At 40.7% G+C, this 72,089-nt stretch overlaps 1 non-coding gene across 1 annotated transcript; it reads right to left on the reverse strand.

Moving 5' to 3' along the window:
• Positions 1 to 23,245: 23,245 nt before the first annotated feature.
• LOC128576599 (small nucleolar RNA SNORA19) lies at positions 23,246 to 23,374 on the reverse strand. Its single transcript, XR_008377439.1, has one exon. It is a non-coding gene; the product is annotated as a small nucleolar RNA SNORA19 (small nucleolar RNA).
• Between the last annotated feature and the right edge of the window lie 48,715 nt (positions 23,375 to 72,089).

Below are 72,089 nucleotides of genomic sequence, written 5' to 3' on the forward strand. Positions count from 1 at the left end.
AAGGCTGCATAGTATTCCATGGTATACATATACCACAATTTATTAATCCATTCATGGATCGATGGGCACTTGGGCTTTTTCCATGACTTAGCTATTATGAATTGGGCTGCAATAAACATTCTGGTACAAATATCTTTGTTATGTTGTGATTTTTGGTCTTCTGGGTATATGCCCAGCAGAGGAATTACAGGATTGAATGGCAGATCTAATTTTAGATCTCTGAGTGTTCTCCATATATCTTTCCAAAAGGAATGTATTAATTTGCATTCCCACCAGCAGTGCAGAAGTGTTCCATTTTCTCCGCATCCACGCCAACATCTCTGGTCTTGAGATTTTGTGATATAGGCTAGTCTCATTGGAGTTAGATGATATCTCAAAGTAGTTTTGATTTGCATTTCTCTGATGATTAAAGATGATGAGCATTTTTTCATATGTCTGAAGGCCGTGCGCCTGTCTTCTTCAGAGAAGTTTCTCTTCAAATCCCTTGCCCAGCCTGCGATGGGATCCCTTGTTTTTTTCTTGCTGATGCGTTTGAGTTCTCTGTGGATTCTGGTTATTAAACCTTTGTCAGAGTTATACCCTGCAAATATCTTCTCCCATTCTGAGGGCTGTCTGCTTGCTCTGCTTACTGTGTTCTTAGCTGTGCAGAAGCTTTTTAGTTTGATCAAGTCCCAGTAGTGTATTTTTGAAGCTGCTTCAATTGCCCGGGGGGTTCTCCTCATGAAATACTCACCCAGACCAATTTCTTCAAGGGTTTTCCCTGCATTCTCCTCTAGTATTTTTATAGTTTCATGTCTTAAGTTTAAATCTTTAATCCAATGAGAGTCTATCTTAGTTAATGGTGAAAGGTGTGGGTCCAATTTCAGTCTTCTGCAGGTTGCCAGCCAGTTCACCCAGCACCATTTGTTAAATAGGGAATCTTTTCCCCACTGAATGTTTTTAATTGGCTTGTCAAAAATCAAATAGCGGTAAGTAGCTGGATTCATCTCTTGGTTCTCTATTCTATTCCAGATATCTACTTCTCTGTTTTTGTGCCAATACCATGCTGTTTTGATCACTATCGATTTGTAGTAAAGTCTGAGGTCTGGTAGTGTGATTCCTCCTGTTTTGTTTTTATTTCTGAGTAATGTCTTGGCTATTCGAGGTTTTTTCTGATTCCATATAAAACGAAGTAATGTTTTTTCAAGATCTTTAAAATATGACAGTGGAGCTTTAATAGGGAGTGCGTTGAAATTATATATTGCTTTGGGTAGTATGGACATTTTGATAATGTTGATTCTTCCTAGCCATGAGCATGGTATGTTTTTCCATTTGTTAACATTTTCAGCTATTTCTTTTCTTAGAGTTTCATAGTTCTCTTTATAGAGATCTTTCACGTCTTTTGTTAGGTAAATTCCCAAATATTTCATCTTCTTTGGCACTACTGTGAATGGGATAGAGTCCTTAACTGCTTTTTCAATTTGACTGTTGTTGGTGTATATAAAGGCTACCGATTTATGAATGTTGATTTTGTAACCTGAGACGCTGCTGTATTCCTTGAGCACTTCTAGGAGTTTTGTAGTAGAGTCCCTAGTGTTTTCCAGATACACAATCATATCATCTGCGAAGAGCGAGAGTTTGATCTCTTCTGACCCTATATGGATACCCTTGATCGCCTTTTCTTCCCTTAATTGCGGTGGCTAAAACTTCCATTACAATGTTGAAAAGCAATGGAGACAATGGGCAGCCTTGTCTGGTTCCTGATCTGAGTGGAAATGATTCCAATTTAACTCCATTCAATATGATATTGGCTGTGGGTTTGCTGTAGATAGCCTCTATCAGTTTAAGAAAAGTCCCTTCTAGACCAATTTTCTTGAGTGTTCTGATCATGAAGGGATGCTGGATATTATCAAAAGCTTTTTCTGCATCAATTGAGAGAATCATATGGTCTTTGTTTTTTAATTTGTTTATGTGCTGAATTACATTTATAGATTTACGTATATTGAACCAGCCTTGAGACCCTGGGATAAAACCAACTTGGTCATGATGTATAATTTGTTTGATGTGTTGCTGGATTCTGTTTGTTAGGATCTTGTTGAATATTTTTGCATCTATATTCATTAGTGATATTGGTCTATAATTTTCTTTTCTTGTTGGGTCTTTTCCTGGTTTGGGGATCAGGGTGATATTTGCTTCATAGAACGTGTTGGGTAGTCTTCCTTCTTTTTCTACATTTTGGAACAGGTTGAGTAATATAGGTACTAATTCCTTTTTAAAGGTTTGGTAGAATTCTGACGTGAAACCATCTGGTCCCGGGCTTTTCTTTTTAGGGAGGTTTTGTATAGTTGATGCTATTTCTGAACTTGATATGGGTCTGTTCAACATTTCCACTTGATTCTGGTTAAGTCTTGGAAGGTGGCGTGCTTCCAAGTATCGGTCTATTTCCTTCAGATTTTCATATTTCTGAGAATAAAGTTTCTTGTAATATTCATTAAGGATTTTTTGGATTTCTGATGAGTCTGTGGTTATTTCGTCTTTGTTGTTTCTGATTGATGATATTAGAGATTTTACTCTTTTTTTCCTGATTAGGTTGGCCAGAGGTTTATCTATTTTATTGACCTTTTCAAAAAACCAGCTTTTTGATTTATTGATCTGTTGTATTATTCTTTTGTTTTCAATTTCATTTAATTCTGCTCTAATTTTGGTTATTTCTTTTCTTCTACTGGGTTTGGGGTTGGAATGTTCTTCCTTTTCCAGTTGCGTAAGATGTCCCATTAAGTTGTTAACTTCCTCTCTTTCCGGTCTCTTGAGGAAGGCTTGCAGTGCTATAAATTTCCCTCTTAGAACTGCCTTTGCAGTGTCCCAGAGGTTCTGATAGCTTGTGTCTTCATTGTCATTTTGTTCCAAAAAATTGGTGATTTCTTTCTTAATCTCATCTCTGACCCAGCTATCATTCAGCATAAGGTTATTTAACTTCCATGTTTTTGTATGGGTATGCAGATTCCTGTTGTTACTCAATTCAAGTTTTATTCCATGATGGTCCGAGAAGATGCATGGAATAAGTTCTATTCCTTTAAATTTACTGAGGTTAGACTTGTGACCTAAAATGTGATCAATTTTGGAGTAAGTTCCGTGGGCTGATGAGAAGTATGTGTATTCAGTTTTGTTGGGATGAAATGTTCTGTAGATGTCTGCTAAATCTAAATATTGGATGGTTAGTTTTAAATCTAAGCTTTCTTTGCTCAGCTTCTTTCTGGAGGATCGATCCAACACTGCCAAGGGAGTGTTGAAATCTCCAACGATTATGGAGCTGGAGGAAATCAAGTTACTCATGTCTGTTAGAGTTTCTCTTATAAATTGAGGTGCATTCTGGTTGGGTGCATAGATATTAATAATTGAGATCTCGTCATATTGAGTATTACCCTTAAGAAATATGAAGTGACCATTCTTCTCCTTCCTTACTTTTGATGGTTTAAAGCCTATTGTATCTGCAAATAAAATTGTAACACCTGCTTTTTTCTGATTACCATTTGCCTGAAATATGGATGACCATCCTTTCACCCTGAGTCTGTATTTGTCTTTTAAGTTGAGATGTGACTCTTGTATGCAACAAATATCTGGCTTGAGTTTTTGTATCCAGTCAGCTAACCTATGCCTCTTTAGAGGACAGTTTAAGCCATTCACATTGATGGAGAGTATTGATAAGTCTGGTCGAATTTTGGGTATCGAGTTTTTCAAAGGTCCAGTGGACATTTTTAATCCTTTTGTCAGTGTGGAAGTTGGAGTTTGATCCGAAGTTTCTGAGTGAGTTTACTTTTGTGGTATAGGATTGGGTTGGTCATTGTGGAGGATAGGTCTGAGAACATCCTGAAGAGCTGGTTTACTTATGGCAAATTTTTTCAACATATGAATGTCATTGAAGTATTTAATTTCTCCATCATAGATGAAACTCAGTTTAGCTGGATACAAGATCCTGGGTTGAAAGTTTTTTTTGCTTTAGGAGATTAAAAGTTGATGACCAGCCTCTTCTTGCTTGAAAAGTTTCAGCAGAGAGATCTGCAGTTATTCTAATATTCTTACCTTTGTACGTTATAGTTTTCTTTCGCCGGGCTGCTTTGAGAATCTTCTCTTTCATGTTAACTTTAGTGAAGCTAATTATGATATGTCTGGGAGATGGCTTATTGGGGTTGAATCGTGCTGGGGTTCTGAAGCTGTCTGCTATCTGAATTTCAGATTCTCTAGGCATGTCTGGAAAATTTTCTTTCATAATTTCATGTAGAAGGTCCTCTGTGTCCTTGGCAGCCACTTCATCATTCTCCAAAATTCCTATAACCCTTATGTTGTTTTTTTTCGAATTATCTGAGAGCTCTCTGAGTGAGTGATCCGTTTTTGCTCTCCATTTCTCTTCCTCTTTGAGAGAATGGGAGCGTTCGAAGACTTTATCTTCAATGTCAGAAATCCTTTCTTCTGCTTGCTCCATTCTGTTACTGAGGGATTCTACTGTATTTTTCATATCTTTGAGGGCTGTAAGTTCTTGTTTCAGTGTGTCTAAGTCTTTGGTGGTTTTGTCTTTAAATTCGTTAAATTCTTGAGACAATTTTTGAATTTCTCCTCGAATTCCTAATTCCATTTTATTAATCTTGTCTGCAAACCAAATTCTGAATTCAACTTCTGACATCTCAGCCAGTTGTTTATGAATGGGATCTTCAATCACATCTGCCGTATCTTTTCTTGGGGGGGTTGATCTATTCTGGTTATTCATGTTACCAGAGTTTTTCCGCTGATTCCGCCCCATGGTTTACTCCCTTTGGTTTTTCCCCTGGGGTTTTATCGAGGGCCCGTACAGTGTTGTGGCCTGAGAAACTGGGGCCCTGTCTGGTGTGGTGGAGCAAAGTGGTTCTGTCTTGTTTTCAGCTGGTTTCTGTTCGATCCTATTGCAACTTCCACTCTGGCCCGAAGTCTCAGCTGTGTGGAAAAATCAGCAATTAAGTCACCCCGCCTGCCCACCTCTGGCCCCAGTTGGAAAAGGAAAATCAAACCTTCCTACAATCGCACACCCAGGGCACCGCCTGAAGAGTCCTCAGTCTATTAGCCCAGTTCAAAAGGTCCGAATCAACTGTCTCAATTGGCACTTGCCTCGGGTGGAAGGGTTCAAGAGGTCTCTAGGAACTGGATCACAGGGGCCTGGTGACTCCTCTGACACAGCTCACTCCAGTGCAGCGTGGAGTCAGGAGGAGCCACCCAGCAAACAGAGCAGTCTGGGAAGGTTGACGTCTCCTTCCCCACCCTGCCCCTCCGTCGGACCCAGTCACTGGTATCTCTGCAGATGGCTAACCCAGTTGCCTGCAGTGAACAGACACCCCAGGGGTCTGCACCCGCCCGAATCGCAAGGAAGTCTGCCAGGCCCCCGCAGACTGCCGCTATCTAGCAGGAGGAGATGGGGCCCGACATCTTTGAGTGTTTGATGCAGGTGATGGGAAGGAGGTGCTCACTCAGGCTTAGCCCCGTCCCTGATGCATGCTGCTAACAGAACAGAACAGAACAGAACAGACAACTTTGTGAGGTTCTGTCTCTGTTCCTGTCGTCGCCTACAGGAGACGGGCTGTTTTGAGTTCAAACGTCCTTGCCGCTGGAGAATTGCGTCTGAACACCTCTCTGGGTCGGCCCCGCCCTGGAGGCCTCCGGGTCTGTGAGCCGTGTCACCGGTGGCCTCCTCTGGTTGCCCAGGGAGACAGGGGGTGTGGCCCCAGAACATCCAGAAGTGAGCGCTCCGCCGCTAAAGAAAAAACGGCCGTTGATCCACCTCCAGGGAACCGCCGCTCCGGTGTGGGCACTCAGGCGACCCTTCTCTCCTCCGTCCCGTGCCCCAGAGTCAGCACCGAGCGGCCGCAGTTTGTGCTGGGTCCACACCCCTCAAGAGATCCCCCAAGAATCAGAACTCCCGGGGGATGGGCCCCCAGACCCCGATTGGGAGTGGGGCGGGGGGAAGCTAGAGTTTCACTCAGTTTCACGCAATACTATGGTCCGGGGAGGGCTCCTGCACTGCACTGCAGGGAAGTGCCGCCAAGGCCTGACCTCCCCCCAGCAGAGTGCCCTCTCCTCGCTCACGTGTCCCAGAGTCAGCGCTGACCCCACGCAGCTCAGGCACTGTGCACTCCCCTTGAGAAATCACCCAAGGAGCCGAACTCCTGGGGGATAGGCACTCAGACCCCGAGTGAGAGTAGGGGCTCTCAGCTCTCAGCGGGGAGGCCAGAGTCTGATTCAGTCTTGGGCCCCGTATGCCTGGGGAGGGTTGCTGCACTGCACCGCAGGGAAGCGCCGCGAGGCGCGACTCCCCCTCAGCCCGGTGCCCCCTCCCCACTCGCGCGCCTCAGAGTCAATGCTGACCAGTCGCAACTCGGGGACTGTTCACTCCCCTCGAGAAATCACCCAGGGATCCGAAGTCCTGGGGGACAGGCCTCCAGACCTCAGTGGGCGGGAGGGGAGCGCCGGGGATTCAGGGCTGCCGGCAAAGGACTCCCAAAGTTCCACTCAGCCCCATGTCCGGCAGGAGAACGCCACGGCACCCCAGCAGGGGAGGTAGGTCCAGCTCCCAGAAGGTCCCTCCCGTGGAGTGCAGTGGGAGGGCCCCCAATCTCTGCCCGCTTGTTAAACTGTGGGGCTCCAGAGCCGGTCCCATGGGGGAGGGGGACTCACGTCCGCTTGGCGGTGGACTCTGCACCCCTTTGTTTGCGTCCTTGTGATCACGACCTGCCCCAGCGGCGTTGATGTGCGTTCCCCAGCCCCCTCTCCCGGTGAGGCTCAAGTCCACCAGGACACTCACCAAACCCCTGTCCCTCAACTCTCCCCCTGGACGGGAGCCTCCGTCGAAAGCTGGCCCCAGTCCGCCATCCTGTCTCCCCCCTCTGTTTCTTATGTTTCTTATTGTTTTATCCTGTCTCTGACTTTTTCTGGCAAAGCATTGCCTCCTCTACTTCCTATTCCTCATGACACAAAAGCTGACTACTTAAAATATGCCTGGACTATTCTAGGTGTGCTGCGTAAATTAGCCTATCTAGTCCTCACAATAGCCCTATGGGATTTGTACAGTTATTATCTCTTCAGGGCAGAAAGTGAAATGGATGGGCACTGACAGGCCCAGAATCTCACAGCCCTACACAGCAGGGCTGGGGCTCCCCAGATCTGAGTCAACAACATAGTATTTTATTTAACTCATGTGAGTAAATGCTTCCTTTAGAGGGCTAGCTCTCCCTCTCTCAGTCCACAGTGACACTGTGCTAATATTTTCAAATAATTTGGTGAAATGCTATGAACAAGGTAGAAGCAATTGCCCTGGTTATGAAAACACACATCTTTCAACTTCAGTTAGAGTCTTTGGAAGTGTCATGAGAGGAAACCTGGTAAATGGATAGATTGTCTTAACAGGGGGACGCCAGGGAGAAGTGACACAGACAGTCTGGCTCTGAAATGCCTAATGTGGAGAGCACATGGGTGTAGCGGGGAGTGGGGGGGGTCTTCTCATTTCATTATTTCTCTACGATCTTTGAAGAGAAAAGAAAAGGTATTTTAGGAGACCCCAAGAGTGGGTCATGCGTTGTTTAATTGCTGTGTCTCTCACCTCCAAATAACTGGCCCTTCTCCTGCACTTTCAGTAAGTTACAAAAGTTACAAAAACCCAAAAGCTGCCTTACAGAGCGGGAAGAAGAATGTCATGGGTCCCAGCTCATGCAGGTTTCTATATTTGGAATTTGTCTTTTGCTTCGTTCTGTCCTGCCGCCCTCCCGCCTCCCCACCTTTTGATTTCTCCTCTGTGTCCCTTTCACCCTTTTATCTTTCTTGAAAAGAAAATATAGGGCTTTTTTTCTTTTTCAAAAAGAAAAATAAAATTGGCCCCCCTCAGGAAGGGACGAGGAGACGAGTGAGGGAGGAGAAAGTCCAGGAGGTGTCCTGAGCTTGGCCCAGGCTCCAGAGGACATTCTCTCTGGCCTCCCCTCCCCCACCTAAAATCCACCCGAGCAGGTGCCTCTGCCGCTGGCCAGCTGTTTGGAGTGTGCAAGGGCATCCTGTGTCTTCCCTGAAAGGTCTGTTTCTTGCTTCCACGCAGTCCCAGGCTGGGTCTGTGAAAATCTAGTGTCCAACAGGAATCTGCCATCACCCACTCTCTCTGAGTTCCTCCCTTTGCTCTTCCTGGAGTCTGTTTTTAAGTAGAATGTGCACATTGTCTGTAAGCGCCTCACTCCTAAAATTCAGCCTGTGAGGGATGGTGCAGGCCATGCCAGAGAGCAAGAAAGCTCCTAGATCAAAGACATCACTGAGAGAAGCAGACGGCGCCATCTGAAGGGTTCAGCCATTTTGACTCTGTCAGCCATTTTGTTCAGAACTGATGAGTCACTGTGAATCGCAGGTTTTCCACCTTGAGTCATCGGCATCCAATCGGAAACTGCCTTCTGGAGTGGGCCATATGGCAGGACTGGTGGCAGCCAATCCAGAAGCGGTCCCTTTGTTTAGCTTGTATATGCCTACTTTTCTGTGCTATACTATAAAAGCACCCCTGTTACAGAGCTCAGAGCTCCTGGCTTGGATCCGTTGTAGCAGAGTCCCTGGGACCCAAGTTGGAACTTGCAATAAACGGCCCTTTTGCTTTTGCATTGGACTCGGCTCCCTGGTGGTCTTTGTGGGGGATTTCGGGATCTGGGCACAACATCACCAAGAGCAATATTTTTAGCCAGGTACAAGTTTGGGCCAGGAACCAACAGTGGACTAACCCCTCCTCAGATTTTCCTGCTGGGAATAGCCCTCAAATCTTCCCTTTTCCTCCATACTCCTCTCTTTGGTCCCTTTACTTAGCCAGAATATATATAGTGGAATTCACCGGGAAGCCCTCCTGACCCTCCACCCCTAACTCCAAAACATTTCAAAACATTTGGAGCAACCGTGTTCCAGAACACTTAGTAAAAGAGCAGATTAAATATGCCACCCTGCACGCTGTACTTAATTACCTTGTTAGAAACACACTGTAGCTCACAGCATCTAATGCAAATTTCTGTATTTGAGATTTTTATTAAATTTGATAATATAAGTCAAATAATTGCTTCTTTATACTGCAAGGGGTTGGGGCTGACTAACTGCAGAAGCTCAGAGGAAAAACAGGGAGACAACTATTTTCTTGCTTCATTTAGAATAGACCCCCCCCAGTTGTGTTTTCAATCTTTCCTTATTTTATTTCTGTCTCTCTCTCTTGTGCTGGGCTCATTTTGTTGAGGAAGAAGATGAAGATAAATAGCAGTTAGAACAAGCTGCAGTACAGCTTAGCACGGCAGGGCCAGGCAACTTGTCCCATCACTGGTGCTCATTGAGACTGAGTGCTAAACATTTTATAAGTAATTTTCAAATTTGGAGGCCACATTTTAAAGCATCACACACACACACACTCCACACATATAGTATGCATATAAGATTTCATGAACCTGTACTTTCCGTAATTATTGTTCTTTATTTTCTAATCTATTCTGCTCTACTTTGTTCTGTTTTTTAAAAACTCTTAAATGCCAGTTGCAAACCAGTTAAAATTCAATAAAGGAATCTTGATCCTTGGTTTAACTGAAAAAGAAAGAAAGAAAGAAAGAAAGAAAATTCCATTAGATGTTGCTGCTGGTCATGGCACTTCTAAGCTTCATTAAAACCTCAAATGAATGATGGAAACAGTTCCTAAAGAATTCCTCCAGCCCAGAGTGCTAATTATAAAGGGCCAGCCTGAAATCAGATAAGACTGCAGGACCGAGGACAGCTGCACCCTGTGCAGAAGTCTTTGCTGTAGATGACATGGTTGGCTGCAGAAAGTATCCCCTGGCATGTGGCATTATGCTTTAAATGATGTCAGTTACCAAGGGCGCTTCATGTTCAGGCCAGTTCTGGCTGTGCGTGGATGGTTCTCAGCACTGTCCCCCTCCCTGTCACACCTGCTCAAGCCATTGGACCCATCGGGGTCTGTGAGGTGAGATGGCCTCATGTTCACTGCCGACCATGGCTATCATTTTTCTCACCACTTTTCAGACTGGGTTAGGCATTATTACCTTTCATAGCCTCCTCTCACAGCAGACAGATCTGTTTTACAGATCCTGGTTGTTCAATCAATATGCATTCTATGTCAGGAGTAGTTCCCAGTTAATCTAGAGCCCAACATATTAATGTCAAACATTCTATTTTGACCAAGATAGGATAGATCAAAATTATGGACACCTGGAGAGAGGGAAAAGGTAGGAGATGAAGGGAGGAAGGAAAGAAGGGTAGACAAAGACATTCGATTCAATGCCTTCTTCTTGGAACACAATGCAGACATTATTTTATTAAATACTAATCATTCCATTAAAAAGATGGTAATTAACCCTATTTATATGAAGATGATCTTCAGGAAGTCTGAGCTGAATTTTTCAGATGTTCTGAAGCTAGTGGGTATTGTGCACTAGAACACGGTTCTGCCTGGGCTCCCTGAGCATGCTTTTCCAAATATGCATGTTACCAGCTGAACAGGTGCACTGCTGGCTGCTTTGAAGGAAGCCAATACTCCCAGACAGCAGCGGTTACAGCCAAGAGAGAGACTAATATCACAGCCTCCATGTGAGGAGAAGGGAGGAATTTCTCAAATCCACACCCCTGAAAATTTGGTGCCAGTGTTTCTAAAGCAGCGGTTCTCAACCTGTGGGTTGCAACCCCTTTGGACTGTATTAAAGGTTCGCAGCATTGGGAAGGTTGAGAACCACTGTTCTAAAGATACTTTGACAAGGACTAGGGAATTGCATCTGCTGATTGGCTTGGGAAGAACTCATAGGGTCAGGAAGCAGAAATTGTTTTCTTGCTCTGAGTGAGTTCCTGGGTGACTTGTTTCCTTAGTGTGAACTAATGGACTGGTTGGGTCATTTGGTCCACAGGAATGCAAGGTCTGGAAGATATCTCAAAGATGCGACACCTGAGTGGTAAGCAATTATAGGGAAGAAAGCTAGGAAACACACACATTTTATACATACACACACACACACACTTTTTTAAAAATTAGGCCTATACCAGGCCCCTATCATAGTTCTCACATTACTGCCATTTATTAAATTTACAAAAGGTGGTTTCACATATGGACATTGTAATTTCCCTCTGAACCACAGAGAACACCAAAAAGGAACTTTGACCCCAAAAAGCCACTCTTGATATTGTACTTGCACACTCAAAAATTTCTGTATATCCAAAAGCTCTAAGGAAACATCCGAGATGGAAGGAAAGCTGAGATCCTGAGGCTGAGATTCTGCATTACTTGACAGGTCATGCAAGGTATTTCCTTTGGGACTTGGGTGAAAAAGATAAAAAGAAGGGAGGGAAAGGAATAAAAGTAAAAGTGAGGAGAGAAAGAGAGATTTAAGATACACCACCCAAGAAAGGGAAAAAAATGTAAGATAAGTGCCCTTGGGTAACAGAGGTCACAATGGAAATGGTCTGATTAAAACATCTATCCTTAGTTTGTTTCCTGCCCTCGTCTCTGTGGTCACTGTTCACGGCGCATTTATACTTTACAGATTTGAACTGTGTTCTGGGTTGGTTTAGATGTGACCTCTTTCCAGAGGCCAAACCTTTGAAAACTTTTGTCAAATCAATACGACATTCTCTTTATTAAATCATAGCTGTGTACATTAATGCAATCATGGGGTATAATATGCTGGTTTTATATACAATTTGAAATATTTGTATCAAACTGGTTAACATAGCCTTCACGGAAAAATATGACATTTTTATGATTGTTACTTAATGTTTTTGGGTAAAAAAGTTGCCTATTTATAATTGAAAACAAGGAGAAACAGTTGTGTTGTGGTTTGGGAAATGCTCCCTAGAAGAGGGGCCCTCTGCCAGGTGCTAATTACATTTCTATTGTATTTTGGATTCATGCTTCTCACACTAAGGAGAGGGAGAAACTTTCGGTGGAAAGGGAGGGGGCTTGAAGATAATTGAACAAGGTGAAAATGAATGCTCATTAAATTCCACAATACAGGAGGACTCATTTCTTGTGAGAAGGCTGTAAATATGACTTTTAATGAAGTTATGACATGGTTGCCAATAAAAGTCATTTACTCTGCAGTATTACAGTTAATTATACACAGCTGGAGCCATTTGTGGCATGTCCCTTGTTAACTTTCCGTCACTGCAGATTAACCCCTTCAACACAGGATCAGCCAGGAACCAGGCAGATTTAGAACTACAGAAAACATTAAATAAAGGTCCCGTGTGTCTCAGGGTAACTCACAACTTTCCCCTCCCCTCGGCAGACCCGCCCTCCATGAGCATGTTGGAGGGTAAGGTGCGAGTATAGAAAGGAGGCGAAAGAGAAGTATGATGCCCCTCCCCCAAGTAGACATTTCCCTTGATTTGTGGTAAAATGTATAGATATAACTTTTTTTTTTTTTGAAACCAAGTTTTACTTTGTCACCCTACGTAGAATGCCCTGGCGTCATAGCTCACAGCAATCTCAAACTCTTCGGCTCAAGTAATCCCCTGGCCTCAGCCCCCCGAAAAGCTGGAATTACAGGTGCCTGCCACAAAGCCCAGCTATTTTTAGAGATGGGGTCTCACTCTGGTGAAGGCTGGTCTCAAACTTGTGAGCTCAGGCGATCCACCTGCCTTGGCCTCCCAGAGTGCTCAGCTTACAGCCGTGAGCCACCAAACCCTGCTGATGTAACCATTTTGTCACTGGTATTAGGGGCATTTTATTAAATTTGTTTTATATATACTGGTAACAATCTAACAAAAACACTACTACCATAAAGTCAGGTGAAACTGACACATTATCCTTAACAGCTTAACCTGTTGACAAAGAGCCTATTGCACAATTGGCTGGAAGACATTTCTGTTTCTGAAAATCTTGCATTCTGAGATGGATCAATAAGCATAGGGACCTATAGGCCGACAGCAGTTACAAGATAACTCAGCCACCCCCGTGGCTTATGCCAGGATCCAGATGGCCGCACATCCTGTAAGTCCCGTTTCCTGGAAATGCTGTGAACAATGGAAAGTTCCTATTGAAATGCTATGAATGGCGGAAGTTCCTGCTTTGTATTTCTGAAGATAATTTCAACTATGGATGCAGCGTCCTACCTTCATTCTGGGAGCCTGGTTGTTCTGCAAAGCGAAAGCAGTGCCTTGTATTTTTATTATGAGGCAGGAGTGGGGGACCTTACTCTGTGACCAGAATTGTCATATGGTTTTGGTTTGGGGGTTTTGATTCACATTAACAGACTTCTGTCCATGAGGATTCAGCTGCCCAAGCCACCAAGATGCCGTGCTCAGGAAACAGAGCTCACAGACATCTTTGTGGGGCCCTGGAATTGGCTCTCAGGATGACCTGCCCCAGACAGGTATGGCAGAACCTTGTTCTATTTTTTGTTTATTCTGGTTCAAAACAATGTAGTTTTCTCGTTTATCTCTGCTCAAGACTGAGCTGAATTATTTCGGTCATTAATTAATCACCATCTGGTGTCTCTCTGCCAGTGGTAAGTGCTGAGAGATTGATTCTGTGATGTATGTCTGCAGGATTTTACAAAATTCCCATTGACTCCAGCCTTCTCTTGCTTCTCAGGACTGTTTCAAGGGAGCTACTGTTTCTAGGAGGCCACAGGCCAGTCTCTACATCTTTGTCCAGAAAATCACTCCAAGTCCTGTTACATGTAATTGATCTTTTCCTTGGTAGGGGGGTGGTAGGGGATGGTGGGGGCAACATCATCTAGGAAGGACTTGCTTGTATGCAACCCCCTTTATATGTGTTTCTGTAAAGATGGATTTTTTTTTTTTTTTTTTTTAAGACAGAGCCTCTCTTTGTCCCTCCTGCGTGGAGTATTGTGGCATCATACTACGATACATACAGTAACCTCAAACCTACTTTGGGCTGAAGTCTCCAAAGTAGCTGGGACTACAGGTGTGTGCCACAAGGCTCAGGTATGTTTTTTCTCCTTTTTTTTTTTTTTTTTATTTTTTGGATAAAGGGTCTCGCTCTTGCTCAGGCTGGTCTCGAATTCCTAAGCACCAGCAATCCACCCACCTCTGCCTCCAAGAGTGCTAGGATTTTAGGCATGAGCCACCGTACCCAGACCGAAAGGTGGATTTTTCTGATTGCTGTCAGTTTTCTGTGTGTGTCTGTGAGAAAAGCCACTCTTCACAGAGTTATAAATGGTCTGTTTATAATTACAGCTCCTCTCCCTTGGCAGCCAGATTTCTTAGACATTAGTTGATCATGAGAATCTGTCCTATTTCCACCCTCTAAGACAAACACATATTTCTTCTATGAAAAGGGAGAAAGCATATGCAAATATATATTTTTTTTTTATTGTTGGGGATTCATTGAGGATTTTTTTTTTATTGTTGGGGATGAATATGCAAATATTTTTTAAAACTGAAACAGTTTGTTATGGCTTGGAGAGCCGAGGGCCTGGGCTGGTTTTTCTATCAGGTTGTGGATAAACCTAAAGGATGATGAACTTGGAATTCAGATGGAATTGATAGGGTTTATCTGGAGTCTGAAGATCTCTCATTAATGACCACCTTCTCAAGAAATTGAAGGGCACCTGTATAATCTGGCCTTTTCTTGATTTTTCTCTTGAAAGATATGAAAGAGTAATACCCTTTGATAATCAACTGAGAAACCTCCACCCTAGGAACTTAGTACCCAGACCAAGAGCCCTACCAAGAGCTCAAACCCAAGGAAAAGGGCGGGTTCTTTATAGACAAAGGATACGCCAAAAGTTTCCCAACTTGTCCAAGATATTTTTGATGTATAATTTAAAATATTTTGTGAGTATAGCTCTGGTATAACTTTGTCTAACTAGAGAGGACATTAATAAATTAGAACACAACATTTTATAATTAAAGAAGAGGAGAAAGAGATTGAACTGTTAATGCTTCCTATTGCTAACCTTTTAAGGAAAACTTCCCAAACAGCTGGGAGCGGTCCAGCTGTGCTGGCATGGGAGATCACTAGGTGGGAAACAAGGCAAGGCAAGTGGTTATCAGCCAGCAACAAAAGCTCATTCGCCTGCACCAATGGCAGCTCCTAATACACTTTCGGTACCTGGTGGGTAAATGCAGGTATTACGAAGTCCTAGTTTATTTACACACCTATGGACCAAGGTAAACCTCTTGATAAATTAGGGGAGATTAGTAACTTAAAATTTAGCAATGCGTCTTCCAATCTTATTACAAGGCAAAATAAAACATAAACTGGATATTTTACATAAGATTTTTATGGAAAGTAATTCTATTTTGCATTTTCTAAATGTCCAAGGCTGTTTTGAAGTCACATGCATTATCTTTGTTTCCACACACCGTTCAGGCTTAGGAGTATATATGAAGTCAGGCAACTAAGTTTGAGAACTCATCCTAGAAAAAGTGCTACATACGTCATTTCTGAATATCACTACCATCACCTGCAAGGTACGCCCTCGGGAAGCTGGGAACCAATGCTAGCACCTAGTTCACCCTTCAAACCACTTTTTCTAGCACAAATCCACAAACTCAATTCTCTGACCTCATATATATATGGTACTCAAATGTGACTCAAGTATTACAGTATTAATACAGTTTTTTTCCTTTCTAAAAGTGTGTACACATATTTTTGGCAACTTGTGTGTGTATGTTCGAGATGCATACACATAAAAGAGATATATATGTATATATATCTCCGTATATAGACACGCATAAATCTGTATATATGTGTGTGTATATATACATATATGTGTATCTCCATATACACACACACAGAAGTTGCAAAAAATATGTATATATATTTTTAGAAAGAAAAAAACTGTATTAATATTGTAATACTCGGGTCACATTTGACTTCTGCACTTACAAGAGATACAAGGTAAAAGATAACAAACAAGTTCAGTACACATCGAGTGTTACAAGTTTTTTTTTTTTTTTTTGCTGGGGCTGGGTTTGAACCTGCCACCTCCAGCATATTGGGCCAGTGCCCTACTCCTTTGAGCCACAGGCACTGCCCAAGTGTTACAATTTTAATACAGCTTTTTTCCTTTCTTCAAATGTGTACACAGTTTTTGGCAACCTTTGTATACAATACGTTTAACTAATTGCATTATAACACTTACTGTCTTCTCATGCAATGGTTTAGTGAACTTTGGACAATGCTGCAGATCATCTGGGGTTGTTTGCTCTACTTGCACCTCAGAGTAAAAATTTATCTTTTTTTTTTTTGAGACAGAGCCTCAAGCTGTCATCCTGGGTAGAGTGCTGTGGCATCACAGCTCACAGCAACCTCCAACTCCTGGGCTCCAATGATTCTCATGCCTCCGCCTCCCAAGTAACTGGGACTACAGGCGCCCGCCACAATGCCTGGCTATTTTTTGGTTGTAGTTGTCATTGTCGTTTTAGCTGGCCCCGGGCTTGATTCAAACCTGCCAGCTCCAGTGTATGTGGCTGGCACCTTAGCCACTTGAGCTACAGGCTATGCCCAGAGTAAAAATTTAAATGTCACCTCTCTGGTGAAATATCCTGGTCTGTAAGCAACAAATTTGCTCTTGGTAAAGCTCCAGTGAAGGTGGTGAAGTCGATGTGGTAGAGCCATTCTCTGATTTGGTTTATATAACATTGAAGCTGAAACTGAAGACTTTAACTTTGTCATCTAAATATATTTGTGTATAAAGGAACACAGAAATTGTTAATGGTCATTTAGGTTGTTTACATTTTGGAAATATTTTGAATAAAGCTTCTATGTGTATTAATATGCAAGTCTTTTGGTGGGTATATTTATATGCAAGTCTTTTGGTGGGCATATACCCTATGCAGGAATGAGATCCTTGGTCTTAAGGTAAGTGTAGGATTAAATTTATAAGAAACTACCAAGCTCATTACCAAAATGAGTGAACCTTTTTTTTTTTTTTTTAATTAATTCCTCATTTCCAAAGAACTGAAGTTTCTTATAATTGATGGGATAACTTCTTCTATTTTGGTTTATATTAAATTATTATCTTTCTAGTTAATAAACTCATCCAAACACAATAATCATTTCTTATCTTTAGGTCTCTATACCTTATAACCATTTTTCAACATAATAATGGTGGTCTTTTAAAAACTAATTTTTTATATATTTCTTTTCCCAAATTTAGGTCCATAATTCAGAGTAATAAAACCATTAATCTACTTTTTACATCTAGAATATCACTTCCTTCAGGGCTTCTGGGAACCCCCAAGATTTGTTTCTTCACCTCATAAAAGAATGGATGCTAAAAATAATTAGGCTTATTTGTGTTTATAAAGTATTTATAATCTTTTAAAATTAAACTTTACTTTTTAGAGCTATTTTAGGTTCAAGGTACAGAGATTTCCCCTGTACCTCCTTCCCCCAGACAGGTGTGATCTCCCCTGTTACCAAGATTCCCCACAAATCATAATGTGGGGAATATGATATCACAAATACCATAATGTGATATTTGATACAATTATGCCACGTCATTGTCACTCTACGTCCATAGTCTGCATTAGGCCCACTCTTGGTGTTGTATATTCTATGGGCTTAAAGAAATTCATATTGACGTGGATCGCCGTGGTGATAAAACACAGAGTCATTTCACTGTCCTGAAAGTCCTCTGTGCCTTGTCTATTTGTGTTCACTATATTCTTAATTAGCTCAACACTATATTGAGAGCTGTCCTGTTCATCAAGGTCAAATATGGGAAGAGCTATCTAATCAAAAAGAGAAGCTTAATCTTACCTAAGTAAATTATGTACAGGTAAAATGTTATTAACACAAACATGATTCAACCATTGTTTACCCTATAGGATAAGTACAAGCCAAGAAGTTCACCAAGTTGAATTTTGAGAAGTTTCATTCATAGGTTTGAAATGGCCTTATCAGTTGGCAACTATTTTAACACCTCCTTTGCTGGATGACTCGGAAGGGCCTAGAAATGTGAATGTACTGTTACTCCTTGTGGTACGTTCTTCCTCTGGGGATAATCACAGAAAACTTGCGAGTTGTGCTCCAGCAGTAGGCTCTACTCCATTTTAATTGTTGTTGGTTACTGTGGTAAATTAACCGCAGCCGTTAGGTTTTAGAATCAAGAAGGGGTTCCTGTTTTTTCTGACATAGTTGCCTAGAGGGTTCTGCTACAAATTTCAGGTCACAAATTGAATCTCGGGGGAAAAGCATCTACAGCGTCATAGCTTCTGCAAAATCATGTCCTAGACCCTCTGGGTGCTGATGGCAGGGAACAGTAGACACCCCTGGGGAGCCAGCACACGGATTCGCAGGCACAGGATCCCAACAGTAAGTGAGCAAGGAAGACGTGTCGGCTCAAACGGCCGTCTCTCCCTGCGAGCTGCCCAACTTGGTAAGCTCAGGTGCCGGGGACTCAGGTCGAGAGGCTGTTCTAAAGAGTAAGAAAGACACGTTCACTGAACCTGTCAGCAAAGACTCCCCAATTCAACTTCAGTCCTACTCTTACTGTTCACACTTCATCCCCTCTAATCTGACTAAAAACTGCTGCCTGGGAGAATGTGACCACCCGGCGGTGTGTGGGGACGAGAGGAGATAAAATGAAGGAGAGGAGGTTGGAAGGAGATTTTACCCCCTCCCCCGCCCCCCAAAATAAAAAACCCTGCCTGGAATAAACAAAATTTGGTCTCACTGTGTCCCTTACTAACTGACAGGTGGGGTGGGGAAATCAAGTCACTGAGACCGCTGCCGGCCCACCCCCTGACAGCTGTGACCGTGGTTACAGGTAACAGTGGCAACTGTACTTAGAAGCCCATGATCATTTTCCTGGGTGATGTCTTCAGGTCCTTCAAAGATATCCTGACCTCCTTGCCCATCTTCCTATCCCCACCACCCCAACTTTCAGAAATTACAATGCATCTAATTTTTTAACTTAGATGATGGATCGTTTTTCACAGAGCTGTACAGTGTGAAAAGCTGACCCCTCAACACTTTACCCAATACACCAAATGGAAAGTGGCTCTTAAGCACCTCAGACTTGGCAAAGGCTGTAGTGTGGCCTTCTGCTCCAGTAGAGCCACATGACGGCTCTGCGACTATAACTCCCCGGTCCTGAACTGTGTCTGCCCACGGGCATTGCCAGTGTGCTGGGCCTGCTCCCCAGAAGAGAGAAGGTTCCCACAACTTTTTATTGGGGGGCAGCTCTCAACCGCCCAAACCCACTTTATTTGCACCTCTATGCAGCTGAAAAGCCTGGAAATTTATGTTCATGTTCTACTTATTCACCAGTGACTCCAGCAACTCTGTCCTTGATCAGCGTGGCCCTGACATGTGATGTCCTCCTTCCCCAGGGCCCTGCGGGACGGAGCCGCGCTCAGGTGTGCCTTTATTTGGTGCCTCTCACTCGCTTTGCCTCCTTCTCTTCTGGGTCTCCCTTCCCCACTCTCCTCAACTTTCCCCAGAACCACACCTTGATAACTAACCTACATTCTACTAGGAAAACATTCTCCCAGCGTGGGCTCTGTCTCCCCAGTATCCATAGCACCTGCTTCCAAAGCACAGCCATCACAGTCTGCAGCCTGAGGTCCACCTCTCCCTGCAAGAGGAAAAGGTCCAGCTTCTCTGTCCTCTCCAGTAACCCCAAGGTCAGGCACCTCAGGCTTCAGCTGGCTGCTCAGTTTGGGGCCCAGGTTTTGCCAATTTCAGATGAAAAAGACTAGGACCTGGGCCCAGGCGTGGGGAGGTAGTTTCCTCCATGCCAGTCCAGTCTTTCCACCTACTGGAGCTGTGGCAGGTAACTGAACCACCCCAGCAGCTCCCTGAGAGTAAAGGCCTCTCAGCACAGCAAACCGTTCCTCCTTTTCCTTCTTCTGTTTTGACAGAGGGAGCACACCCTAGTTCTATGGGAGAAAATAGTTCTTTCTGAAACAGGTGTTTAATTGCTCCTAGGGAGAAAACAAAACCAAAACATGGCATCATAGACTTAAGAATGATGTAACTCTTACCAAAGCTTGGCTCATGTCACATGAGTCACCACTCTCCTGTGAATGGCTGCATTTCACTGGGGTTCCAGCTCCTGTTACTTTCTTTCTCATGCCCAGATCTTTTCTGTAGTAAAAGATGGAGGCAGTGTGGAATTGACTCCACTTACCCTGAGCGTACACAGGTAATATGGACCATGCAATGCATTATGGTTGTGACTCGTAGGCATGTAAGTTTCTTACTGGTTAAAAAAAAGCCCTCTTTGCAAGATGGTGTTAAAAGCACTAAAAACTCAAGGCTCAAAGGAGTAAGGCACTGGCCCCATATACTGGAGGTGGCAAATTCAAACCCAGCCCCGGCCAAAAACTGCAAAAAACAAAATAATAATAACAATATAATAAAAATTAAAAAAAGTCCCTATACAAATGGCTTAATGACATGAAGGTATTATGCAAACACATATAGTACAGGATCTTGAAAATAGTTTAAACTTCTATTTTTGATTCTGAAGATGCTCATTACTCTAAGGAAGAGGGTAAAGTGACAGTCTGAATGCTGATTCTCAGAGTTTAAAAGCAGAGCTGGATTTCAGCCTGGGAGAGAGACTGGGTTAAAACAGTCTTAACCCTAAGGTTTAATCTGAAAATTATACGGTTTGCTTGTTTAATCCAATCCTTGAAAGCAATTTATTGTATTATCAGAATACAGATCCCAATGCTGTGCACAAATAGCTCTCATTAAGACAATCAGATTAATTAAGATCTTACTATAATTTATGAATTAGGCTGTATCATCCGTCCTGACAGCCAGGAAGACACGGACTGCCAGCTGTTAATGTGTATCCCCGTCATTTTTAATGCCATGTCTACAATTGGGGAAGGGCCACTAATGAGCCCAGTTTTTAAAAATTAATTTGCCAGCCTCTGTGGAAGCTAGACATGGCCAACAGACACAGTTCTGGCTCAGGGACTAAGTGGAAACCCTTAGAAGTAACTTCCAAGAAAGCTTGGAAGGGGCACACTCAGCTGGAAGTACATTCCTTTGATCTTAACCTTCCTTTCTTCATTCCTGGAACATGGACAGGTCTGGAGCCACCATTGCCAGCCAGTCAGAAAACCAGGAGCAGAATGTTCACAGGATTTCAGAGACCTGAGACTTACTAGTTGTGATTTGTAAAAAAAGACCTTCCTGTTCCTCTGGGAAAAAGGAAAGCTTTAGTTTGTTTACACCACGTTTTGGCTTTGTTTTGTGTTTGGATGTTGTTACTCATTAACCTAGCCAAAAAGTATTTGTCTGAATTTTGACCTGGGAACGCAGAATCTAAAAAAGCATATATTGTTGCTATAAACCTTGTCTATTTTTTAGATATACCATTGATGTATTTCATTTTATGTTATAAAGATGAGTGAATAGTGACATCAGCTCTGCTAAGTTGTAAAAATGAAAATAAAAAACAGTAAGTTTGTTACGTAGATGCTGTGACTGCAGAAGCTAAAGTCCCTTGGTGCCCACCTGCCAGCACCACCAGCAAACTAATTTCTATGTGTCACTGAATTTATTCTGTAAAAAAAGCCATCACCTTGGGGGAAGTGACAGGATTTCATTTACAAGGGATTGCCATTTTGTGTAAAACAGTTTTGTTCTATGTGGGTTTTGACACCAAGGAGGAGCAGAGCAGGGACTGAGCTCCCGCACCAAGGTGAAGCCAGAGGCAGCCGGGACACGAATGCTTCAGAAGCAGCAGCTTCATCCTGCTGCACGTTGCAGGGGACATTGTCCCTTGTTTCTAACTGTCCCCCAGACTCTGACCTTAAGACATTCATTTATCAAGGCTGCCCCCTCTGTTCATTGCTGCCTGTGTCTGTGGACTTGGCTGCTTGTGATGATAACTGGTGTCCAGCACTCCGGGGGCTGTGTCCTTCCTCCAGGGCTGCATACACCTTTCTCACTGTGGAATTATCAAGGAAATTTGGTGCCAAGGAAAGGCTAATTGTTTCAAGTTCCATGAGGGTTCATTGTGGTGCAGAGTTTGAGTGAGTCATTCTGGGGATGCTGAGCTCTGCAGGAGAGACCCCAACCTCAGTGTGGGGAGTTTCATAAGCCGTCTGTTCTGAGGAGCTTGGCTTAGTCCATCTGTTCCTGGTTTTTGGAAACCTGAGGTGAAGAAAATAAATTATGGAAAAACAAAAATGAAAAATGCCTCTGGTTCCTGAATTGCACTAAGTCTGCTTGTCCTCCTAAATCACTTGTTTTCATCCAGATAACCAAACCCTGCTGGGTTTCCTAGACAGATACAGAAAAGAAACATCTGGATGTGAGGATTTTTAAATCTTTCAAAATATAACCCATTACTACATTGGAGCATAACATTTCCAATTATTTTGGCAAAGAAATAAAAGTAGCATTCAGAACATGAAACTCCATTTTATGACTTGTTTTTCAAGGCCATTCATGAATTTTAACTGAGTCTCTGGTTGAATCGCCTTTTCCCCAAAGCAGAAAGGTGTAGCCAAAGCATCAAGTATCTGCCTAGAGATGATAGAGTCGTAGCCTCTAAATACTTTGAGTTAATCGTGGGAAAGGGTTTATGCTTTGCAGCCTTGGTTTCAAAAAAGCAAAATTAAGCCTGCAGAAATTATGGGGAATGAAGTGTCAGAGCTCAGAGAATACTCAGTTAAGTTTTAAACGCACTTCCTTGGCTGACAGAGGGTCTGTACATGACAAGGATCAAAAGGAAGGGGAAGCCGACGAGTAGACGGTGCCTCAGCATGGAAAGACTGAACTGGGGTCGTTCCGTGCCTTGCCCTCGTCCTACTAGTCACGGCAACTTGTTTTCTATTCTCAGGCATCGCTGTAATGAATATTGTGCTACAGTTAAGAATTATCAGGATAGATGTTTTCTGTTTTTATAGTTATTTTCCACATAAGCCAAAATTAAGGCAGGGTTTTTTGTATGTTTGCTTGTTTTCAACACAGGGTTAATAAGAGCCACTATTTACTGAGCACTTTTTATATGCAATGTCATGACAGTCATGGCAAGCAGAATTCATGCCCATTTTATCCCAAGAAAAAAAACTGAAGCTCAGGGAATTCTGAACTTCTCTAATTCCAGAACTGAAGCTGGAATTAGAATTCCAGGCTATCAACTCCAAAGTCTGCTCTGAACCATCGTACATGGATTATACTATCCTTCAAACATATCTTTTAAAATCCTAGTTTCCTGAAACAGTAAACCTAAAGGGTCACATCTTTTGTAGATAAAGACCTGTTATTTACCTAATACATTTAACCACTTTCTACAAAGTTTCTTGTCTGGAGGAGACTGGCAGCATTTCTACTTAGAGTTATTCTGCTAATTCACCTTCGACTATTTGTCTAGCACATAAGAAAGAACACTGCTCACATAGAAAGAAAGCAGGTCAATGAAATGTGCACTAAGGCTGGGTTTTTATTGTTTCTCTTTTTAATAGTTGGAGGCTTTTTTCTTCCTTTTTTTTTTTTAAGTCTGCCTCTTTGCTGAGGGTGATATTTCCAGCTTTATGTAGGGATCTCAGTCCTAGACCCCTGCCTGACAGATCTTCTAGATCCAGCCTGCCATTTAAATTTGAGGTTCTAAGTGCCTTGCGTGGAATCCGTGCCTCCCAGGCACCTGTTGCACTGACATCAGCTTCCACCCTGCTTAAAACGCTCTGATATGTACGATGAGTTGACAAATTACTTCTTAGGTTCTGTATTGGTTTTCTGTTGCTGTCACAAAAAATTGCCACAAACTTGGTGGCTTAAAACTACACAAGTTTATTATCTTGTTCTGAAGGTCAGAGTCAGAAATCCAGCATGGGTCTCACTGGGTTAAACCTCAGAAATCCAGCATGAGTCTCACTGGGTTAAACCTCAGAAATCCAGCGTGAGTCTCACAGGGTTAAACCTCAGAAGTCCAGCGTGGGTCTCGCTGGGTTAAACCTCAGAAGTCTAGCGTGGGTCTCACAGGGTTAAACCTCAGAAGTCCAGCATGGGTCTCGCTGGGTTAAACCTCAGAAGTCCAGTGTGGGTCTCACAGGGTTAAACCTCAGAAGTCCAGTGTGGGTCTCTCTGGGTTAAACCTCAGACGTCCAGCGTGGGTCTCACAGGGTTAAACCTCAGAAGTCCAGCGTGGGTCTCGCTGGGTTAAACCTCAGAAGTCCAGCGTGGGTCTCACTGAGTTAAACCTCAGAAGTCCAGCGTGGGTCTCACTGAGTTAAACCTCAGAAGTCCAGCGTGGGTCTCACTGAGTTAAACCTCAGAAGTCCAGCGTGGGTGTCGCTGAGTTAAACCTCAGGAGTCCAGCGTGGGTCTCACTGAGTTAAACCAGGGGTAGCAGGTGCCGTGTTCCTTTCAGAAAGCTTTGAGGAAGAACTCATTTCCTTGCCTTCTCCTTGTCCATTTCAAAGCCACCAAATAGAGTGCCTTTTTCCATTAGAATATTATGGGGGTACACATGTTCTGGTTACATGAGCTGCTTTTATGAAATCTGAGTTAAAGTTCTAACTGTGATAGCATGCATTGTACCCGTTAGGTGTGAATTTACCTGTCGCCTCCTCCCCTCCCATCTGCCTGCTTTCCGCTGAGTTTTACAAATGTGCTTATGGGTGTTGATTGACTAGTTACAATTTAATTGTCAGTACTTGTGTTTGTTTTTCCACTCTTGTGATACTTCTCTTAAAAAAATTTCAACCCATATGCTTAATACTAAATTGAAACTAGTAGATTAACAACTACAGGCCCACACACAAAAGAAAAACACAATTAAATTCAAGAAGAGGGAGGGAGAAAGAGAGGAGGGTGTTAGGTTTGTTCGTACTTAACAGGTACAAGGTATGGGTGTATGGTGCATCTCCTGGGTGAAAGACTCAACTACAACTTGGACTTTGTTTTACAAATGCAAACAATGTAACCTAAGCCTATGTACCCGGATATTCACACACACACATACACACACAAAAAAAATGGTCTTCAAGCAAATCACCAATAAAAAAATCTAAAACCCCAAGGAAAGTGGGCAAAGACATGAACAGAAGCCTTTCAAAAGAAGGTGGACTAGTGACCAACAAAAACAAATACTCAACATATCTAATGATCAGAGAAATGCAGACCAAAAGGTGCTTAGCCATTGAGGATTGAGCTACAGTGAACATTCTAGTACAAAAGTCTTTATAGTAAAATGATTTTTTCTTCCAGACAGATACCTAGTAATGGGATTGCAGGATCAAATGGAACGTCTACTTTTAGCTCTTTGAGGATCCTTCATCCCTCTTTCCATAGGGGTTGTATCAGTTTGCAATCCTACCAGAGTGGTTTGTGTATACCATGAAATACTATTCAGACATTTAAAAAGATGGAAACTTTACATCTTTTGTATTTACCTGGATAAAGTTGAAATACATTCTTCTTAGTAAAGTATCACAAGAATGAAAAAGCAAGTATCCAATGTATTCAGTACTAGTATGAGACCAATAGACAAACAACTTCACACCCTCAGGAGGAAAAAACACGATAAAATTCAAGCACAGGGAGGGGAAAGGGGGAAGGGATCTGTAAGCTCTCACCTAATAGGCATAGCACACCCCCTGGGTGAAGGGCTCAACTACAACTTGAACTTTGTAAGTTGAAAACTTTACAAATGAAAACAATGTAACCTAATAGTTTGTACCCTCATATTAATCTGAATTTTTTTTTAAAGGTGCTTGGATATAGTGCCTTGGCCTCCCTTCTGCAGTCACGCCTTCCTCTAACTGTGATCTCAGCTGGTAAAAGGTCTCTTTTTTTTTAATGACTCTTAATTAAATTGGGCCCTTGATAGTCCAAGATGATCTCCCTACCTCAAATCTTTAGCCTTAATCACTTCTCTAAAATCCCTTTCTCCTTGTAAAGTAACCTATTCACACACTCCTGCTATTAGGACTTGGACATTTGGAGGCCGGTGGGTAGCTGAGAATATTCCTGCTACCACAAATTCTTGCTAATCCTGCTACGGTTTAACAGGTTTTTCTACAAGAATATGGGATTTCAAGACATTTTATAGTTCTGTAAGCCAATCCAACTATAAAGCAGAGAATGGTTACAGAAAGGGATTTTAGAGTGTTGTGAGTTCATTTTAATTTTTTGTATAATTGTCATCTTTTTCTTTCTGGGTTAATCTTCCCTCTAATGAAGCCACTCCCTAGATCAGTCTAGATCTCCATGATGGATACTGTCCTTAGAACTGCCTTGTCTAGGCAAATTATGCGTTTGAATTTATTTCCCTTCTTATCTAATTTACATGTCTTCTGTTTATTAACTTGTAAAGAACCTGTTACTCTGGTATTTAGAAATTCTAAACTACTCCAAGAAAAAAATGTCTTCACCAAAATTTATCTTCTTATGATTTCCAAATATGAGAAGAAATACCATGTCATGGTTGTCAAAAACACAAGAATTCTGTTCCATTCCTTCTATTAATGATTTGGGGAGCCCTCAATTTACCATTTCATTTCACTGGATTTCAATTTCCTGTGGGTGAAAGGAAGGGACTGGGCTAGATGACCTCAAAGATCACGTCTACTCTAGGAGGGGAAAGTCCAGTATAATCCTCTAATGTGGAGGACTTAAGCATGAGAAGATGTATCCTTTGTCAACCTGAAACCTACACAGCTCCCTCGACCTCTCCTCCTCCACACACACCTCATCTCCAGCCAGGCTCAAATACCCAAATGTTCTGCGGTACAGGGTTGCAAGGCATTTTGGAGGATAATGGCAATGTCCTCTTCAACAAGAGCATCTCAAATGGCTTCCTGAACAACCAAGTCAACCAAGAAGTGCAAAGCCTAAAAATAACCTTCTCAGAAATTCAGGGTGTAAGGGACCTTGTAGGAATCAGAAATTTGACTTTATATGGTTGGTGGGAACTACTTCCAGTGAAATTTGAGTTTGTATGATAATAATTCTGGGGAACCTCTGTTACTTTAATAATAGAACTGTCTACAAGTCCAAGATATAACCTTTAACATGCAGGTATAAATTGTATTGTACTAAACCTGGAGCTACTTTGAATTTATCTTTCTGTCTCATTTCATCACCTTCCCTCAAGCCCCTAAGACAATTGACACTGTTAAGTATAGCAAAGGTTTAGAAACATGCACTGAATAATCCTTACTTAGAATAGAATCAGACAGCAAATTTAATTTACCCCTCAATGTCCATTTACATTTAGTCAATGGGACAGTGCCCGGTGAAAACATGTAATTCCATGACTTTTCTGAGTTTGCTTGCTCAGAAAATGCAGAGTCCAACAGCCATTTTCTCAAATCATAGCCACTCAGTCTTAAAACTTAGACTTCGGTTGTTTGGGAAATTAGCTGGTCTACTCCATGGAATAGTTCACAATTTAATCCATTCAAAAGTAGGACTTCTCCCTTCTTCCCTGTCTAGGGCCTGTTCCAGAAAGAAAGCCTATAGTAGGGAAGAAGTGAGAATAGAATCTTCTGTCTGCCTCACCTCTGTGCACACCTACTAACTGTTATGTTCCACTAGAGCAGAAATGGAAGGGGAGGAAAGCCAGACCAGATTGAGGGGTCCTCAAACTACAGCCCACGGGCCACTTGCGGTGCTGTGATTGTATTTGTTTCCGTTTTGTTTTTTTACTTCAAAATAAGACATGTGCAGTGTGCATAGGAATTTGTTCATAGCTTTGTTTTTGTTTTTTTAAACTATAGTCCGGCCCTCCAACGGTCTGAGGGACAGTGAATTGGTCCCCCGTTTAAAAAATTTGAGGACCCCTGGAGGTAGCCATCAAGTGCAGTAGACTACCAAGACTTCTCAAGTTTTCCAAGAGGTCTCAGTTGAAGGCCTTGTGTGCCGATTTGCAGTGAGAGAAAGAACATTTTTTCCTCCCCTTGGGGGATAGGTAGACAGCAGTAAACCACAGGTATCTCCAAATAAGCTCTCCTCCTATGATGACCTTTTCTACACCTCATATTGGTAGGGATTTCAGAATCATTAAACTACTCTCTGCCACCTACAGTTTTCCAATTCCACAGAGGAGTTCTGTCTTAAAATTCACTTATGATACCTGATACTTTCACCTAAGAATGAAACATCCATTTTCATAGTCCCCTGTAGAAAATGGGAGTTTGTGAAGAAGGAAGCCACTGGTAATTGTAGCTTTCAATCTGTAGAATTACCAGGTCACCCAAGGGTGGATGCTCCCTAATCCTTTGAAGACCATCTCTTGACCTAATGGAATGCTCTCCCCAGTCCTTCTTTATTTGCTCACTGCTATCTCCCTGTGCATCTAAATTGAATTTTAACTTAACTGTCTTTGGTGCTCCAGCCAATTATGTCTATTTAATCCAAGATAAAGTTGAGTTTGAGAACAAATGGACAAAAAGTCCCAAAGCACACATTCCTGGGCAGGGCAGAGGACCCCGGCGTGCTGGGGGCCAGGACTTGCCTGTTCTGAACAGCCTAGGGAATTGGCTGTTTCCTGGGAGCTTGCTAACGCGGAGACTTTATAGTGGCAATAAAGTGCCTGAAACTACCTCATAAGCCTCTCAGCCAGACAGCAAGTCCCCTAGCACTTCTCCTAATTAACTTCTAACCTGCTGGCCATGGGGACTTTTTTTCTCTTTTTATTGCTAATGAAGTCTAGAATCTCAAAGTCTCTCTTCATTTCACTAAAGCTTTCTAGTCATTAATTATGGGCCCTGTGTTTTTCTTGCTCACTTGGACTTCATAAGGTGTGCCACTGTGGGAACTTCCCTTCTGTATATTTTCCTATTTAGAGTCAACTCTTAATTTTCCTCCAGATTTCTTCCTCTTGCCTCTATGGAATCCATATGAGAGAGGACACCTGAGAAGGGTGAGGTCTAGGAGAACAGTTCTTCTCAAGGAGACCACAAGGATACACCTGCAGGGTCCTCTCCATGGTGACTCAGCTCTTGGGAATTTGTAAATGGTACCTATGTGTTGGAACTTTTTGACTGTCAATAAAGAGGGAAAGACCAAGCCAGTCCGGGAGAGCAGCCATTTGGAATTCTTCTATGCCGTAAGCTCCCAGCTGATGAATAAAGCCCTTCCTCTTATAAATGTGGTGTTTGGGTGCTCTTTCTCTCCATCGGACCTCGCCTTCCAGCAACACATAGAAGCATAGAAACAACATCAACAGATGTGAAAATCAGACAAGGTATTTTGGGGTGTGGGGCAAATTGAGAAGATGAAGAATATAATATTTCATTTCTTAGAGAAATATTAACCTTTCTCATTGAGTGAGAAATAGTGGTCTGAAGGGTGGAAAAAAGAAAATTCAATGAAGTGAAACAAATAGTAACAGTGCATTCATATTAGCAGAAGAAATAATAGGTCGCTGGAACCAATTGCTTGTTTATTTACTTGTTCATTTATTTAAATCAAGCTCTCTTCCTGCACGATCACCTGGTGCTTCAGAGGTCAGCTGCATAGTGTCCAGTCCAGTTACCTGACCAAAGAACCCAGCATCTTTGGAAAAGTTAAGGGAATCTCACACCTCCATATGCATCATATTGTTACCAGAATTTCTTTGTTCAGTAGGTATGAAAGACTTGGGACAAGACCCCCACTCTGTTCTGGGTTAATACGACCCCCAATCAACCGCAAGAGACGACACTTGATGCAATCAGCACGAGGGTTTTTTTTATTTTTATTCCAGCATGCTGGGGCCTAACCCGTGACTCTCTCAGGAGCCGAGGAGTTAAGCCCCGAACAGCAGATTTAACAAGCTTATAAAGGCAAAAACCACAGAGTAGGGAGGGGGAGCAGACATAGCAGGGGCTCTAACCATAAAGTAGGGAGAGGGAGCAGACATAGCAGGGGCTCTAACCATAAAGTAGGGAGAGAGAGCAGACATAGCAGGGGCTTTCCAGATAAGAAGAACTCTGGTTCATTATTCAACTGTCTTAAGACAAGATTAACAGTTAAACATTTGTTTCAGCCCGGGGCTATCTTCTGGAACAGTTGCAAAAGGTCACATTCTCATGGTAGGGGGTGAGAGGTGGTCACATTCCTATGGTAGGGAGTGAGAGGTGGTCACATTCCTATGGTAGGGAGTGAGAGGTGGTCACATTCTCATGGTAATATTTTCTTTCAGGTACTTGGTCAAGGGGATTCGAAGAACGAACCCACGGACCACACATCAGTGGTAAGATAGTATTTGATTAGACAGAACGGAATACAGAAGGGGTGAAAAGAGCTTCTGGCAAAGGGGCAGACCCAGGCTGGAAGTCTTCCACATGGGCCCTTTGTCTAGGGGTATATATTACATTTGGCCAGGCCTTGGTAGGTGGAAAAACACCTTTACAAACTTAATGAGTGTATTAACAAATGAATAAATGCAGTCCCTCTCCTAAGCAAGGTTATTAGGTCTTTGTAGTTTTTGTCCAGGGATGGGATTAGGGTGTGTTCTTTCTACTCAAGGTGGAACCACCCAGAATGTTTCAGGCCACTTGGTTGATAACCTTACTAGAACCCAAAAGGTGTGGCCTGGAAAAGGCAGGGCCTAGAGAATGGGGGTGGGGGGAGGTGGTCCCTGTCCAGCCCTGAGTGGGGGAATCCTGTATCAATATGAGCTTTTCTCTGCTTTGAAGATGTGTTGCTGCCATATTTCTTTGTTGAAGGAGAGGGTATATGATAAGAGGCATATTGATAAATACAGATGAATTTATTTCCCAAGAATATGAACTATAACTTAATTTAAAAAAATCCTACAACAAATACAAACCCAGATGACTATTTAATAGGTTAGTATGTCATTAAGAGTTGCTTTAATCCTAGTTGTGTGTAAGAATTGCCCAAGAATTTAAAAAAAAAGAGAAGTCTAGATCCAACCCAGGAAGATTTGATGCTGCAAATACAAAGTGAGGTTTAAGTCAAGTAACTTCTGTTTTGTACTTTCATAAATAATTCTTTTCTTTTTTTCTTTGAGACAGAGTCTCACTCAGACACCCTGGGGTTGAGTGCTGTGCTATGATAGGTCACAGCTAATCTTAAAATCTTGGGCCCACGCGATCCTCTTGCCTCAGCCTCATAAATAGCTGGAACTATAGGCACCTGTCACAAAACCCAGATGTTTTTTAGAGATGAGGTATTGCTCTTGCTTAGGCTGTTCTTGAATTCCTGAGCTCAGACAATCCACCTGCCTTGGTCTCCCAGAGTGCTAGAATTACGTATGAGCCACTGCATCCAGCTCCATAAATAATTCTGATAATGATTTAGAAACAAGAGCCACTGAACTCCCTAGATCTAAGTAGGATCTAAGTACTTCACCACATTAAACTATTAACTCAAATCTAAACAACCACTTTTTCCTTCCTACTAATAGGGAACCATTATCTCATAGAAGAACTTTTTTTATCATAAATGAATAATTTTTAGTGAATCCCACAAAGCAAGAAACACTCATTAGTCAGCTTCCATGCTTAGTTTTCTTCACTGTGTCATTTTGCTGGAGAAAGTGCTTCATAATCTTGCCAGATTGTGACGACCAGAAAAATCGCATGCCAGCCGTGCTTGGGTGTCCTTTGTCTCACATGATAATATGTTTACCTTAATATTGTGAGGCATTAAAATGATCTGCCCTCAGAGAAGAGACTCTAAGAATAGCTCATCATCTGTGGGCTCCCCTTGACATTTTCCTCCCTCGGTGTATTTTACTTCGAATGTCCTTGGCCGTATCCTGAAGAAACCCAGGGACAGGGCAGAGGGAGTGGAGAGGGAGAAGCACATAAAAAATAGCATTTCCAATTAGAATGATTGTCTGCTGCACCTTTTTCTTTCCGATTTAATTTTGATTGCTATGGTTATTTTGTATTTTTAGACTTTGGCTATGTCCTAAGATTCAGAGAGTTTCACACTCTTAGATTGCTTATCCAAGATCAAGCCCTCCATCCCTCCCTTTAATGATGCCAGATGTTTTTCACTTCAATTTTGTTGGCATCTTTGGGTGAGATGAGTTACTGGGTCAGGGACATGACATTTCCTTTTATGGATAAGGTAGAAAAGGATTTGTTGAAGGGTAATTATTTAATAAGGGGAGAAAAGTCTATCCAACAAGATTGCCAAAGGTATTTTTGACCACAATGCTTATAAATTCAAGAACTCACCTGTTTATCTTCTCCTTCCTATGAATGGCGTGGGACTTACCAGTGGCTTCTTAAAGTCAACGTATAATTATTAGGTAGTTAATTAGAAATTCGGCTCCTCTAGGGAAAAAGAGCAAGGGCCCAGGCCACCATCTCACCTTAATCGCATCCTGAGTGATTGCTTACAACTAGGAAGATGGAAGCCCCCACCAATCTACCAATCAGAACTTAGTGCACCAGCTGCAAAAAGGACATGCAGAGGTCACTCCAGCCCACTGACCCAGCAACATGGGCACAACAGAGTCTTGAAGGTGACCTAGAGCAGCTTTAAGAATAATCATCATGTCAGTAGCTTAAGTCTACATTGTGGTCCACACCCACCCACGGGCTTTCAGAAAGGCTCATGGGAGGTCTGCGTGTGATGTAAGATTCAGTGATTTCAACGTGACCTTTGGACCACAAGACTCCATCTGGGCAGTGCAAACAGAAACCCCAGCCACAACCCGGGCCTCTGCTGACTTGCCAAGGCGCCACGGTCCACTGGCTGTCTGCAGTGAATGTATCTTGCTCTGCGAGCCTGTCTTTCTCTTCCTCAATAAACTTTGATTCCCACTTGCCTTCTTTGGTGTGTCTGGTCATTTTTGACCATGAACACCCTAAGAACCAAAGACACAGGTGGCCGCCTGGAATTCAACATCTTAGGAGACAGCTGACATAATCGTCAAAAACTTAAATACATGACTTCCATACAAGATATATGGACATATCTCAAGATTTTATTCAAGGCCAAATGTGGTGACTCACGCCTGCAAATCTTAGCACTGTAGGAGGCCAAGGCAGGTGGATCAGCTGAGCTCAGGAGTTTGAGACTAGCCTGAGCAAACAGAGACCCCCATCTCTAATAGAAATATAAATAGAAAAAGTGGCTGGGTGTCATGGTGGGCACCTGTAGTCACAGCTTGTTGGGATGCTGAGGCAGGAGGACCACTTGAGCAGGAGGACCACGTGACATGGATGCCATCGCAACCACGATTTTGAGGTTGGTGTGAGCTATGATGCCATGGCACACTACCCAGGGTGACTGAGTGAGACTCTGTCTCAAAAAAATAAAATAATTAAATGGGTGGCACCCGTGGCTGAAAGCAGTAGGGCGCCAGCCTCATATGCCGGAGGTGGCAGGTTCAAACCCAGCCCCAGCCAAAAACTGCAAAAAAAGAAAAGAAAAAAGAAAAAAAAGAAAATTAAAGAAGAATTTTATGAAATTCATTCATTAATGAGGAAGCTAGTAGGATGATAAAGCTGTTTCAAAGAGTGTTTTGAGGATTTGAATTTTTATGGGCATTTTGAAACAACATTAGAACACGAATTATAGAATAAAAGCAAACCCAACTGGTGTTCCTCAGGCAACCTCCCAGATAGGCCATCTTTTTTTGCCTGCCAGAAAGTACATGCACTTCTATCAGAAAAAAATCTATAAGTTAACATGTATTTTACTATTTTTTTTTTACTCAATAATATACAGTGAGTCAAACCAACTATATTCTCTTATAATAAATGATCCTTGAATGATGCTGTTACGTAATCTTTTAGTATGACATTAAAAAACTGCTGTGTATCTTTTTACCTGATTCTCATGCTTTACTTTTTCTTATTATAATTAAGTAGTGGTAGCAATTTTGAGGCAGAATACCCTGAGATAGCTCTGAAGATAATTTTCAGGGGTGGGGTCCACGTCCCTCCTTCCCCAGGTCACCCCCATGGCCTGTGAGTACCTGGATGGAGGCACAAGACACCGTGTGTCTGGCCTTGGATTTGGGGTAGAGTCCATATCCCTCCTTCCCCAAGACACCCCTATGTACACGCCCGTGAGTACACAGATGCAGGCACGAAAGACAGTGTGTCTGGCATTGGATTTGCAGTGTGAAAAGCTTTTTAATCTCCTTGGAAAAAATAAAATCACTTCTCAGAAAACTTCAGCTTACCCACATCCTGAGACCCAGCCTTGTTACTTTTCTGTTTCCAGTGTCCTCTTCATTTCATCCCACTGTGTATAATCCTGGAGAAGTAGTCACTCCAGATCAGGTCAGAATTGTTCTCTGGGCCTGTTATCAGCATCTGAGTAGAAGTATTTTCATGTTCTTGGTGATAGTTGGAGAAAAGAATTTCAGGATGCACCACACAGAAGCCAAAAGTGAAAGTGACGCTCTCTCAAGACAGAGGAGCCGGCTGGGAGAGCTGCTGCAGCCGGGTGGGGATTTCTGGTCTAGGGAATTCTCAGTAACTGAAAAGAAGAATATTCAAGGGTAAAGAGGTTTTAGTAAGAATTTGGGGTAGTAATTTCTAAAATTGGGGTCCCTCCTATTTTCATACTTTATATAGTTGTTTCCAAACTGTAATGGCAATTTTAAGGGCAGAGAACTTTAAAAACCACAATGCTAATGATATTGTAATTAGCCAAAGTTCAGGGAAAGTGACCCAGATAGCAGATAAGCTGGTTGAAACCTGTTCTTGTCTATGGTTACCAGCCCCACCTCCCCTGAGTTAGACTTTACTACTGCACTCACTCTGCCAGCCTCTGTATCCAGCTCCTGGCCTGGGGGCCCCCTTAGCTTCTGCCTGGGGGTTGTTTATGTTAAGGCCTGTGGCCATTCTGCTCTGTCTCCTAGGTTCCTACTCTAACAAAATCATTCTGGGAATGCTTGTATTGTCCTTCACAAGGGACGTTTCCACAGATGCTTAGAAATCTAGCAAATGAGAAATGGTAGGGTGCAGGGGCTCACACGGTACTCCCAGCACTCTGGGACACTGAGGCATAAGGATCCCTTGAGCTCAGGAGTTCCAGGCCAGCCTGAGCAAGAGTGAGACCCCATCTCTACTAAAAATAGAAAACCTTAACCAGGCATGGCAGTGGGCACCTACAGTCCCAGCTACTCAGGAGGCCGAGGCAGGAGTTTAAGGTTGCTGTGAGCTAGGCTGATGCATTGGCACTCAAGCCAGGGTGACAGAGTGAGGCCGTCTCAAAAAAAAGGAAAAGAAAAGAAAAAAGAAACTGCCTTTCCCAACTGCTTACTAAGGGATGCGGTTATCTTCAAGAATTTTGCAATTTTGATTGTCTTTTGCAACCTTAGATTTATGTGCCATTTATAAATTAAATTCTCAGGAGTGAGGGTGGGAGGTTTTTGAACATAAAATAAGTAAACCTGGCTTTGTATTTCTATCATACTGAGGACAAGACTATCACAATTAACTCTGCCATTTTCTATTTTGTTTCCCTGCTTTCATCTTGAGAGTTTTCGGATACTTGGAGAGGTCCTTGAAGTCGCTCCTCATACGCGGAGGGGGCCACAGGGATAGCAACATCACTCTCCTTCCTATCTGCAAATCCTCCTAAGTTTCAGAAACATTTTGAAGAGACCGCCAGACTTAGAGTCTATTTTCTAGTACACAATATTCAAACTGGAGACACAAACCTTTCGGAACTGGGTCAGACCTGATTCCTCTACTGCCGGTCTGAGGCCACTTCATAACATCTTAACGGCAGCATTACAATTTTCTCCAATTTGCTAACGAAGACTAATTATCCAAATAATTCAGCCTATCTGCTCTTGACCACTGCAAACCTTCCTGCTGTTCCTCAAAGCTGTGTTTGTTCCCCATTTCTTCTCTTGTTTTAAACCCCTCACTGTTCTGAGTGCCTTTTATTTAAAGAGAAATTGGATACCTACTGTGTAAATTTCTGCAGGGAGTCCTTTAATGTAGACTGTTGCAATTTTCTCCAGGAATATGCTAATAATTACAATGAGGGATTTGGACTTTGTTATCTACAGAGAAGAAATTGTGTGAGAAACAGAGAAAAAAAAATATCTTCAACTCTACACCACTGAACAACAACAAAAAAGAAAAGCAAAAAAAGAATAAAGGGGAAGGAAAAACAAAGTTATTTGTTAAAGTGCTTGCTAGAAATAGATGCTCAGAAGTAGCAACTGTGGCCAACTTGTGTGTTTACAGGCTCTTGGGCAAAGCCAGGCATGAAGGGCCAGTTGAGAACTTTGGTCCCACAGGGTAGCAGGCTGAATGCAGGCCTTGAGAGTCAGAGGAACGGAACCTCCTGCTGTGCTCCTGGGGTGTAGAAATCGGACTCACTTTAGTTCCTGTCACCTCTGCCAGAGGTGTACACCTGCATGACAGTTTGACAATCCTGAGTTGTTTTCAACTGGTTTAAGAGAGCTTCTCCTTTTTCTTTCTTTCTTTCTTTTGTTGTTTTTATTGTTGTTTAAAACACATCTTTTAAAAATAAATGCATCGATATACTTTTGTTTCTGTTTTGTTTGTTTTTGGTATTTGTTTTGTTTTGTCTAAGAGAGTCTAACTCTGTTGCCCTGGGTCGAGTGCCGTGGTGTCATTAGCTCACTGCAATTTCAAACTGCTGGGCTTAAGTGACTCTTTCCCTCAGCTGGGAACTACAGGTGCCCCCACAACGCCTGGCTAATTTGTCTACTTTTATTAGAGACGGGCCTCACTTTTACTCAGGCTGGTCTTGAACTCCTGAGCTCAGGCAATCCTCCCACCTTGGCCTCCCAGAGTGCTTGGATTACAGGCATGAGCAGCTCCTGGCTCATAGTTGTAATACAAAGAAAAGTTTCTAGGAAGTAAATACATTTATTTATCTCAGAACCCAATTTGCATTGAAATGATGTTCCCTTCCCCCAGAGTTTGCTCAACCACATGATCTTGTCCTGAGGTTATTTGCAAAGTAGGGTATTGAAGGGACTTGGGGACTTCCTCTTTATTACCAAGAAGGCTGTTGGTGGTCACAGACTGACTAAGTCTGACCCTTTGCCACAAGGTGCTGAACGCACAGTCACACCCTGAGCTTGTTGAAATCAAGATGAAGATAGAAAAAAGATTTTCTTTTTATAATTCCTAAATAAGCAATGAGGCAAAGGAATTATTTCCACATTCTGAAGTGAAAACTGAAGCATTGGAATGGAAAGGAATTTTCCATGATGGAACCAGAATCAAGTCCTGGTAGGACCCAAGAAACTTGAATTCTTTGCTTGCTCTAATGGTCAATTTTCTGAAACTCTTATTTTTTGTGAATGGTTTGAGGTTTTCTTCTATGACAAAGGTGTTAAGAAAGTCTGCCAGAGGCCACGGCACTCTACCGAGGGCCATAAAGTGAGACTCTGTCTCTACAAAAAAAAAAAAAAAAGAAAGTCTGCCACCTTACAAGGAACGTGAATTCAACTTCATTAAAATAATAAAACCAATACCCAAAAGTACTTTTTGGTATATCTCAGAAAAGGAAGTTCTCAAAAGCAACAAAATAATGATAATAATGGTGAATGATTAATAATAATAATTAATCAACATTTATTGAAACACTTATTGAATTGTCTCTCTTTATGTGTGTGTATATATATATATTCTAAGCATTTTACATAATACCTTAGTATTTGTTTTTTCTTAACTGATGATGAAATACAGAAGTTCAAGGATCATCCCCCAAAGTCACAGGTAGAGTCGGAATTTAAACCTAGGTCATGTGTCTTTGAGTTAAAATCTGAAGAGTAATGAGTTCTTAATCACTCCACTGTAATCTACTATGCTTCTATAGCATAATTTAAAAATATATGAAAGATCAATGTGCTATGGAAGAACATAATTCTTATAAGTTATAAAAAGAATACTAACTGTGTCACTGTTTAGAGAGAACAGCTACTATCACCCCTTACTGAGCTCTGATTATGTGTCCAATGCCCGCTATACACATATTAACTCCACTTCTTACCACAAACATGCAGGGAAAGAAATATTTTTCACATTTTTTACATGAAAAAATAAAGCCTGGTGATTTTTTTCAAAACTTGCTCAATGCTATATGTAAGTGACAGGCTGAGCTGCAGAATAAGCCCAAGTTAGAATAATTGCAAAGCATCTGTTTTCTGTGCTGCCATGCTGTGTTTTTTCAGGTTAAGGTTTAAGACGTAGCTTTAGTTTCATCAAAAATGATCAGACCAGATCTGTCTTCCTATTCCCTTGCCTGACTTTTGTACTAAACTTGTTAATGAGATAGAAATATTATCTCTAGAACTCTGAATGAAAAGACTCAAATTATCTGAGGGGAGAAGGGTAGTCTATCTGTCTAACGCAGGTTGCTTTTATTAGGCGATTAATTTAATTTTCATTCTTAAAACTTGAATGAATGAATAATGAATGAGTGAATGGGTGAGCAAATGAGACGATCTAACATCTACTGAAAGTCTAGTGGGCAATAGGCCCCATGGAAGGTGTTTTCATAATCTGATTTTATGTCCTTTCCACACAAGTATTGCAGTTGGATGGCTATTTTTATTATTGCCATATTTAAGGATGAGGGATCCAAAGTAAAGTGAATTATTCAGTGTTTTTTTAGTGAGTGAGATAGTTGGAAACTGAGCCCAAGCAAATTTGACTCTGAAGTTCAAGCTGTTCTACCCATGTTTAAACTTCTGCTTTTCTGAATGCATTTAGATACAAATGAATGTTTTGGGAATTAAATATCTGCCAGTAATAAATAACTATGTAATGATCACCCAAATATTGGTACTACAGATTTATAAATAAAATAGTATCTTAAATTGTATTTATTTTATTTTTTATCATTTTATTATATATTGACAAATTCTCGTTATATATATTTGTGGGGTACAAAGCAATGTAATGGTTTTTGAATACAACGTGGAATGATTAAGTCAATTAATCTATCCATAACCTCAAATATTTGACATTTTTTGCTAGGAGAACATTAGAGATTTAGTGACATTGTGATATTGAAATGTATTATACTCAATTATTAGCAATATTCATAATGCTGTACAATAGATCAAAAAAAGAACAAACAAACAAACTTTTTTTTTTTTTATTCTACTGCGCCTTCTACCTTTTGACTACCCTCTCCCCATTCTCCCCAGACCCCAGCCTCTGGTAGCCATCGTTCCACTCTCTGCTTCTAAGAGTTCAATTGTTTTAGATTCAACACATTGAGTGGGAACACAAGGCATTTTTCTTTGTTGTGTTTGGCTTACTTTACTTAGCATAATGTTCTCCAGTTCATTTATATCATCTTAAAAGACAGAGTTTTAGGCCAGGTGCAGTGGCTCAATCCTGTAATCCCAGGACTCTGGGAGCTGAGGCCAGAGAATCCCTTGAGCTCAGGAGTTCCAGACCAGCTTGAGCAAGAGACCTGTCTCTACTAAACATAGAAAAAATTAACAAAGCATTGTGGCAACATCTATAGTCCTGCTTGAAGCCAGGAGTTGAGGATGCTGTGACCTAGGCTGATGCCACAGCACTCTAGGCAACAGAATGAGACTCTGCTTCAAAAAAAAAAAAAAGATGAATATTTCCTTTTTCAATGCTGAATAGTATTCCTGTGTGTGTGTGTGTGTGTGTGTGTGTGTGTGTGTGTGTGTGTATGTGTATCGCATTTTCTGTATCCAGTCACCTGTTGCTATATGCTTAGGTCAATTCTGTAATGTAGTTGCAATTGTGAATAGTGCTGCAATGAACATGTTAGTGCAGATATATCTTTGACATATTGATTTCAAATCTTTCAGGGAAATACTCAGACATTGGATTGCCGAATTGTAATTATTCCGATTTTAGGTTTGTGAGGAAACTCTATACAGTTTTGATAATGATTGTACTAATTTATATTCCCATCAACAGTGTAGATGAGTTCTCTTTTCTCCATATCCTCACCAACACTTGTTATCCTTTGTCTTCTTGATAATAGCTATCCTGACATGAGGTGAAATCTCACTGTGGGTTTAATTTTTACCTCCCTAAAGATTAGTGATGCTGAGAATGTCTTCATGTATTCATTAGCCATTTGTATGTCTTTTGAGAAATTTCCATTTTGTTATTATTCTATTTGTTTTCTTGCTATAGGGTTCTTTGGGTTTTTATATAACTTTGAATATTAATTCCTTATCAGATAATATCACTTATAAGTATTTTCTCCCAATCCATAGGTTGTCTTTTCATTTTTAATTCTTTCCTTTGCCATGAAGTTTTTTACTTTAATATAATCTTATTTGCTACTTTGTCTTGGAGGCCTGCACTTTTTTAACAGTTCAGCACCCTTTTTTAATATATCTAATATGCCATAAATTCATAGGGAAGAGGTTTCAGGAGTTCAGCTTCTTTTCATCAATTCTTACAAAGTGTGCTTCTCTGGGTGGAGCAGGCTAGGATTCAGATGAACCCAGATATCGTCCTCTGTGACTTCCTTCTTTTTCTGATTATTTTTCTTCATGCATTTCAGGAAGCTATCTCAGATCTTAAGAGTGCTTAATATGTACAATATGGACATTAATTCTCCTGACAAGAATCTTGTCCTGAGATTGTTTGTTTACAGCAATGAAGGCCAACAGCATACTGGTAATACTACAGACTCTTCCAGTGTTATCAGGGTAATATTTGTAGGGCACACCTTCTTGAATAGTACCTAATCCTGTAATGTCTACAATATTACCTTTCTTTTCTTTTTTTTTTTAGACAGAGTCTCAAGTTATTGCCCTTGGTAGAGTGTTGTGGCATCACAGCTCACCGAAACTTCGAACTCCAGGGCTTAAGTTATTCTGTTGCCTCAGCCTCCCAAGTAGCTGGGACTACAGGTGCCTGCCCCAATGTCCGGCTATTTTTTTGTTGCAATTGTCATTGTTGTTTTAGCTGGCCCTGGGTGGGGTTTGAACCCACCAGCCTTGGTGTATGTGGCTGGCATCCTACCATTGAGCTATGGGTGCTACCCAATATCACCTTTCTTACAGATGCACATGTATGTGGCCAAAAGAGCAACCCCATGTTTTCCAAATGCTTAGAAAACATTTAGCAGGTGCCTCTCCTCTTTTTCTGTGTGTTCCTCATTTTGGCAAATTACTGAAAGATGGTGACTTCAGACAAAAGAAGTAAAATCTAAAACGTTACCACCCAAACCAATGTCATGTAGTTTTTCCTTATATGTTTTCTTCTAGTAGTTTTACAGTTTGAACTTTTATGTCTTTAATAATCCATTTAGATTGATTTTTGTATGTGATGAGAGATAAGAATCCGATTTTATTCTTTTGCATGTGGATATCTATTGTCCCCAACACTATTTAGTCAAGTGATTGTCCTTTAGACATTGCATATTCTTGGAACCTTTGTTGAAAATCAGTTGACTGTAGATGCATGGGTTAATTTCTGTGTTCTCTATGCTATTCCATTGACTGATGTGTCTATTTTTATGCCAATACCATGCTGTTTTAATTACTATCACTTTGTAGTATGGTTTAAAATCAGTTAGTGGATGCTTCCAGCTTTGTTCTTTCTTGATTGCCTTGGTGTTCTGAGTTTTTCTTTGGTTACATATGAATTTCAGGATTTTTTTCCCTGTATATATGAGAAATGAATGACTGCCATTACATAGATCTCCTTTTCTTTAGGGTCCATCATTGGAGACTTGATAGTTTCTTGTGGAGGTATCTTGATTTCCTGAGTCTTTGTAATCCTTGTGTCCTTGTGTTGGTGTTTATGCATTTGCACAGAGAGCCACCTTTTCCAGCTTTTACAGGAGTTTTTTGGCAGCAATAGACCTTCACCAGTTAGTCTAGTCTATGATTCTGGGTGAGACAGTCAGTAATGACCCTGGGCAGGCAGAGCTTGCTTATGGGTTCTCCAGCTGGCAGGGTTGCTACCTTTGCCCTGAATTTATTTGGGGAAGCCAGGTAGGCTCTACTATCTGGAAAGACTGGCTGAGCTCTGCTGTGGGAGCAAGCTTCTCTATGAGCCCTGCAATTGCCCCAAATCTGGTTGGGCCACAAGTTATACCCCTTGGCCAGAAGGTACTGCTGTTTGATTTGGGCAGTTAGACTTGGTTGTAGGAAAGGCTGTAAGGTTAAGTGGATAGAGATGAAGGAACTAACTCTTATGTTCAGTAGAAGTGGTTGAGATTTGCCTCCCTCCCTGAATAGGGTCTGGGAGCACTAATAAAATTTCCAGGTATGGCAGAGCTAGCACCTGCATTTTATTGAAATTTACTGCAGAGGGTATGGCTTAGCCTGAGCCTGGGGGCTGGCTATCAAGGAATTCAATTCTGTTCTGTTGTTAGTTGGTATATCTGATTGAACACTACTGCTAGCAGATACTTTGAGCTTTCACCAGAATTTGCATGTTGGTCCTCATTGCTTTGTTTATACCTGACCCCAGGTGGCCCTACACTGTATTGTCCTATGTTCTCCATCCTCTGTGTGTTGAGAATGGACTTGACTTCCTGAGAAGCATCCCAGAATGCTAGGGAAGCTGGATGCTCACTTTCCAAATTCTCTTTTCTCAATGTCAAAACAGCACCACATCAGAGTAATATTAATTGTCCTATCCTTCCCATGAATATTTTTATTTGGTTCCATGGAACACACAGGTAACTCAAACTTAACTCTGAAATGCTTTCACCAGGGCATTTTTATGTATGGATAGTTTGGTTGATCTTTCTGTGAGAGAAGCAATGCTTGGGACCTCCTATTCTGCCATCCTGTTGACATCCTCTCTACTATCTCTAAATTCCCCTGGGTTCCCTTTCACATCCATCCTTTTATCCTCTGTCTCAGAAGAGTTTTTCTTTAAATAGTTTTATATGTATTTTTATTCTTAAAGAGTATAGACTCTAAAGAGTAAAGTATAAATGTCTTAAGCATTATCTACATATGCATGGTTTTAAACTTTAAATAAATTGAGTGAGACTGTGTTTTTATATTACTTGTTCTCTTTGCTTGGTCTTATTTCTTAAACTCACCCATGGTATTGGAAACAAACAAAAAACAACAACAACAACAAAAAATCTGCATTTATATTTTTCACTGCTGTATGATATTCCACTTTAACACTATCATAATTGGCTTAACCATTCCATTTTTGATGAATAATTGTGTTTTCCATTTTGTTTTGTTATTATAATACAAAGAGTGGTGACAAAAATATGTAAGTATCTTCCAGAGTGTGTCTCTGAGTGTTACCGGGTCATACATTTTTATACACTTTTGATTTATTAGATAATATTACATTATTTTCCCCAGATGGTGGAAAAATTTGTACTCAACTTATATTGAGTGAAAGTGTAAAATTATTCAGCTTCTCCTACAGCTTGGTCAATGTTTGTTGTTTTTACACTTCTTTAGTTTTTACTAATATGATTGGTTTGAAATGGTAGCTTGCAGTTTTAATTTGGTTTTCCCTGATTATTGATAAGATTGAGCACCTTTTAATGTATGTTAATTGGCATTTATTCTGTGAATGCCTCTTTATTTTTTATTTTTGTTCTCTTTTTCTACTAGAGAATTTGCCTTTTTCTTATGAACTTGTAGGGATTGGGTTTTGTTTTTTACACATTCTAGATATTAAATTGTGTCATTTAACCCACTGCAAATAACTTCTCCCAGTTTAAAAATTGTGTGTTCATTGATTTATGTGAACTTTTTTATGAACAGAAGTTCTTAATCTCAATATAATATATTCATATGTACCAATCTTTCCTTTACGCTTTGTACACAAAAGCAATCTTCCTTAATTCCTTGTCATGAAATTGCTTTGCTCAGTTTTTATAGTTTTGCCTTTTACATTTATCTCTTTAATCCAGTTAGAGATGATTTTTATTCATAGCATGATGCCAGAGCCTAATTAATCAATGTTCTTCTGTGTGGATAGACAGCTGTCCAGTCCCATCTATTCTCCATTCACTACAATGCTAATCCTGCCTAAATCTAGTGTCTGTCTGTGTGGGTGTGTTTTTGGGCTTCCGATTCTGTTTTCCCAGTTTATCTATTTCTTCCACAATACTATACTATCTTGATTTTTATAGTTTATAGGAATGCTTAACATCTGGTAAAGAAAATCCTATTAATTTGCTCTTCATAAACAATGTCTTACTGTTCTCTACCTTTGATCTTCCCTATACATTTTAAAACCAGCTTCTTAACTTCCTCCAAATTCTATTGGTATATATTTTTTTTTTTCTCTTCAAGGTATTTTTATTTTTTTTTTATTTATTTTTTTTTTCCATTTTTTTTTTTTTTTATTGTTGGAGATTCATTGAGGGTACAATAAGCCAGGTTACACTGATTGCAATTGTTAGGTAAAGTCCCTCTTGCAATCATGTCTTGCCCCCATAAAGTGTGACACACAACAAGGCCCCACCCACCTCCCTCCTTCCCTCTTTCTGTCCCCCCCCATAACCATAATTGTCATTAATTGTCCTCATATCAAAATTGAGTACATAGGATTCATGCTTCTCCATTCTTGTGATGCTTTACTAAGAATAATATCTTCCACGTCCATCCAGGTTAATACGAAGGATGTAAAGTCTCCATTTTTTTTAATGGCTGAATAGTATTCCATGGTATACATATACCACAGCTTGTTAATCCATTCCTGGGTTGGTGGGCATTTAGGCTGTTTCCACATTTTGGCGACTGTAAATTGAGCTGCAATAAACAGTCTAGTACAAGTGTCCTTATGATAAAAGGATTTCTTTCCTTCTGGGTAGATGCCCAGTAATGGGATTGCAGGATCAAATGGGAGGTCTAGCTTGAGTGCTTTGAGGATTCTCCATACTTCCTTCCAGAAAGGTTGTACTAGTTTGCAGTCCCACCAGCAGTGTAAAAGTGTTCCCTTCTCTCCACATCCACGCCAGCATCTGCAGTTTTGAGATTTTGTGATGTGGGCCATTCTCACTGGGGTTAGATGATATCTCAGGGTTGTTTTGATTTGCATTTCTCTAATATATAGAGATGATGAACATTTTTTCATGTGTTTGTTAGCCATTCGTCTGTCGTCTTTAGAGAAAGTTCTATTCATGTCTCTTGCCCATTGATATAAGGGATTGTTGGCTTTTTTCATGCGGATTAATTTGAGTTCTCTATAGATCCTAGTTATCAAGCTTTTGTCTGATTGAAAATATGCAAATATCCTTTCCCATTGTGTAGGTTGTCTCTTTGCTTTGGTTATTGTCTCCTTAGTTGTACAGAAGCTTTTCAGTTTAATGAAGTCCCATTTGTTTATTTTTGTTGTTGTTGCAATTGCCATGGCAGTCTTCTTCATGAAGTCTTCCCCCAGGCCAATATCTTCCAGTGTTTTTCCTATGCTTTCTTGGAGGGTTTTTATTGTTTCATGCCTTAAGTTTAAGTCCTTTATCCATCTTGAATCAATTTTTGTGAGTGGGGGAAGGTGTGGGTCCAGTTTCAGTCTTTTACATGTAGACATCCAGTTCTCCCAACACCATTTATTGAATAAGGAGTCTTTCCCCCAAGGTATGTTCTTGTTTGGTTTATCAAAGATTAGGTGGTTGTAAGATGTTAGTTTCATTTCTTGGTTTTCCATTCGATTCCAAGTGTCTATGTCTCTGTTTTTGTGCCAGTACCATGCTGTCTTGAGCACTATGGCTTTGTAGTACAGACTAAAATCTGGTATGCTGATGCCCCCAGCTTTATTTTTATTACAGAGAACTGCCTTAGCTATACGGGGTTTTTTCCACTTCCATACAAAACGCAGAATCATTTTTTCCAAATCTTGAAAGTATGATGTTGGTATTTTGATAGGAATGGCATTGAATAGGTAGATTGCTTTGGGAAGTATGGACATTTTAACAATGTTGATTCTTCCCATCCATGAGCATGGTATGTTCTTCCATTTGTTAATATCCTCTGCTATTTCCTTTCTGAGGATTTCATAGTTTTCTTTATACAGGTCCTTCACCTCCTTCGTTAGGTATATTCCTAGGTATTTGATTTTCTTTGAGACTATGGTGAAGGGAGTTGTGTCCTTAATTAGCTTCTCATCTTGACTGTTATTGGTGTACACAAAGGCTACTGACTTGTGGACATTGATTTTATATCCTGAAACATTACTGTATTTTTTGATGACTTCTAGGAGTCTTGTGGTTGAGTCTTTGGGGTTCTCTAAGTATAAGATCATGTCGTCAGCAAAGAGGGAGAGTTTGACCTCCTCTGCTCCCATTTGGATTCCCTTTATTTCCTTGTCTTGCCTAATTGTATTGGCTAGAACTTCCAGCACTATGTTGAATAGTAAAGGTGACAGAGGACAACCTTGTCTGGTTCCAGTTCTAAGAGGAAAAGCTTTCAGTTTTATTCCATTCAGTAAAATATTGGCTGTGGGTTTGTCATAGATAGCTTCAATCAGTTTTAGAAATGTGCCACCTATGCCTAAACTCTTCAGAGTTCTAATTAGAAAAGGATGCTGGATTTTATCAAATGCTTTTTCTGCATCTATTGAGAGGATCATGTGATCTTTATTTTTGCCTCTGTTAATATGGTGGATAACGTTTATAGACTTGCGTATGTTAAACCAGCCTTGCATCCCTGGGATGAAGCCTACTTGATCATGATGAATGACTTTTTTGATGATAAGCTGTAATCTATTGGCTAGGATTTTGTTGAGAATTTTTGCGTCTATGTTCATGAGTGAGATTGGTCTGAAATTCTCCTTTTTGTTTGGGTCTTTTCCTGGTTTTGGTATCAGGGTGATGTTTGCTTCATAGAATGTGTTGGGGAAGATTCCTTCTTCCTCAATTTTTTGGAATAATTTCTGCAGTACAGGAATAAGCTCTTCCTTGAAGGTTTCATAGAATTCTGGAGTGAAGCCATCTGGACCAGAGCATTTTTTGGTTGGAAGCTTTTTTATTGTTTCTTTGATCTCAGTGCTTGAAATTGGTCTGTTCAGGAGCTCTATTTCTTCCTGGCTGAGTCTAGGGAGAGGGTGTGATTCCAAATATTGATCCATTTCTTTCACATTGTCAAATTTCTGGGCATAGAGTTTCTGGTAGTATTCAGAGATGATCTCTTGTATCTCTGTGGGATCAGTTGTTATTTCCCCTTTATCATTTCTGATTGAGGTTACTAGAGATTTTACTTTTCTATTCCTCGTTAGTCTGGCCAATGGTTTATCTATTTTATTTATTTTTTCAAAAAACCAACTCCTTGTTTCATTAATTTTCTGAATGATTCTTTTGTTTTCAATTTCATTGATCTCTGATTTGATTTTGGATATTTCTTTTCTTCTACTGAGTTTAGGCTTAGATTGTTCTTCTTTTTCCAATTCCATTAGATCTCTTGTGAGATTGTTGATGTGCTCTCTTTCAGTTTTTCGAATGTAGGCATCTAAAGCGATGAATTTTCCTCTCAAAACTGCTTTTGCAGTATCCCGCAGGTTTTGGTAGCTTGTGTCTTCATTGTTGTTATGCTCAAGGAAGTTAATGATTTCCTGTTTTATTTCTTCCTGCACCCATCTGTTATTCAACAGAAGATTGTTTAGTTTCCATGCCTTTGGGTGGGGTCGAGCATTTTTGTTAGAGTTGAGTTCCACCTTTAGTGCCTTATGGTCTGAGAAGATACAAGGTAAAATTTCAATTCTTTTGATTCTGTTGATATTTGTTTTGTGTCCCAGGATATGATCAATTTTGGAGAATGTTCCATGGGGTGATGAGAAGAATGTATATTCTTTATCTTTGGGGTGGAGTGTTCTATATGCGTCTATCAAGCACAGTTGTTCTAGAGTCTCATTTAAGTCTCTTATATCCTTGTTAATTTCTGTTTAGAGGATCTGTCCAGCTCTGTAAGAGGAGTGTTAAAGTCCCCTGTTATGATGGTATTATCAGATATCATATTGCTCAGACTGAGTAAGGTCTGCTTCAAGAATCTGGGAGCATTTAAATTGGGTGCATAAATATTTAGAATTTGCTACGGACCGCTCAGTCGGTGGCCTGTCCTTCAGGTCCCTGTTCGAGGCGCCACCTGCAACGGACCGCCCTGTCGGTGGCCTTCAGTCCGAGGGAGTGCAGGGAGAAGGAACGAGGAAAGTTGAGAGGTCGGCGCAGGAAAAATGACAGACTGCCACACAGCATGTGATGAAGGAAGCAGCTGTGAATTTATTGGGTACACATGTTGGTATTTATACATTTTTACAGAGCTTACATAATGTAATCTTTTTGCTTACGTGTGCGGGTTATCTTTGCGTTTACAAGTGTGATTTATCATGTATTGTTATGTTTTAACGTTCCGCTTCCGGAGGGTGTTATGTTTGTTATGTTATGTTTTAACGTTCCGCTTCCGGAGGGTGGCGGTTATTAGTCAACTCTGCCCGCTTTCTCCTATCTCAGTTTCTTATTATCTTTTTAGAACAGCTTGACATCTTCTTTATGTTAATGCTTGACTAATTTTACATTTACTATTTGATCTTATTGTTATTGATAATTATAATTTTGATTTAGAGTAAATTCCTTGACAAGTATTATTTTTCCTATTGATTTTTATTATGCGTGACAATTGGTGAAACAAGATGTTCTGAACAGGATTTTATGGTGGGTGGATGTGTTTCAGTGACTTTGTAACTTATGTAGATAATTTGTATTTCATGTCCTTGGGCTTATCGTCTTAGTTCACTGGTGGGAAAACATCTTTATGTGCTCATTGTTGGTGCCACTGAGTTTAGCAGCTCACAAGGCTGTGCTCTATCTGGATTAGTAGTGCATTGTGCTCATTCTTAGGAAAGTACATATTGACAATTTATTAGAACAAACAGACTTCTGGTACAGGATGACAAACACATGAGTAGACGCCACAATCTTTAAACTTAAGCGGGTAACTGAGTATGCTAGGCAACATTTCTGATGCTGTGCATACTGGGGGCAGCTGGGGGCAAAGCTCCGGGGAGCACAAACCACCTTCCCGTCGTTCTATAACACGGACAGCACTGCCTCACTACGGCTATATGCCGTGGGCGCGGCATTTCCCCCTTTTTTGTTTTTAAACCGTAGTTCAAAGACTTCTTGGCGTATAGAGTTAATAGAGGAAAACAGATACTGTATGAGACATGGTAACAACAACACAACACAAAATGACAAACAACTAATAATGGTTATGAGCACAATATACTGGATCCAGTTAAGAGGATTGAGTGTTCTAAACTCATTAGTTAAAGATTGAGCCAATGTGTTAAGAGAAGTTATTGGTAAATGAGCTTGACTCATGGCTGTAATATCTTGTTGTAAGCTGTGTAAATTATGTGTTATATTATTGTCTCTCTAGACACTTTGAAGATGTGTTTGTACTTTGTTCTATGAGTTAGATACATTATATGGTAAAGGTGTAATGCAAATGGCTTGAAATGTTGAGTGACATTTTGTTTGTAGTTTCTGTTGTATGTACTTAATGTTCTGACCTAAAGTTAAGACTACTCTTTTTAACACATTTAATTTAGTTTTAAGCTTATTATCCATATTAGCTTGTGTTATTAATGTTAAAGTTATATTATTGTTAAGAGTATTGACATAGTATGTTGTATGTATTTGTTGCATTAAAGCTGTAGTAGCTACAGCAAAAGTAGTGATTATAGAAATTAAAGTTGTAATGCCTAAAATTAAAGCTGTCACAAATCTCTTAGGCTTAATTAATTCATTAAGTGTTTTTAAAACTTGTAATGCTGCATTGTCATACCATGGATTGTTTTGTAGATTTACAGGTAACATTACATATGAAGGTTTTTTTTACAATTAACATAACATTTACTTGTTTATCATGTTGCATATTAAAGGACGCAATACAATTAGTTATTTTTACAAGTTAAAAGATTTTAAAGGAAATACATAGTTAACTGGATCACATGTAAATTCTTTCACAAATTCTCTTTTATGAGTTTCATTTAACCTGCACAGACCATCTACAAACATTCTAAACTTTCTTGAACTTTTGCCCTGCCTTTTACTTTCTTACATTAACTATTCTGTTTCAGGACAAAATTTATCACACAAGATTCTTTCTTTACACAATGTCATTCTCCTTTCTGTTTAATTTCTCTTACTCTCAAAAACTCACTTTCCACTAAACAGGATCCTGGTTTACTATGAAGTCACTTATTTACTCAGCTAAACTGATAATTAGAAGGTTTAAAAGGCAAGAATTTTATTCGTTGACAAAGATTCAGTTTGTAAAAATATTTTTCTTATTTATACAAATTACTAGTGGCAAAGGGCCAATAATAAAGGTTCTAAATCTCACCCTTGGGATTTTGCCAGTGCTGCTGTCTGGGGGCTGTAACACTTGGGAGGCAGGCCCGCCCCACGAAGGGCAGGGGGGCCCCCAGCTTCCTTCTTTGTTGGGCTTTTTCAGCTGTCTTGGAGCCAGTGGAAATGCGCCCGGTGGTTTTGTTCGCTATCGGCGAGTGTACTTTCATTTTCTTCAAGCGGCGGGTGAGATCTTGCAGCAGCCGCTGGCGTTTCTTTCTGCATTGTTTTTTCCGGAGGAGCTGGCTTGACCAGTCGGTTTGGAATCTAGATGGGTGATTCAGCATCCTGTGGAAAAACACAAGCATACCCTCTTCCCAAAGTTATGAGGACATCTGGTCTTTTATTTGTTAACCAAGTTATTTTAACTGCATGATTTTCTGTAGTGGCCCTTATATAAAATGCTGGTCATTTAAATGATCAGCAGTGACTAATTTTAAATCCATAACATGTAGGAGGTTTTTGCCCCATAGAGTGAATGGTAAAGAGGGCAATACATATGGTTGAATAAAACCTGTTTTTCCTTCAAACTCCCAAGAGAGATAAGCTGTACTTTGCATAACTTCTGCAGGCTAAACCAAGTCTGATCAAAGAAGAAGTGGTTTGTTGAACCGGCTAGGACTGAGGTCATTTTGAAGCTGCAATACAGGTTTTGTCAGCTCCTGTATCCATTAACCCTTTAAATGCTTTGCCATTTAATTTTATTTCTTGGAATGGCCTGTTCCACAACCCTCAGTGTCTGTAAAGTTTCTTTAGTCATTATTCTTGGAGACCGTGGATCTGAGTCTCCTTGCAAAATAGCAAACAAAGGACTGAGAGTCCCCGTAGTAATTTTCAAATAAGGCCGAATCCAATTTATGTCTCCTAAGAGTTTTTGATAATCATTAAGTGTTTGTAATTTGTCTCTTCTTATCTGTACTTTCTGTGGAGTGATATAATCCGAATGAATCCACTGACTTTGTCCCCTAGCTGTCTTTAAATATGGTGCAGGTAAAGGGACATATGGTAATAATAATAATTGAGCTATTCTTTGTCCTTTGTGAATTTGCGTTGTTTCTACTAAAGCGCTAACCATTATTTTAATTGTATTTTGAGTATCTGAATCAATTACTCCTGGAATCACTTCAAAATGTTTAGTATAATTTGAACTTCTCCCAATAATAATTCCAACTGTCCCCGGCAAAAGTTGCCCTTTTACTGCAGTGGGGATTAAAGTAACACCGTCCCATTTGGATAATAATACATCCTTTTCACTTGCAAGATCTAAACCTGCGCTCTCAGGAGTGCCCTGTGAAAGGTCATGAATAGTAAATTCAGGGGCTTGAGGATTTAAAGTAGATGAGTGCTACACATCCTGCACCGCAGCATGATCTCCCTTGGGGTCCGGGCTGGGAGAATGCTCTTTTGTTAGTTTTTTGATCTCTGTACGTCCTGATCCTCAGGATCAGTGTCTCCCTTGCCATTCAAGGGGGTTCCATCCTTATGAAATTTTGATTTGCATTCATTTTTCCAGTGTTTGCCCTTCTTACAGCGAGGGCATAAGCCGGGCGGTTCCCCCCTCGGCTTATTGGCATGGGACTGTTTACAGTCCTTCTGCATATGTCCTGGCTTGCCACAATTATAGCAAGTGTTAATAGGAGTTCTCGGCCCCTTACCTCCCTTATTGAAGGTATTTTTAACATAGGCGCTGAATTTCTGTCCTTGCATTGCTGCAGCATAAGCCATACCCTGGGCTATAGCTGGTGAGGCATCCATGCATGCTTCTAACTGTTTGAGCAACAGTGATGTGCCCTCAGACGGGGGGAGCATTCTGTTAATGGCTTCTTCCAGCCTTGAAATAAAGTCTTGGTACGGCTCCTCCGTACCTTGCTTAATAAGAAAATGTATAAGCTCCTCCAACCGTTTGAGGGACACATTGAACCCGTTCTTTGCCAACAAACGCTGCAACATAGTACTCAAGATTTTTTTCTTCCTTGGTTAATGCGTGCCCCATGGTACCTGCTGATTGCTCACACTTAACCGGTCAGCCTTTACCGGCGGGACTGCAGTTCCCTGGTGAGAGCCGCCCTCAACCTTGAAAAAGAAAGAAAGAGAGAGAAGATTACCTGTCCTTCAGGTCCCTGTTCGGGCGCCACCTGCTACGGACCGCTCAGTCGGTGGCCTGTCCTTCAGGTCCCTGTTCGAGGCGCCACCTGCAACGGACCGCCCTGTCGGTGGCCTTCAGTCCGAGGGAGTGCAGGGAGAAGGAACGAGGAAAGTTGAGAGGTCGGCGCAGGAAAAATGACAGACTGCCACACAGCATGTGATGAAGGAAGCAGCTGTGAATTTATTGGGTACACATGTTGGTATTTATACATTTTTACAGAGCTTACATAATGTAATCTTTTTGCTTACGTGTGCGGGTTATCTTTGCGTTTACAAGTGTGATTTATCATGTATTGTTATGTTTTAACGTTCCGCTTCCGGAGGGTGTTATGTTTGTTATGTTATGTTTTAACGTTCCGCTTCCGGAGGGTGGCGGTTATTAGTCAACTCTGCCCGCTTTCTCCTATCTCAGTTTCTTATTATCTTTTTAGAACAGCTTGACATCTTCTTTATGTTAATGCTTGACTAATTTTACATTTACTATTTGATCTTATTGTTATTGATAATTATAATTTTGATTTAGAGTAAATTCCTTGACAAGTATTATTTTTCCTATTGATTTTTATTATGCGTGACAATTGGTGAAACAAGATGTTCTGAACAGGACTTTATGGTGGGTGGATGTGTTTCAGTGACTTTGTAACTTATGTAGATAATTTGTATTTCATGTCCTTGGGCTTATCGTCTTAGTTCACTGGTGGGAAAACATCTTTATGTGCTCATTGTTGGTGCCACTGAGTTTAGCAGCTCACAAGGCTGTGCTCTATCTGGATTAGTAGTGCATTGTGCTCATTCTTAGGAAAGTACATATTGACAATTTATTAGAACAAACAGACTTCTGGTACAGGATGACAAACACATGAGTAGACGCCACAATCTTTAAACTTAAGCGGGTAACTGAGTATGCTAGGCAACATTTCTGATGCTGTGCATACTGGGGGCAGCTGAGGGCAAAGCTCCGGGGAGCACAAACCACCTTCCCGTCGTTCTATAACGCGAACAGCACTGCCTCACTACGGCTATATGCCGTGGGCGCGGCAAGAATTGAAATGTCTTCTTGTTGTATTTTTCCTTTGACCAATATAAAGTGACCATCTTTCTCTTTTTTGACTTTAGTTGCTTTAAATCCACATGTGTCTGAAAATAAGATTGCAACTCCTCTTTTCTTCTGAATTCCATTTGCCTGAAAAATTGTCTTCCAACCCTTGACTCGGAGCTTTAATTTGTCTTTTGAAGCCAGGTGTGTTTCTTGCAGACAGCAAATGGATGGCTTGTGTTTTTTAATCCAGTCAACCAATCTATGTCTCTTCAGTGGGGAATTCAAGCCATTAACATTTATTGAGATAATTGACAAGTGTGGTAGTATTCTATTCATCTTATTTTGTGAGAGTCCATTGCTTAGTTTTGTCTTTTGCATCAGTGTGGAGGTTAGGTTCTGTCCTTTAATTTCTGAGTTCTTACTTTGCTGCTGATCCATTATGGTGGTCAGTGTGCAGAACAGGTTGAAGTATTTCCTGTAGAGCTGGTCTTGTTGTGGCGAATTTCCTCAATGTTTGTATATCCATAAATGATTTGATTTCTCCGTCAATTTTGAAGCTTAGCTTAGCAGGGTACAGAATTCTGGGCTGAAAATTGTTCTGTTTAAGTAGATTAAAGGTAGATGACCATTGTCTTCTTGCTTGGAAGGTTTCATTAGAGAAGTCTGCGGTCAATCTGATGGATTTGCCCCTGTAGGTCAACTGGCGCTTACTCCTGGCGGCTTGCAGAATCTTTTCTTTGGTCTTGACTTTGGACAGGTTCATCACAATGTGTCTTGGAGAAGCTCGGTTAGAGTTGAGGCGACCTGGGGTCCGATATCCCTCTGAAAGCAGTGTGTCAGACTCTTTGGTGATATTTGGGAAATTTTCTTTTATAATATTCTCTAGTATGGCTTCCATTCCTCTGGGGCATTCTTCTTCCCCTTCTGGAATTCCTATAACTCGTATGTTGGAACGCTTCATAAAGTCCCATAATTCTGACAGTGAACGTTCTGCTTTCTCTCTCTTCTTTTCTGCCTCTTTTACTATCTGAGTTATCTCAAAAACTTTGTCTTCTACCTCTGAAATTCTTTCTTCTGCATGGTCTAACCTGTTGCTGATACTTTCCATTGCATCTTTAAGTTCCCTGATTGACTGTTTCATTTCCTTCAGCTCTGCTATATCCTTTTTATATTCTTCATATCGTTCATCTCTTATTTGATTCTGTTTTTGAATTTCCTTTTGGTTATTTTCCACTTTATTAACAGTTTCCTTCATTGTTTCCATCATTTCCTTCATTGTTTTCAACATGTGTATTCTAAATTCCCTTTCTGTCATTCCTAACATTTCTGTATAGGTGGAATCCTCTGCAGTAGCTACCTCATGGTCCCTTGGCGGGGTAGTTCTGGACTGGTTCTTCATGTTGCCTGGAGTTTTCTGCTGATTCTTCCTCATGGGTGATTTCTTTTATCTGTTTACTTGCCCTAATTTTCCTTTCAATTCCTCTTGCTCTTTAAGTTCTTGTGCCTGTGGACTAAGGGTTACAGGACCAGAAGGGTGAGAAGGTTTAAGAGCAAAAAAGCGATGAAAGAAATGAGGACCGAGTGATAAGAAAAAAAAAAAAAAATGAAAAAAAAGAAAAATAGAGAAAGGAGAGTGGTTGGGTGAAAGGAATATTGACAAAAAGAAGAGAGGCACAGAAAGAGGGAGACAGAGCAATATAGGTGTACAGTAGGGTACTTTGATACAACCTTAAAAAAAAAAAAAAACACCTTCTGGGGGTGCCAAGTGGGGTGCTTCCCTTGAGGTCAGCAGCTCTTTGCTAACCTGATCAGACACAGTACCCCACCTCCACCAAGTAGAGAGGAAAGACAAAAATGCTATAAATCAATCCAAAACAAGCAAACAGAAAACTTTACGGGATAAAATTGGCTGGAAAAACCAAATAATAGTGGTAGAAACACTAACAAAAATGAAGTTCTGATTATTGAAATAGGCAGCAATGGGAAATTATAATTAAACTAGAAAAATTGAGAAAGAAAAAGGATCTGTATGGAAAAGGTTGAACTTAAAAAACAAAACAACAATCTAGAACGTCAAAATAAACAAAAAAAACAACCAAACCAAAAAAAAAAACAAACAAACAAACAAAAAAAAAACACACACGCAACCAAAAACAAAGCAGTATGTATATGGAATTGAATATTGTCTGGGCAACACGTGGTCTTCTGGGGTATGAGATGTTAATCACAGTTCTGATACGACTGGAGGCTGCTAGTTTCTCGAACCCCAGCAGGTAGACACCCTAAATCTCTCTTCAGCCCACTTAAAAGGCACTTTGAACTTGTTCACTTACTGAGCAGAAGCTTTCTCAGGGAAGTGCTTGTTGCTGGAATCACTGCTGAAGTGGCTATCCACTTACCCTGTGTGTCAAAACTGGTCTCCCTCTGCCCCCGAGGGTTAGGGCTGCAAGGCGGCTCAGACCCCGCCCTTAGGCTACTTGGTCGCTGGGTTACCAGCTCCCACCCAATTCCAGCTCTGCGACCCTGAGGGCGGAGCTTGCCAGGGCAGATCGCTCACAATGTCTGCCTGTGACCCTGAGCCAAACTCTATTAGCTCCGTCTGGCTCAGTGGCTCAGACTGGGGCCCTAGACAAAGGCCAAAGTTCTCCGCACTCCCGCTCAGGCTCTCCCCAAGGCAGTTCAGCTGAGTGCCAAGTCCAAAGACACCAAAACAGTTCACAGGTAAGGTCTTTCTGGTTTGCAGTCTCGCTGCTACTGAACTTACAGTTGCGGGCGGGTTTAGGCGGATTGAACACACGCGACCACTTGCCGGTTTTCCACTGTTTTAGTCCTCCTCTTGGGGTCCAGAAGTCTCTCGCTGACTCCCTGTATCCTCTCAGGGGTGATGATAGGCAGATCCCACCAGCCAGAGATGCCTGGAGTCCTATATCCCCAGACTCACGGTGCCCAGATGCAAGGAAGCTGTTACTCGGCTGCCATCTTGCTCCTCCCCCCCTCTATTGGTATTTTGACTAGAATTAAATCACGTCTCTATAACAATTTGGTGAGAATTTACATCCTTAACATACTGCCTTTGCTCATTAATTTGAAAACCAAGCAAGGTGGTATAGTTTTTTATTTTTTATTTTTTATTTTTTGCAGTTTTTGACTGGGGCTGGGTTTGAACCCACCACCTCTGGTATATGGGGCTAGCACCCTACTCCTTTGAGCTACAGGCACTGCCCTATAGTTTTCTCTTTTTTAAGTCTTTGAAAAAAAACTTTATCAATACCATTTTCTTCATACACATTTGGTACATGCTCGATTAATTCCTTGGTACATTACTTCCTTTTCATTTGGAGCCAGAGGAAAAGACTATGTTATAATAATTGATTTATTTGTCCTTTATAATAGGTTTAGAACAGCTTTATATTAAAAAAAAAAAAGAGTGAAGAGAGTACAGAGAGTCCTCATGAATCTTGCACCAATTTCCCCTATTACTAACTTCTTATAGTAGTATAATGCATTTATGGCAATTTATAAACCAACATTAATACATTAGTATTAACTCAAGGCCATGCTTTATTACAATTTTCTTACTTTTTACTTAATGTCCTTTGTCTTTTCCTGGATCTGACCAGGATCCCACATTGCATTTATTCTCCACGTCTCTTTAGGCTCCAATGAGCGCTGAGAGTTTCTTAGTTTTCTTAGTTGTTGGCTTTGACAATGTTGTAAAGTACTGTAGATATTTGGTAAAATCCTCTGCTGGGATTTGTCAGGTAGTCGACTCATGATTATGGTTTTTTTTAGAAAGACCACAGAAGCAAAGTGCCAGTTTTCTTGTATTTTATCAAGGGTACATATTGTGGTGGTTAAACTTGATTACCTGTCTGAGGTACTAATTGTCAGATTTCTCTGCAGTAAAGTTACTTTTCCCAGGGCCTTTCTACACTATAGTATCCAGAAGGAAGTCACTGGACACAGCCCATGCCTAAGTGGGGAGTTGAGCTCCACCGATCCAATAGCATTTTATTTATATTGTAGCTAAAATTATTTCATCTTTAGCTATTGGGAGATCTTTACGTTGGTTGTGTCCTTTTTTGAGTAAATGTTCTTCATCTTACAATGGGGTTTCATCCAGTCAGAAGAACACTGAGGGAACTAAAAGTAGACCTGCCCTTTGATCAAGTGCCCATTACTTAACAAACTGTGGTATATGTGTGCCATGGAATATTATGCAGCTATAAAAAAGATGGAGACTTTACCCCTTTTATGTTTACATGGATGGAGCTGGAACATATTCTTCTTAGTAAAGTAACTCAAGAATGGAAGTAAAGTATCCAATGTACTCAGTTCTATTATGAAACCAATATATAATCACCCACACTTTTATACAAATGATAAAATACAACTATAGCTCAAAATGAAGGAAGTAAGAGGAGGGTGAGAGGAGGGTAAACAATGAAACCACACCTATGTGCATATTGCAAGGGTACATGTCAAATCTATTAAGAGTAAAGTATAAATGTCTTAACACAATAATCAAGTAAGTGAGATGAAGGCTATGTTAACCAATTTGATGTAAATATTCCAAATTGTATATAAAATCAGTACATTGTACCCCATAAATGTATTAATGTACAGTTCTGATTTAATAACAAAATCATAAGTTGAAAATGCATTTGATATCCCAATAAACCCCATTATAAAGCTGAAAAATTATAAATCAAACCACTAAGTCCAGATGCTCCTCTACTTACAATGGGATTACCTCCCAATAAACTTAATCGGAAAGTTGAAAAATCCTATATCAAACCACTGTATAAGTCGGGGGCTGTCTGTGTATTGATTGTATATCCAGCCACCTTGCTAAAATCGTTTAGCAACCCAAATAATTTGGGCTTTTCCTTTACTACAACCATGGTATCTGAAAATAATGGCAGGTTTTCTAACTTTCAAGTTACTATGGCTCTTTTTTCTGCCTTTTGCTTATTCCTTTGGCTTTCTGTTCTTGACAAAGACCTTTGGTGTGAGGCTGACCTGAAGGTGTGATAGTGAACACAATTGACTTGCTTTGGCTGGTGCAGGAAATAAGTTCAATATTTCACCACCAAGTATGAATTTTCTGGGTTTAAAAGAACATATCCTTTGTCAAGTTAAAGAAGTTTCTTTCTGGTATTAGCTTGTTGCTTTAATTTGTTTGCACCAGAAGTAGACCCTAAAACAAGGATATAAATTAAATAGTTTATTTTGGAGGAGACCTTGGGAAATACTATGAAGGAAGTGGTAAGTAAATTTGAAAAGAGAAGGAAACCAATAAAAATGCCTTATAAAGCCATTTATTACTTTGAGCAACCAGTCCTTAACCCAGCTGGGGAAATTTGGGGTGTTTGGTTTTATAACGCGTATCTTAATTTTCTCTTTTGCACCTCTTTCTTGTCATCTAATTTTGGCAATCATCACGATTCATGGCCTATTCACAGGATACCCCAGGACACATTTGTAAACATGACAAGTCTGAGTTTAGTGTCCTTTATATTTACTCCTTTCCTCCAGCCTCTTACTTCTTGTCTCTTCCCTTTCCTGATTATACTTTTCTAGTGCTTTCAAAATGAGATGTTTCCTTCCCTTCACCCCATCAGAATTTACAGCTTTAAGATATTTTTCCTTGGCCAGGTGCAGTGACTCAAGCCTGTAATCCCAGCACTCTGGGAGGCCAAGACAGTAGAATCCCTTGAGCTCAGGAGTTCCAGACCAGCCTGAGCAAAGCAAGACCTCATCTCTACAAAAAATAGAAAATATTATCTAGGTGTGGTGGTGCACAACTGTAGTCCCAGCTACTTAGGAGGCTGAGGCAGGAAGATTGCTCCAGCCCAGATGTTTGAGGTTGCTGTGACCCAGGCTGAGTCCAGGGTACTCTATCCCAGGCAACAGAGCTTGTCTTTAAAAAAAAAATTAATAAAGATATTTTTCATACATGACTACTCACTCACTCCACTTTCAGACCATTCTATTCCAACATTTGAAATTCATAAAATATCAAAGCTTTAAGCTAAAAGCAGGTAAGTGTGACTTAAGTTCTTGGTCCATTAAGAGTAGATCCTGAATTATTACCTGTTTGCTCAACCCACTTCCAAACCTGGGACCACAGGCAAGGGTCCTGACAAGCTGTAATGCCCATGGCAGACTCAGCTAGAATCTCAAATTTTAGTAAGCATTAGCAATTGTCCGGTGACAAACTATAATCAATAAATGTTTGTCACTTTGGATAATCAAAAGTGTATCTCCTTCCTGCTAATATTTTTTATCTAAAAACCAAAATCTAAAATAAATGAATAAATGAAAATAAAATAATAAGCAAAATAAAAACAAAAATTTAGACCAAAAAGAAAAAAAATTCTATCATATGACTCAGGGTCTCGTATCTCAGAGAAGAAAAAGATTATTTTGGAGCTTTACAGAGATAATTGTGTACACAGAGAAGTTTTCGAATGCTAGTATATGGAAAAATCAACTCTGGAGATTTTTATTATTTTTTTTGTAGAGACAGAGTCTCACTGTACTGCCTTCGGGTAGAGTGCCGTGGCGTCACACCACTCACAGCAACCTCTAACTCTTGGGCTTACGCGATTCTCTTGCCTCAGCCTCCCGAGCAGCTGGGACTACAGGCGCCCGCCACAATGCCTGGCTATTTTTTTGTTGTTGCAGTTTGGCCTGGGCTGGGTTTGAACCCTCCACCCTCGGCATATGGGGCCGGCGCCCTACCCACAGGTGCCGCCCAACTCTGGAGCTTTTTTTTTTTTTTTTTTTGCTGTGAACTTCTTTAGAATGCTGATTTTATTATTCTATTTTATTTTATTTTATGTTGGGGATTCATCGAGGGTACAATAAGCCAGGTTACACTGATTGCAATTGTTAGGTAAAGTCCCTCTTGCAATCATGTCTTGCCCCCATAAAGTGTGACACACACCAAGGCCCCACCCCCCTCCCTCCTGAGGACAATTAATGACAATTAAGGTTATGGGGGGAGAAGCAGAAAGAGGAACTCTGGAGCTTTTTAAAAATACAATAGGACCTCCATAGTTGGCCACCTCCCTACACAGTTGACCACCTCCTCGAGCTGACCTAATTTTCATCAGCTGGACATGCAGTATGTGTACGTCATAGCATAGTAGACCTCGTTCCTTGTGTTGACCATGTCCATACATTGACCAATTAGCTATAGTCCCTTGGGTTGTCAACTTGCAGAGGTCCTACTGCACCAATTTTGATTTATCCTTTCATTCTCCAATAAGACTTAGCAATTCTTGGGTGGGTGTTTGGAATCTCTCCTTTCAACAAGGGTCCTGGGAGATTTTGACACAGGTGGTCCACTCAACAGCCTTTAGAAAACCCTGGCTGGCTGGTGAGAAAAGGACCAGGAGAGAGGCTCTCAAAGGATCAGCTGATGAATTTTGGCAATGTTATAGCAAACAGGATTTTATTCTGACTTCATTCAGCTTCTTTCTAAATGTTCTAAACTATGAAACACAGAACAAATGCTGTGGCCCCCTGGACTTTGCTCTCCTAAGAATGTCCCAGCAATAGCTCTGTCTCACGAGCTAAGAACTCAGTCTTCCACAAGCCTGCACTCACTTCAGATGCCATCCACAAGAGGATCCCCTGACAACACATACTTCTGACTGACTGGATACAAATGCTAGACCTCCTATAACCATTCTAGATTTGGTAAATCATTAGAATGACTCAGAGAACTCCCTGAAAGTATTGTCCTTCCTACTACAATGCTATTCTAAAGACACTCATGAGTCCAGGAATGTCACTCAATGTGCTACCAAATGAGAAGCTCCACTGAGCTTCTGTGTCCCGAGATTTTTACTGGGGATTCATGATAAAGGCATGATTGATTAAATAAGTATGATTGAACCTAATTTGTGGGGCTCCTTCTCTTTCCTCCCTGGATGTATAACTGGTTCAGTGTCCCAGCCTTCTAGTCATATATTTGGTTTTCTTGGTTACTAGCCCCCCATCCTAAAATTATCTAGAGATCCACAGTAAATCATGTCACTAGCATAAAAAGAGATGCCTATCACTCTGGAAATTCCATGTGTGTTTGAAATTCTGTGCCAGGAACTTGGGGACAAAGATCCAATATAGTCTTTATCATATCACAGCCTTAAAAGACAAACTTGTGCGTTTGCAGTAGCTCAGTGTGCACTCACCTCCTGACACAAGACTGACGGAAAGGGGGTTGGGGAGTCTCCAGGGCACAGTTAGCTGAGGTGTGTGGTTTGGGAGTCCTCATGACAAACCTTTCCCCTTGAGGAAGACACACAGCACTCCTGAAACCACCCTCCTCCAGCTTCCCATTTTTCTCTTCTTTTTCCCTCTGTTACTTTTTTCTTTCCTTTTCTGGCTTGCCCTTCAGTACCATAATTGGTTGGAACTGACTGAAAAACTGTATGAGCCCATTAGGGCCTTAATCGCCTGTTAAAGATGAGAGTATCCAGGGAGGGGCAACAGCATTTAATCCTTTGAGGGGAACTAATTGAAATTTCTCTTTTGAATCCACGCCCCAGCAGATTCAGTGAGGGCGTCAAACACAGAAACCTTGACTCAGACACCAGCAATACTAATGGTCTTTGGGGTAAGTTAGGAGACAAAAGAGGTTGCCCATGAAGGGAGGGGAGTACAAGTCCAGTCCAGTGCTTTCTTTCCTCCTGAGTGGAGAGGCCTGTGTATTGTGAACTTTCAGACTAAGAAGCACTGTATAAATGCAGAGTAGCATTACCATAATTACTTTTGGCATAGAAATATTTTTAGCTAATGTTATTTTAATAAGAGCTTCTGTCAAGGGGGAAAAGACAAATCATATAAAGCAAAATTTTATTCTGATGTTCTCTGATTTAATGTTCCCCTGCCCATTCTGCTGGATATGTCAGTCTCTTAAGCAGCCCATTAGGGTAGGAAGCTCATTTTCCAATCCCAGAGAAAATATTGGACAACTCTGTGCAGCAGGCGCTGTGCTAAATATCGCAGGGTATGGGAGAAGATGACAGGGCTGTCTCTGTCCCTAAGTAGCTTCCAGTTCAGAGGTGTGAGGACACCGCATCTGAGCAACTAAAGGCAACACAAGGCAGAATGAGATCTAGACATGAGTAAATTAAGTGTATGCAAAAAATAGAACTCAGATAACTCCACAGGGAAGTGGAGAGACACTCATTCCTCAGAAAGTGACACTTGAGCAAGACCTACATCAGATATATAGGATCACCAGGTGGGGGTGGGGGGGGTGAGAAAAACAGGGCATTTCATGTCAAGAAAAGAGCCTGTGGATTAATTGAAGTTCTGTATAGATCCTGGTTATTAAGCTTTTGTCTGATTCAAAATATGCAAATATCCTTTCCATTGGGTGGGTTGTCTATTTGCTTTGGTTGTTGTCTCCTTGGCTGTACAGAAGCTTTTCAGTTTAATTAAATCCCATTTGTTTATTATTGCTGTTGTTGCTATTGCCATGGCAGTCTTCCTCATAAAGTCTTTCCCTGGGCTGATATCTTCCAGTGTTTTTCCTATTCTTTCTTTGAGGATTTTTATCCTTTTGTGCCTTAAATTTAAGTCCATTATCCATCTTGAATCAATTTTTGTGAGTGGAGAAAGGTGTGGGTCGGTTTCAGTCTTTTACATGCAGATATCCAGTTCTCCCAGCACCATTTATGGAATAGAGAGTCTTTCCCCCAGTGTACACTCTTGTTTGGTTTAGCAAAGATAGGTGGCTATAAGTTGTTGGTTTCATTTTCTGGTTTTCTATTCAATTCCAAATGTCTATGTCTCTATTTTTGTACCAGTACCATGCTGTCTTGACCACTATGACCTCGTAGTACAGCCCAAAATCTGGTATGGTGATATCCCTGGCTTTGTTTTTGTTACTAAGAACTGCCTTAGCTATACGAGTTTTTTTCTGGTTCTATACAAAATGTAGAATTATTTTTTCCAAGCCTTGAAAATAGGATGTTTGTATTTCAATATGGATGGTGTTGAATCGGTAAATTTTTCTGGGAAGTATAGACATTTTAACAATGTTGATTCTTCCCAGCCATGAGCATGGTATGTTCTTCCATTTGTTAATATCCTCTGCTATTTCCTTTCTTAGGGTTTCATAATTTTCTTTATAGAGGTCCTTCACCTCTTTTGTTAAGTACATTCCTGAGTATTTCATTTTCTTTGGGGCTATGGTGAAGGGAGTTGTGTTCTTAATTAACCTATCATCTTGGCTGTTGTTGGCATATACAAAGGCAACTGACTTGTGGACATTGATTTTATATCCTGAGACATTACTGTATTTTTTGATGACTTCCAACAACCCCATACATCAATAGGGAAGAGAGATGAATAGAATCTTCTCTAAAGACGACAGACGAATGACTAGCAAACACATGAAAAAATGCTCATTATCCCTAATTATTAGAGAGATGCAAATTAAAACCACCCTGAGATATTATCTAACCCCAGCAAGAATGGCCTATATAACAAAATCTCAAAATACATGCTGGCCTGGATGTGGAGAGAAAGGAACACTTTTACACTGCTGGTGGGACTGCAAACTAATATAACCTTTTTGGAAGGAAGTATGGAGAAACCTCAAAGAACTAAACCCAGACCTCCCATTTGATCCTGCAATCCCATTACTGGGCATCTATCCAGAAGGAAAAAAAAAACTCTTTTATTATAAAGACACTTGTACTAGGCTGTTTATCACAGCCCAATTTACAATCGCTAAATGTGGAAACAGCCTAAATGTCCTTCAACCCAGGAATAGGTTGGTAAGCTGTGGTATATGTATACCATGGAATACTATTCATCCATTAAAAAAAATGGAGATTTTGCAGCATTTGTACTAACCTGGGTGGAGGTGGAACACATTATTTCTTAGTGAAGCATCATAGGAATGGAGAAGTATGACTCCTATGTATTCAACTTTGATATGAGGACAATTAATGACAATTAATGACATGGTGGGGCATGGGGGAAGGGGAGACCATAACAGAGAAGAAGGGATGGATTGAGGGAAAGGAAAAGAAGAAATAAAAAAAGAAAAGAGAAGAAAATTGTGACTAATTCTCACATAAATTGGATTTAATTTTGACCAAAGTACATTACTTAAACATTCATTTTTAATTCAACTTGTTAATATGTTGTTTAGGATATTGCATCCTCATTTATAAGTGAAATATGTTTGTAATTTCCCCTTTATAATAATATATTTTCTCCAATTTTAATATTGGTGTATGCAGATTAAGTAAAATGATTTTGAAGTATTTCTTCTTTTTCTATTGTCTATAAGATTTGGCATGATCTGTTTTTTGAAATTATCTTTTACTTTTATTTATAAATATTAGTTGTCTATTTTTTGAGACTTTGGAAAAAAATAAGAAGTTAACTGATGACGCCATACTGAACCTCAGAGTCAAAGCATTCTATAATAGACATACTCTTATTTGACAATGTGAATGTTACTTTCTTTGCATTATTATTATTGCTTAATATTTTGTTGCAGCAATCATCTGATTTCTTTTCTGAATGTATTTATCTTCATTTATTCTTTACGAGGTTTTTGTCTCTAGTCTTTACCTTAAACATTGTTATTGTTATTAAATTTTAACCCTTTTTAATTTTGTGAAGGCAAAAAGTGGACACAATAAACACACGTATATGTAAAAAAAAATAAAATAATTAAAAAGAAAAGAAAAGAAAAGAGCCTGAACAAAGGCAGGAAATCTTGAAAATGTACAAAATAGAAGATGTAAATTTTATGAGAGAATGATACATTTTAAATAACATATACAGATATAATCTCTTGATTATGAGATCAATATGATAAAATTGCATACTTCAAAGAACCCTACGGAGAAATTCTCTGATTTGGAAATGTTTTCTTTTCACTTTTTTTCTACCCAAATAGCAGTGCTTCTCAAAGTGTGGTTCTTAGATGAGTGGCAGTGGCGTCAGCAGAGAGCATAATAGTAATGGACGTTTTCAGATCCTATTCCAGACCTGCTATATGAGCATCTCTGGGGGTTGGGTCCAGAAACCTGTTTTGACAAGCTCTTTAGCTGACTCCCGTGCATGCTCAAGTTTGAGAGTAACACGGCACAGCTTAGTAATCATCTTCCCTCTTTTTGATCAACTCCCTTTTCCTGATCACTCGGCTGTTAAAATCCTCCCTTCTCTTCGTGAGTTTCCTGTCTCCACCACTTTTGCTTTCAGCAGGTAACTTACTGTGCAGAAAGGAAACAGTGTTATCCTGAAGGAGCACTTTCAGCCTTCCTTTCTGCTGTGGCCAAATCCACTTTCAGGGTCCTTCATCTGTTTCATAGGCAGAAATGGCCGTCTTCCTCTGCAAGTGTAACGGTCATTTCATGTAACTTGGAGTTCATTCTTTCCACAAACCCTCATCCATGGCATCCTTCATCTCTTCTTCCTTACTGGTCCAATTCTCTCTCCTTAGGAATGTGATCCATCTTCAAAGCAGCCAATAACGAATCAACAATACATCAGTAAATCAAGAACCATCCATTGACTCTTGTTCTTTAAAAAGTGTCATTCTCTCTTACTTTGGCTTCTGATTGCTAAATTCCTTGAACTCAGGAAAATACGCCTGATATCAAAGTTCTCTGATCCGTAGTTATCGTGTCTAATCCTACTTGAGCTTTCTATAGTTTCTGATTGTTTTTAACATTGTCTGCATTTGAGTTGGGTCTTCCACTGATTTCTGTTGTTGATTTCTAGATCTCCTACCTTTTTGAATCTTTAGCTCTTTCTTAACCTAATTTTCTTAACCTAAATAACCTAGCTCTTATTTCTCTATTCTTTAATCTCTTTCCCATTTTTGTTATGTGGTTCATTGGTTGGTAATGGTAACTTACATTGGCTCAACTGTTAACTATACCTGGTTTATTACCAAATTTTTAATTAATTTTCTAACCCTCATTTTGAAGTGAAACACTATTTGAGATTGTCAGTTGGACATTTACATATTTACAACTGGATGCTCTTATCCCCCTAAATTTGTTTCTTAAATCTTAACATAAAGCATCTACTTTCTATGGTGAAAGCCAAAAGCTTGGTAGTCATTCCAGCTCTTTCCTTCCATACAAATCCCACATTTATTTTTTTCTCTAAACCCTATAAATTCACCTCATAAATGGCTATAAATGGCTTACTTAGTTATATACACATATGATAGCATGGTAAATTAGATTCACTGAACAACCCACGTACTATTAAAAAATAAAAAGTCTACCCTATGTGATAATTTTCAGGAAAAAAATAATAAAAACCTAGAAAACATACATACATACACAGCATTATGATCAAAAGTTCAGAGATTTCACACATGGAACTTATTAAATACAGAATAGAAAATAAATATACTTAACATATTCACATATGGAAGAGTAGATTTAAAAATATGATTAAGAAACAAGAGCCTGAAAAGTCATCAAGTATATTTCAAAACATAACAAATGAAACTATAAATTAAATATATAGTTGGAAATAAAATCCTCAACAGAAAAGTTAAACAGGAGACCAGACAGTGCTAAAGAGAAAATTCAAGAATTGGGAAGTATTTCTGAAGAAATTTTCAAGACTGAAAAGCAGAGAAAAAGAGAGAAAAAAATATTTAAAAAGTGATTGCGAGCAGGAAAGATACACAGACGTCTATTATACATCTAATTAAACTCCAAATGGAGAGAGCAGATATAGGGGATACTATACAATAATCCAAGAGGGAAAAGGCCAGACTATTTAACAATTAATTAAAAATTCCAATCCTTCAATTCAGAGAGCTTAAAAATCATAAGGAACAGAAATGAGAAATCTATTCCTAAACATCATGATATAAAAGCAAAGACAAAGAGATAAACTCAAGAGCAATAACACAAAAAGATAAGTTACCTTCCAAGAATTAGTGATGTGACTATCAGTGAAACACACCCAAGTTCAAAGTCTAAAGTAAAACGCAACTTCTCCTGTCTCCCTCACTCCTCCTTCCTCAGCCCCATCTAACTTATCACAGGCACCCCCAGCCAGGGTTCACCCCTTTACGTTGCAGTCCCCTTGACGCTCACTGTACCTGTCTCACACCCTCCAAAATAACTGATTAAAATGGAATCATGTTTTTCTGTTCAACATTTCTGTTGATTTTCTACTGCAAACACAATTAGTTGGAAATTTCATACTCTTTCCAAATGATTCTAGTGGCCTTTTTGGCTTTGCCAGTTCTCCCCAGTCTCCCTGGGCTCCTGCCTCTAACTTCTCACTAGACACTAAATTCACAGTTCTTCATAACCAATCTTTAAAATGCTGTCCCTTCTATAAACTCTCCCTCGAATGCTTTAAATCTGTATTTTTTAAATTTGCCTGTTAGCCTCTGTATGAATCTGCTTGGGAGATTATAAGAAAATAGCACAAACTTAACGGCTTAAATGACAGCAAATTTGTTCTCACAGTTCTGGAGGTTGGAAGTCCAAAATCCAGGCGCCAACAGCACTGATTTCCCGTGAGGCCGTTGTCCTTCCTCTGCAGACGTTGGCTCCTCTCCGCGTCCTCATGTGCTCTTTTCTCAATGTGAGTATACTCCTGGCACCTCTTTCTCTTTCTATAATCACACCAGTCCTGTTGTATTAAAACTCTGCCTTTAGGATATCATTTAACTTTAATTGCCTCCTTCAAGGCCCTGTTTCCAAATACAATCACATTGGGTATTAGAGCTTCAACACGTGAATTGGGCAGGGCACACAGTTCAGTCCATAACAGCCTCCCCCTTTAGGATCCATTTTTCTAAAAGGTCCTCTGAATTCTTTCCCAAAGTCCTTCAGCACTGATCTCTCCTGCCCTGTAGGCTCACAGAACGAGATGACCATGTAGACCCATACCAGTGAGTGGTAATGTATATGCCTGGATGTTAGGCACCATATTCCCTTCTGATTTGAATCCACGGAATCTAAAATGCCTGGTTTGTATAAGTAATTAATAAAAATGAAAGGAACAGATTTTTAAAAATTCAGATTATAGAGGATTTGGAGGCAAATGGTGGCTGAGTAACCAGTTCTTTGCAACGGGGCGCAGTGAGATTGGGGAGAGAAGACTCCAGGCACCACTCTGGCTTGTGGACTTTGCCCAGAAAAACCCCTTTAGGGATGCAGGGAGGTGGGGGGGGGGACGGCTGGACCCCAGGAGGTAGACAAAAGCAGTGGAGAAGTGGGAAGTGGTTGTGTTTGATTATAAAGTATTAATTGGATCTATTGTGGTGGTGTTACAAGGTAAAGTATTACTCTCTCCTTTAGAAAAAACAGCTCCATCAATACATGTTACCGGCTAGGAAAGTGATTAAAATTTACCATCCACGTAGGCACACCTATGTAATGAAGAACTTTCACATTGAATATGTAGACTCTCTTCTGGGGAGTTGGAGGGGTATCTAGAAGTAGAGCTCAGGCAGGCAGCATGTTCATTGTTCCTCCTGCATGAAGGATTCCCTCCTTAGGGTGGTGTAGCTGTGGGAGAGGTCACAGCAGCTGCCTTTCAGGATGGAATTGCCTCCAAAATTCTCTACCTCGGTCTTCCAAAGTAGCCTTTCCTCTGGCTTATGTCCTCTCCCCATCCTTTGCATCCTGTGATTATTTTTTCTCAGGGACTGCAGATCAAGAAGGAAATTTGGAGGTCGCTGGTGAATAATTACCTCCGAAGATTCTATAAAGATACAATGGAGCATTTGTAGTGTCAGTTTTGGTTCCATTCAAAGAGATTCTTTTATATGTAGAGATGAGGAAGACTATCTGTAACTAACAAAAAACCTTCCGCATTCCCATTGTCACTTACAACAAAGAAAATTAAACAAAGGTTACAGTCATCTGCTTTAAAATACAGTTTTTATTGTCACTCAGGTATGGCAAGGCCAACAGATCAGGGAACGACTGCCTTTGAAAAGAGAGTTTGTCATTCCCAGTTCCCAAGAGGAGGAGCCGCACCACCCAGGCAGTCACATGGGAGTGCGGGTTTGGGTCAGGAGGCGGAGGGGAGGAGGAGGAAACACAGGAAGACCGTTTTTCATGGTATCTACAGGAAGAAGTGGTCATGGATGAGTAATCAGGTTTCAGATCTGCTAGTCTGATAATCCTGGGGGTCTGGGGCACGGACAGTCCCTGGTTGTCTGATGCAAGACTCTGGAGTGATTAGAGCACATGAGCAGTGGCCCTGAGTGTGAGACCTGGGAGGGGAGAGGGTGCAGGGGTGGGCTCTGGATTGGTTGTTTTTCATCTGAAAGGCAGATGAGTCATTTCCTGTTCTAGCAATTGGCTAGCCTGGGAAGGGCAGCCGGTCCAGGGCCCCAGGGCCCCATATGTTAAAGCCTCAGAAGGAAGATACATCTTTAACACCTGACTCCTTATACTCAAGCACCAATTCCCTGTGGAAGTTTCTAATCTTAGAGAGAAAATGACAGATCCAAGAAATTTGTAGAATGAGGTATAGTGGGCTAGATGAAAAGCTAAACAGCCCTTCCAAAGAAGTTTTAACAGTTATCATCTTCAAAATGTGTTGGTAAAACAGGCTCAAGGGTGGAGCTATTCAGTGGCTCCAGGTGCTCTGGCGCAGCAGTGCCCTTCACCCCAGCGGACAGGGTGTAAGTGCAGATGTTACCTCCTGCCAGTGGTCTCATGTGATTTTGTTAGACCTTACAGCTTTGTTTCCTTTAAACATGAAGATTAGAACCCCCTGAGATTTTTTTTTTATTTTGTTTAATTAATAAATAAATGGAAACACCAAGTTATTGTCCTGGTGGGAGTTTGGCAACATGATGAATGAGAAGCCCTCCATGGACAACCACTTGATCAGAGGGGGTGGTTCTCATGTCCTGATTCCTTGTAGTCCTCTCTGGGTACATTTTTTTCTCTGCTGCCTGTCCCTCTGGCACCCGGGAAGCGGCCACTTATCTGATTCTTTCTGCACACTCATTGCTGCCAAGAAAACACAGTACACAGCCAGCTTGCATGTGCTGCCTTGAATTATCTCTCCGTTTTACCACTTGCTGGAAAAACTGCATCTCAGCAGTGCCCCAACTCCCCCCTGGGAAAGCCATCCATCAACACGGACCTGTTTTCTCCCTTAGGTGTCTGTCCATTCTGGTGCCTCTTATTAAGCCTCAGAGGTTCCTATTCATCAAAATCATGCCAAGGAAGCTTTGAATTCTGTGGAGGTGCATAATCAGCAGAAGCCAAGGAAAAGCAGAGACACACAGAGGGAAAGCATTGAAAGAATGTGCAAATTAGGCTTCCTTCTTTTACTCCAAAGACCCCAAAATGCAAAGGCATGGACTAGAGTTTTAAATAAAACCCATTTACGACTCATTCAAAGCTCCATGACTACCCTCCCCTGTCATTAACTTTCCAAAGAAGCAGAAAGGTGTGATCAAGAAATAAGATTAGAAATATCCTAAGGGTGGTTGGTCAGCAGGGAAGGATGCACGGACTTTTGTTTGTCTACCTATGTATCTCTACAGCATTCCTGAAGTATTTGAAATAAATATGAATGGAGGAATGTCATTTGCCGAGTTAAAGAATATTAGACAAAAAAGGATGCTGAGATGGGAACTGTGACACGAATCCACCTTAGACATCACTTTGAATTTGAATGTATGTCCACTGTAATAGGTTACTCAAGAATTGAATTGTCATTAGGTTGAAAAGACATTAATGATTATACTGTTGTTAGAAAAAATAATTACCTGGTAATGAGGACAGTAACTGTAATTCCATAATGGCCAGAGGGGCTTGTGGTCGTTGATGGGAAGCCAGAGCCAGAACGCTCCTCCTGAATAGAAAAGTAATAAATGGACTTAGTTACAGAACAAGAGTGTGGAGTCTGCTTTTAGGAGCTCTGTGTGTATATGTGTGAGTCCAATCTTTGCAGAATATTCTGGATGCAACTGGGGCTTAACTGAGGGAGAGAAGGAAGAGTGCTGCGTGCCCAGGCAGAACAAGCTAGCTCAACACAGACGATCCTCGCGTGCAAAGTTCAGAAGTCCCGGGGCCAGTCGTTGGTGTAAACTTTATGCTAGAAAGCATGGTTTTGTCTAAAGTGGAAAAGTGGCATCTGACTATAGGTCAGAAGGACTGCAGCTCTCCGGGAAATAAAGCACAGAGAGACAGAGATGTCATGAAGAAGAAAGGTGGGCATTGTTGTGGTTCTCTTTTCAGGCAAAATTTGAATTCGCTTTCCATCCCTAACACCGTGTTTATCCACAGAATTTTACCTTGATAAACGAGGTGACAAGCATTGGCAATGGTGCCCAGGCTTCCCTTTCAATGACCAGATAAGAGAAGGAGAAAGAATACGTAAGTCACTACAAAAGTTTTGGGACAGGCTGTGTTATGGTCCATCAGGTCACTTTCAAGAAACAGTCCCCAGTGTCCTTTCTGATTCACTGGTGCAAGTTTCAACTTGCTTGGCTTGTGAGTATTATTCCATCTGGGGGAATTTTATGTTTCTTGATTTATTTGTTATCTGACAACTTCTGTAATGACCCACGTACACCTGAAGTCCATGCTGCTGGTTAGTAGTTCCCCAGAAGATCAGCTGGCAAAAAGAGAAGCAAATCTGCCAGAAAGGTTCATACTGTAACTTGGTTTTCTGGAATCTGGTTTCTGGCTGTGTAGGTTTGAGATTCTACTCTCTCCATTATGTTCATACATGTAGCATTGGGTATTGGCA

The sequence above is a fragment of the Nycticebus coucang genome, chromosome 24 (genome assembly GCF_027406575.1).
Source record: "Nycticebus coucang isolate mNycCou1 chromosome 24, mNycCou1.pri, whole genome shotgun sequence".
Classification (NCBI taxonomy): domain Eukaryota; kingdom Metazoa; phylum Chordata; class Mammalia; order Primates; family Lorisidae; genus Nycticebus; species Nycticebus coucang.